The sequence below is a fragment of the Leiobunum rupestre genome, chromosome 6, assembly GCF_980474605.1.
Source record: "Leiobunum rupestre chromosome 6, qqLeiRupe1.1.hap1, whole genome shotgun sequence".
Lineage (NCBI taxonomy): Eukaryota > Metazoa > Arthropoda > Arachnida > Opiliones > Sclerosomatidae > Leiobunum > Leiobunum rupestre.
The window spans coordinates 41,925,312-41,996,000 of record NC_143389.1 but is presented as its reverse complement, the minus strand read 5'-3'; the positions used below and the strand labels follow the sequence as shown (position 1 = coordinate 41,996,000).

Sequence of the window (70,689 nt, the reverse complement as noted above, 5' to 3'; positions counted from 1 at the left end):
AAGCACTAATAACAGTAAAAATACTACAAAACATTAATAGTGTTACATTGTTAATCAGTTTAAACTAGTCTAGAGATTTAGTTTTACTTTTAGATTCGAAAAAATGAGGCAAAAATTCCGCTTTATTTAAATTTGCAAACTAATCATAGAATGAACACTTTTTTTTTCGGAAAAATACTGAAAATTTTCCAGGAAAAAGGCCTCTGTCATTTTGCGGAAATTTTTCCGCCTTACAACACTAAAATTTTTCAATCGGCTTATGAAAAGGGGATCTTAAAATTTCATCGCAGACACGTGCCTACATACACTACCTACTACAGGCTTGTTAGGATGATAATTCCAATTAGGATTGAACTTATCCCGATACGACCTTGGTTACCACGCTCTCAACCTAAATACGCGCGTGTTAAGGATGTAAACAACTACTTGATTCGGTACTTGCATAATAATAAAAAATTAAAGTTAAGATAATGAAAATATCGTGAGAAAATATCGAATTTAAAGAGTGTATTTCATTAAAACATTTAAAATAAAATAAAATTTTGGTACATTAGAAGATATGCTGGGAATTATCGTTATATTATTATGATTGGGAATTAAGTTCAATGTTAAAAAGGATAAGTAGGTCGATTGGTATCGGACATTTCAAATAGGTCTAGGTTCTCCAAGGTTACAGCCCTCGCAGCGGGGATCATGACCCGCTAAATGAAACAACCAATTTGAAAGAAAAAAATTAGTTTTTTATTGCCAAATTGTCTTACGGGTCTTCCGTAACACCCGCGAAAAAATAAAAAAACCGTTCGATTTCTTTGTAATACGCGCTGTCCGTGGCTAATCTGACTACTAGATCTCTTCTTTCCGAGGAATTAATGAGGCTAGACTAATTACTTTCTAATGGGGGTGTAGTATATCGACGAAGTTTTTTTTAAGGATGAAACAGGCCCAAAGCAGCCTCTGGGGCCGGCCCAGGGCTGCTTCTCCCCCAAAATGGTATAGTTAACTCCGGTAATAACGACTCTCGTAGGGCCCGGAAGTTAGACGGTTTCACCCCGCGTATAGAGTCAGTGTAATTAACATTTTCATCGGTATAACAGAGCCACTAAATACGAACCACTTATGCTAATTTGAAACGTGTTTTTTGGAATAAAATATTGAAAAAAGGTTGAAGGTCATTAATAATAGGATGGGCGTGTATTGTACGGGGGTGTTGAAAAAAAAATGACATTGTCAGTGTGGGAAAAAAGACGATACCGCTTGAGTAAATATGGAAAGTTATTTTGATTGAAAATTACAGAAGCGGAACTGTCACCCCTCGAAATCTGGAACGAAAGAAAAACCGCGGAATAAATTTGAAATGAGAATGAAATTTGACATAATACCATCTAAGAATTCCTAAAAGTATTTCTTATCTTTGTCCTAGCCCTATATATCTCTTGTCCCTAATAAAAAAAGAACGATTGATTTACAATGAATGCCGATATCGGCGGCAAAGGTCCTTCGGTGTAGATTGACCGCGGCGACATCTTGCGGGCAACTCTTGGTACGTTTTATCTCGATTCAATGAAGTCGCTACGACTTCGAAGTGGGTCATCTAAGATCCGATCGTTAAAAATCTGTTTATTTTAAATCCTAATGAAGAGGCCATTTCTTAAAACGCCGACATTGACACTGCGCTTAATTTATATTCTCGCGTAACGTCTATAGTTTCTAACTAAACATGGCGTTGAGCTGTATTCAATGTAGAACGAAGACCCAAATACATTTTATCGCTATAAATTAGCTCGGACATTACGCGCGTTATGTCAAAATGTTTTACCAGATCGGGAAACCTTGCTCGGTAGGTACCTCAACGCCATCTAGTATGAAGACTGGGAAACTTTATCTATCTAACATCGTGGAATTTGAAAATGTAACTTAAAACGATTAATATAATATTTATTTAACAAAACAGCTCGAATGGTAATTATTTTTATGACCCTATTAGCCACGCACGAATGTACATTCAAATACAATAGAATTTGTTTTCAACTTTTTCTTATAGATAGTAATATCTTGGCGTCACTCGAAACATTGTGTATGCAAAATTCAGAAAATTGCACGATTATTCAAATCGTTTAAAGATGATTTTTTCCATAACTTTTTTACCGTCTTAAGTTTTTATTACAGTTTTTTTCATCTTGACTAGCGGCAGACCGTTTCCCTGAAAAAGATAATGAGATGAGTTGGAATTTTTTTGGGCCACGCCGGATGCGCTGCCAAAATAAAATATTCTCCGATTTAAGATTCTATTGTTTCGAGGGTGACACAGTGAACATTGTCAGCCCCTACCCCGGGGTCTTCTCGTAGCCCCACAGTTGAATTAGTAGAATTCCAGTAAAGGAGGGGTTGTTTTTTTGCCACTCGAGAACATATTTTTTTTTTTCCTTTTGGCGCGTTGTACACGAGAGAATAAACGCCCATAATCTTAATTCCCCTTCCCTTCCACCTTTGTCTCTCCTACTCTAAAATTATGTAACATCAAATAATGAAAACGCAGATTCGCTCTTTCTTCTTTAGATAATTGGTCGTCGTGACAATGTTCAATTTTTGACCGTTAACGAATTCCGGACGCGTAGGCATTTCTTTTTTGTTTTCGAACTGTCTAGCTTTTTTAAAAGGGACCCATAACCTCGGGTAGTTCTATTAACCCCCCAAAAGGTTCCAATCATAGAAAAGAAATAGAGGGAAGATTACCGCGTTAAGACACCCCTGTTTTTGACCGGGAAAATTCCTCCCCCCCCCCCCCCGCACATGAATGAAAGCGGAGATGGGCAGAATTTGCAACGCCATCTATCCTTCCTTTATTTACATCAAATGATAGTTGATTTTCAAAAAGGAATAATGTATTTCATTTCACCGCGCGTCGATGGCGCCACGTAATCTGCCCATCTCGTGGCTTACTACATTGGCGAAAAGAGGGGCCGGCACTCGCGGTCAACTTCGCCAGATACAATAGTGCCTCTATTTCTTTTCTATCTCTATGGTTCCAATATTGGACACTACCAGACTTGTAAATAGCGGCAGTCCACGCGTCAAAAACCCCTGAAAAAGATCACCGGACTCCTAAAAAAATGTCTTTGAAGGGGGTAAAGAGTCCACGGGACTCCCTCAAATTATATCGTTAGCTGTGTAAAAAGAGGAAAAATTTCGAGATTTAAATAAAAAGTAGAATTATTTTTATGTTTGAGACATCTGTATAGTGTATACTGACCGCCACTATTTCAGCTCTCCGAATATTAGTCGGACTCCCCACGGAGCTAGAGCTCCCCTGACCCCTAACTACTTATCTGTGAGGCCTATAGAAATTGACAATGACCAATGAAAAATTTGGAAAACTTGGGCCTACCAGGGAAAAACCTCTTCTAACTTAAACAGGTGTGGCCCGTGTGGGGATTGGGAAATCATTTTCATACATCGTTAGTCTTGCTCTGTATTCTATTAAGCACAGTGCCATTGAAGACCAAAATTTTGTTTTATTAAAATTAATAAAGGTAGAAATAAAATTAAGTCCGATGGGTTTGAAATGAAGACTTTAATAGTTAAATTAATTGTGAAAATATTTACGAGCATTTTAATTTACCGGATCACGAATATATATAAAAATATGTATACTTTGATGTTGAGAATATATAATGAAATAATGCTGCCGTTCGATTTCTGACTGTCTCGTTTATAATTACAATAAAAAATTTATAGGCTTAGCCTGGTTAGGTGACATTTATTTACGAATATAAAATGGAGATATTAAGAGAGATTAAAGAACATATAAATTTAAACGAGGGGGGGTCGAAAAAAGGAGGAAGAGTCCTGGACTCGTCGAAAAAATGGATCGGCGGAGGGGTCCGAGTCCAGTGGACTCTCGTCAAAATATACACTATTTACAAGTCTGGGCGGCGCCCTGCCTTTGAAAAAGTACCGGGGCGACGCCCTGACCCGACTACACCACTAGATCTTCCGTAAATAACCATTTGTAGGTTATATTCCCTTTAAACAAAGCTACGAAGATAAGTTTAAAAATTTTACAAGTAGGATTTAGTGGAATTTACTTCGCAATTATTAGAAGAGTTTCGTTATTAAAATTTTAAAGAATCGTGCACAAGACCAGTTCGTTGTCTTTATTTTTAAATATATTAAAGTCTATTTTGTAATTTGTCGAAGTTTTATTAAATGACCCCAACGGTATGAAACGTAGAATTTTTAAATTAGGTAAAAACCGTGAAAAATATTTATTTATTCGTGTTCCATCCGCAGCCGAATGTTTGTGTAGTTGAACTTTCTTTTATAGTTTTATATATAAATCGTCGCTTAAAATAGTGTTAGCCGTTGTTTATTGTAATAAATCAGCGAGTATTTATTCGCTTCCCGCCAAAATACACTCTTTGGCGCCATCTAGTATAAATAAAAGTATTAAAATCGAACCGCTATGGGCTTCGCTCTAAATGTTTGTTTCCCTTTTTCTGTTGTATATTTTCAATAAAATGATGAAGTGTGATACTCTAATTTATGCCTTGGTTTATTAATTTTGACTGTTGCCTACGTTGTTTTTAAGGCAAGTGCACTGGAAATGTCTTCAATTCATTTTGGGCATTTTTGTTCGCAAATTTTGGTCGCTAGGCTCTCTCTCGTATCTGAACCCCGTTACCTAAGCAACTTTCAAGAATTCAACTAGTAAAAAATATGGCAAACTGTTGCATTATAACAAATTTGGGACGTAGACTACATATTTTTTAGCTTCTCTGAAGAAGATTTATTCCCAGAATTTAAGAAAAGGAAAGGCGATGACACAATTTTATTAATTTAAATGTTTTAAATATAAGTTGTTGTTTTTTCTCATTGGAAAAGATTCAGCCTAATTTTTCGAAAACCCTTTTTAAGGTTCAGATCAGAGCGCCATCTTTAGTTAATCAGAAGCAAGGAAACCAGCTGTCCTGTCGTTGAAATGTATCTTCAATTTGTTGGTAAGCGTGCGCGGGCCTTTATAATAAAGTAGGCAACGCTTGGAGCCACCGTTGGACCAAAGAATGATAATTACATAAAACACAAAGAAAGCTTTAATGGAGAAATAACATGGTACTTCTCCTTTCAAGTCGAACACGGCTAGTGATGTATTTGGTCTTTTAAAATAGGTTTTGTAAGTTTCAGCGGATGTCTCAGCGAATTCCTAGGAAAAATATTTATTTTTTATAGTCAATTGAATACGGCAAAAAACCCAGTAAATTATAAGCCGAAAAAGAAAACTTCAAATTTGTATTGTTAAAATGTAAAGTAAAAGTTACCTGCTAAACAGCCGCTTTCTGATTTATCGCCTGATTAACAGACGATCCAGCTGTTAACTTAAAATGCCAACTATTCTAAAATTCTAACATAGAGACTTTAGAGAGCTCTTCGTCGGACGCATAGAAGATATGGTATTTTTGGCAATTGCTGCCATCTAGGAGCAACAAACACAAGGAGAACGCGGCTAGCTTTTAAAACGCTAACGCAGTGTTGTGTACAAATTTCATCGTACGAACCTTCCCGCCGAACGTTTTACGGGCAGGGGGGGGGGGGAAGACAATTCCCAAATTTTTCCCTTCCGACGGCAGCAGGCGCTAAAGCGTCTAACCAATGAAAACTGTACGCAAGAAAATCCACGACTTTTGAGGGGTTGCGTTCTCCTTGTGTAGGTGCTGTGTTTGTTGCTCCTAGCTGCCATCTAGTTAAAAATTGTCGTACTTTTTTTATTTTGTCAAAAAAAAATTTACATAGATTTTAATTTAAACTCAATGGGTTTTTTAGCGTACAAAAAGTACCCCATAGCTAAGCAGTGCTTGTTTTTAGGGGGTAATTTACATAGATATTTATTTTGAAATATGTTTTTATACGTGTATTTATTATATATCACGTACATTTCGGTTGATATTTGAGCCTTCACAATTTAACTGAATTCGCAACCGAAAACTATCGCTACGCCCCCTTTGGTTTGCCATTGAAACCTATATAGGTAGTGGCTAAAGCAGACGCTATTAATGTTTCCTCATCGTTATTCCTAAATTTGACTTTATAAATAATGATACTGGCATTTTAATGTAATTTTTGCATCGTTTCCTTATATTTTGATAAGTTTGTTGAAGAAAAAACGTTTTTATGACTTTTTAATTTGTCCGTAGCAGACGCTAGATCATAGGCGCTACCTCGGAGAAGCTAGCGCCATTTCGGTCACGTACAGCACTGACGTAAAATTACTGAAGACATAACAAGTTTTTTACTCCTATTTTATGTATTTTATCAGGAAACTATAGAGGTATACACTTGGAATGTCTAAGGTTCCATTGGGACGGTGATACGAAAGCGCATCGAGAAAAGGGCGGGGCTTAACTACGTCAAGTGTAAGACGTAACATGACATTTCAAATTCATTGGCTCGAGGTTTGACGCGAAAAGAATGCGTCGTCATGGTAACAAATAGGCGATCATCCCGCGCAAAAAAAGGTTTATAAAACAATGGATTTAAAAACCTCAATTTGTCATCGTACTTAATATTTTGAAGTAATTGACGGCTTTTAAAATTCATTTTGTGCGTGAAAATACCTCTACATGTTATGGTCAAAAAAGCACACAAAGAAGGCTTTGTGCCCAAGACATGTACCTGAAGTGTAGTGATACCTAATTTCAGATATTTGTATGGTTATAAAAGAGATAATCAGGTAAGCTAATAAAATAATAACCATGACTAGGCTTAATGACGAGGTTTCGTCGAATTAGGGTAGCGAGGCGCCAGAGTTTTTCTCGTGAGTTTTCCCGCTTTAAGACACGCCCGTTTCTACGAGCTTCAACACGGCCGTAAAAATCTTCCTTAGACATTCCAAGTGTATACCTATATAGTTTCCTGATTTTACGTATTTTATTTTCATTTTAAACTATTAAAAATTGTTTGAAACAACAATATTGTTTAAAGTATTTTTGCAATATACAACCCTATCGATATTGTCAAGTGGTGTTAGCTTGTTAGTCAAAGTCTGAAAACAACGGCAACATTGTCCGAGCTGGGATCCTAATTGAATACAACCGGGCATCCCCAGTATTTATTCCATGACACGGTAATGGGGCTCGTTATAGTAGGCGTCAAGTAAACCCCGAACTTCGAAGGAGAATAGCAACGCAGAAACGCGTTATGGGAAAAAACGCTTCTCGTTTTGGTATGGACAGCCAGTCGCTGTGATAAGAACGGTTTGATGTTTGCTTGTTTTTCATTCGGAACGCCACCTATTAACCGAGCGGGTAAAAGAGACTGGAGCGTACTATAACCTCCTCGGTTTAGGGTGAGTTCGGACCTAGCTCACCGGCTAGTTCGGATAAAGCGAGGCGACGGTGAATGTAACGTCGTTATATCTCCGCGTAAATACCTTTAACCGAACCGTCACCTAAGGTTCGTCGGAGGAATAGCAGTAGATGGGGAATGGCGAGAGTACTTGGCTCGCGTCGATGCGCATCGCTGACCTCTTGGAGGAAGTAAACACGTCGCCGAGACGTCCACCTTCGACCTCTGGAAACTTTTTAAGCGGGAGAAAACGCGGTAGCGTATAGCGGTGGTGGTGCCGCTGGTGGTGGTGCCGCTGGTGGTGGTGGGAGTATGGAGAAAAGGGAGAGGATTCCTCTAATCACTTTTGCGAAGAGAGTGGAAAAGCGCTGCCGTGCGAGAAGCGGCCGGAGATACGCTCGCCTTGAGTCGGAGGGGCAGTCGTGATGTTGTAATTTCTTTTATACCACTCCCCGCGTCCTCGCTCCACCCTGACGTTACGGACCTCTTTATTTCGTTAGCTAGAGTGGTCCGTCGATTCGACAAAGACACCTCCGACACCATCTTTCTGACCGCGCGCTAAACATTTCGCCGAGCTTCGGACCAAGTTACTAATTCGAGACACCCGTTTCGCGGTCTTCGTCTTATCTTCGGAGACGCACCCGGGTGCGGCCGATATGATGGTCACGAGCAACTTATTCCGTCTATTATCGCGTGACTCGAATGGTCGCCCTTTTATTTTCCCGCGAGTGGATGCTTACTTACATCTTTTATTTGAAGGAACCACCCACTAACTACTCATTTTGAGTAAGAAGGAAGCGGGTTTCGTACCACCGACGTCGTTAGTTTTTATTACCAATACTCGAACGATCTCGTTAAGGTTAAGTACACCCACCGAAAAAAAAACGAGTTTGGCCTTATTGCGTGAAAGGTTATACCCTTCATTTTTATTCTTGCGTGGTAGTTCATTCCACATTTTATTTACGTCAGCCGAAATAATCGAGTCGCAGATTCTGAATAGCAGATTTAAATTTAATTTTAATACATTTAATCATAAGTAACATCATAATCATAATTACCAAAACATATCTTCTAAAATATTTGTATATTAATCAAAAGGAGAGTAAATTTTTACAACGTTGTTACTTTAGTTTTGAAAAATTTGGTTTTCGCGCGTTGCACTGCACCAAAAGTTTAAATATTGCAATTTATAAAATAACGAAATAAAGCCAATTTCGATATATTTACGAATTTCAGGAGTGGGAGGTAAAAATTAAGATTTTTTAGTATCAAGGCGCCCCCCCCCCCCCCCCCCCCAAAACATTTGAGCGCTCCCGAGTAGTTTTGGCGGTTGGTTACGGGCCTGATGAGTGATGACACTTCCTATTGTTTCAATATAGTATATTATCGTCCTTGGCATTAGTGTATTATTATTTGGGTATATTTTTGACACTAGGGGGCTCTGTACTGAATGAAACCAGGATTTCGCAAAAACTGTGAAAATCTAGGCTATTTGTTATACTTATAGTTATTATGTTACTTATGATTTAATTGCTAACAACATTCCGCGATTGCCCCGGGCGCGGCTCAAGATGTCAAATTTGCACGCAGGCCCGTATCCAGTCATTCGAGGATGTCATAAAAACATTTCATTGATAACAATTTGTATATATAAAATCTCTGAAATCCTTTTCCCAAGCGATTGATATCTACCATACTTCGCAGTCCATTCAACCGAAAGGTTTGTTGTGAAAAGGTTTTTGCGCGCCAGTGTTAAGACTAAACATATGGGTCGCTCGTAGAGGTACAATATATATAGAAAGTCGCGCGGATATATCTATATTTGCTATAAAGTTCGATGGCAAAATTCGGAAGAATCCATTGTGCGGTGGCGCCCTCTCACCAGTTCTCACGGGTACTAAAAACGGGAGGAGGAACGGAACCATCGGAAGCCAGGAACGCGTTTTAACCTCCGCGGCTAAAGAGGCTTGGGAATTAGATTACATCCTCGCTAACCCGACAGTTCGGCCAAAGTTGATCTCAATGTCAAATACCGAGCCATCGTCGCCGCCTTCCACCTAACTATCGGATAACTTCGACGCTTACTCCGGTCGCGAGCGAATCTGAGAAAAAAAATATACATAAAGGGGGTGAAAAAAATAAATCTCACGATATTTGAGTCCACGTTGCCCCTCGCGCCCCCCGCGACGTGTGCAACACTGCCCACTTGGTCAGAGATCGCGCATCCGGCTGCTGGCTGCGCGAGGAACGCGGGAAATAACGCGTTCCGAATGTCTACAAGTTGAAAAAGTTGTCAACGTTTCCGCGATAGGTCTCTTTCTCTCTTTAGCTTTTGGCGTTTTATAAATGGGCTGGAAATACGCGCTTTGTCGATCGAATGGAAACCGCCGACCAGCACCCACGGGTCACAGCCAAATTTAGAATATGACTCTTCGATTTGTACGGAACCGGATTTCGGTTAATGAATAATCTGTCGAAGTTATTGGAAAAGCGATTTTTCTTTCCCCACGCTTCATTTTATAATTATGGGAAAGTTTCGTAATGAGTTTCCTTTTTATTTTTGCGTCTTGTGAATTGCCGAGCATTTTGGTTCGCCACTCCTTCTTTGGGACCAATTAAGAAACCACTTCATTGATGAGCTCTCTGTTTCGTTTAATTATAGGTATTATACATGGTGTTAATTAGTTCGGTATTGAGAAAATACGTTACCTTTTTGGCATATCGGATTAGGAAGGCTAGTCTGTAAAAATCAAAAATGACAAAAAAATCTCGATCCGTTAAAAATGGTTACGCGCAGGAGGTGGAGAAGGGGCGGATATCGAAATATCAAACTATCGATTGTGTAAGTTCAATTTTAAGTCCGGTATTTTAGTCAAATCATAGACTAAATGCTTAAGCGGACTTAAAATTTCTGTTTATTTTTGGTTCCCAAGACTTAAATTGGCACCATCGACAGTATGTCGAAGCATTTCATTAAAATCATTTACGTCGGCATTACAGACCGCCAAGATTTTGAATTTGACCAATGAAAATTTATTGCCAAGAATGAATGACCGTTTTGTCGTTTCCAAAAGTCCGAAAATCCTCCGCAGAAACACTATTCGCGACTAAAAACTATCGCTACGCCCCCTTTGGTTCGCCATTGAAACCTAGATAGGTAGCGGCTAAAGCAGACACTATTATATCGTTTTCCATTTGACTGCTCTCAAGCGCTCTAGATCGCTCGGATCAACATTTTATGTTCCATTAGCGTGCTCGGATCTGCTCCGATCAAGTTTCGCGTGCTCCATTTCGCGCTCTAGGGTGCTCCGAGATCGCCCAAAACCGATCTGCCGATTTCGACAGATCAACGGATCGAGATCGAGATCGGAGCAAATTTTCGAATATCCCTTTTAGTTTTTTTGGCAAAATGCAGACCAAGACGCGAAAATTCAAATTACTAGCAGACGAAAAACAACAAAGCGCGGGAATATGTTCATGGAATATTCCATTTGCGGTTTTACTCCAGTCGATTGGGACGAGATCTATTTCGTCAGAGACAGATTCAGAGCGAATCTTGAGCAATCAAATGCAAAACGCTCTAAGTTTTCCCTCGTCGTTATTCCTAAATTTGACTTTATAAATAATGATACTTTCATTTTAATATAATTTTTACATCGTTTGCTTATATTTTGATTAGTTTATTTAAGAAAAACCGTTCTTATGACCTTTTAATTTGTCTGTAGCAGACGCTAGATCATAGGCGCTACCTCGGGATTTTCATGTGTTGTTGCGTTTTTGAAAATCAATGGTTTCAGTGTAATGGAACAGCAGTCACATTCCTCAACCTGGCAGCCTTTACTGACTGTGGTATCCGTATTGTTTTTTTTTAATGTAAATTAACCTTTTACATAGATCCAGGTATAGCATGAATACCAGAAGAAATTCGGGGTCATGGTCAGTTAATTGTATCTTGGGGGTTACATCCATTGAGTTGGGAATAAATAGAGGTACAACTAAATCTGGCTGGCGCGGGACCAATTTCGTTCAATAAGGAGACTTATATTCAACTTTATCGTTCTACCCTGGCGGCATCTGTCTCTAGTGGTGGAAACTATATTGCAATTGAATTTTTTCGCGAATCTGATGCGAAATTGAAATGTATGATTTCTCGTAACAAACAAACCTTTGAAGTTGTTTAAAAATAATTTTATTCTGTCAACACGATCCTTTTTAACCCAAGTTACGGTGAGTTAGCTAATAATTACTTATTTTTAGCCATGTAACTTTACTAAATATAGATGGCGCTACCACCGAATTATAAAGATGAATTTCGTACAGTCTTAACAGAACAGGTCCCGCGTAAACATGGCAACCGAAATCGTAATTGTAATTCTAGCAGTATTATTCCCAATTCAATGGTTACATCAAAGATAATATAACTACGTACCCTAGATTCGAAATCACGGCGTTTCTCGATAGCGCGTTTTCTCGTGAGGCTTTTACCAAAGATAATTTAAACTCGTACCCTAGATTCGAAATCACTCTCTCGCGCGTTTCCGATAGCGTTTACCCACTTCCCGCCGGAAATCAGAAAAAATTCGCTCCATGGTTTGCGCCTTACCGCTACCACGGCCAACTTCGATCACGCGTTATATAGAGCGGCAGCGCGTGATCGAAGTTGGCCGTGCCACAACCGATGGAGCCCGATTTTTCTGAGGTCACGTGCCGGAAAAGGGTAAACGCTTCGTAACAAAACCGTCCATGGGAAAGCTCTCAGTATTCGAATCTAGGGTACGAGTTTAAATTATCTTTGCTTTTACTGAGTTCGCGCCGGAAGTCGGAAAAATCGGGCTCCATAGCAGGGTGAGAAATAAGGAATTTCAATAGATAACCCAAGATTATATAACTCACCTTTAGTTTTCTTGCGTTTAGAAACATTTTTAGAGCTACAGGCATGATCCATTATTGTTTTAAAACAATAATGTTGGTTACATTGACCAGTTAATTTTTCAAGGTAAAGTAGAGGTTCGAATCGGCTGAAAGCAAAATTCACGTAACTTTTTGTCGAGCATTTTGAGAAACATTGATTTAAAAATTTGAAATAGTAAGGAATTCTTAAGGTACGCGCATTTACGATAAAAGACTGCTGTTTTCGCCTTAGGTATCAGAAATCATAGTTGTATTTAAAGCAAAAACCAAGTAATTTAAGTTACGCAATGTAAATAATGGGAACGGTCAATAGCTACCGACGAGATCAATCGATTGTCTGATCGCACTCTCACTACGTACCTCATTTTCATTGGCAAATTTACACTTCTAAAACCAAAACTATTTTCCGGAATGTAGTACTATTGTAAAACGTCAGTGAAAGAAAAGGATTTTCCATGATCAAGTCACACTAGGTCACACTGACCAGGTTTTTAAACATTATTTCCAAGACTGCCCTAGTGGAAAAGTATTCAAAACGTAATCAGCCTCTCATTCGCTATAAGCTCTACAACCATAGAAATCTCGTAAACCTGTTCTTAACCAATACGATATGGCAAGGATGTTAATTAATTATAATAATTTATTAATAAAAATCGGGTTTACGACACTTTTACGTGATGATAGATTTGCGCTTACAAAATACAAATTAGTATATTGTTGTTTTCCAACTTGTTTGTTACAAAAAAATCTCAGTACGTTTTCCACGCCATCTATCTTTTATTTCAGCGAATTTTCTGAAATATATAATTTTGAATTTTTTTGAAATTTTACAGTCATTGTATTATTTTTTAATTGGTTTTAGTTTTTTAGATATTTTAGAGACATAATATTATGCTAAAAGAGGTTGCACTTGTAACCCGCCACGATAAATATAAATAATAGCAACAAGTTGGTTAGGTCACAATATTATGGTTTACTTTGTAATTGATAATTATCGAACCATTAAATGACAATAAATATTTTAATTTTAGTGGTTTGGACTGCTAATATTATTTTTTTTAGGTAGTAATGTTTTCAATTAATTTACGAACAAGAGTACAGACCTTCGAATGACGATATTAACACTTCCTAAAACTAGTCGGCTGCACAGGTTTTTCTTAATTTTTAATATCCGCGGTAACCGTTTTTTAACCGTGGCGACACTGTCGCTTCTAATTTCCCGGAGTTGCTGAGATTTGCGCTTATGAAAAAGTGATAAAAAGTTGTGAAATGTGCAATCGTTTTTGTAATTTTAAAAGTTCTTTAAGGCCTTTTTGAAGGACGAAAAATGAAAACAAAACAGTACATTGATGGATAAAGGTATATCTGGTGAGTGATTGGCCATTCGTTGCAATATAACGTATTTGGCCTTTCGCTGTTTTCCGAAGACTAATTTAGGGCTTTAGGCCTAATTATTTACCTACCAAGTACCCAAAGCCATTCGATCAGTTCGACGTGCAAGAGATAAGACAAAACTTTATGCCCTTATCCTACTCTCGAAACGTAAAAATCAAGAAAACCGTCCTGTGGGGCGAGGCGCGACTTGAAATCTCAATATTTTAGCACATTAAGATTTTACATGAAATTAGTTCTAAATATTTTTGTATCAATAGGTAACATAAAATATTTTTCGTGATATAAACTGATCGTTAACATTTGAGTTGAACTGATTGAAATGCCCATAAACTTAGCCTTGACACAGGAAGTTATGGAATTAAATTTTCTGTTAAATACTTCATACTTAACACCACTAAGCCTCACAATTATAGCTTAACTTATTTCTTACAAGATTTTGAAAGAACCGTATAACATCACCCCTTTAGATGCTGATTTCGATTCTTATTGGCTGGATGAATCCAGAAATAAAAACAGAAACCGTATCCGCGTTGGTAGACAATATCAAGCAACTGTTCCACCTTTATTAAAACCAGGTGAATATTGTAAATTGTGTTACGTCTATAGAAGCTCCGTTCGAACTTGGTTAACTCATTTTCGAAAATAGGAGAAACGGATGGCCGTCGCTGCGAAGACTTAGAAACTTTAAAATGGAAACCTGAATACGAATTATCAGAACAACAACTTGATCATTACCTTTCAGTAGCAAAGTAACTAGCGATATTATATAATTTTCCAAACCCTTTTGTATCAATATGGCTTATTTTTTTAAATCGTCTTAGAGCCGTCAGTCTTTTTGCAAGAGCTATAAATGTGTATCAAGATAATGAAGCTCCTCAAGAAAAATGTCTTCAATCTGCCCAAGAAAAGTGTCTTCAAACAGCATTAAGAGGCCTTGTAAGCCATTTAAAAACTTGTAGTCCAGCATTCTTGGCTACATATTTTGACCAAACTATTATTTTACATAAGTCGGAGTTTGTTACATCTCATCATCCATGCCACCACGATGCGGGTTGTCAAAAAGTGCCAAATAAAAACTCAGTTAACCAGTCTTCTACCTCGGGTGGCTCTTCCTCATTTGTAACTTCAAATTGGTTGGAAACAGCCACTGGTTCTTGGGATACAAAACAGGAAGGTGACAAATCAGGTTCTGGAGGAGCCGCATCTTGTTCTTCTCTTTTGGGAAGCTTAGGACGTTGCGAGTGGACTCCGCAAGAGGCGGATTTATTCGCTAAAGCTTTAGAAGTTTGCGGAAAAAACTTTGGAGCCATCAAGAAAGAATTTGTAAGATTGTAGTTTATCAAGTCTTGAACTTTTAAACGTTATTGTTAAAGGATTTTTCTTTACAGCTTCCTTGGAAACCAGTTAAAAGCATTATTGAATTTTATTATTGCGGAAAAGGGGATATTAAACCATCTCCCGATATCAAGTGCCCTTTGCTTTTGCAAAGTGGTGAAGAATCAACAGCAACATGTACTACTAAGACAGAATGCAAATCTGTAGGCTCAAGCAGCCCTTCCGAGTCTGTCGCAAATTCTTCCGGTGACATGGTTGCGCCTTCAAATCTTGAAAATTTTTCAGTGTCAGTCGCTGAGAAGAAAGAAGTTGACTCTGATAAAGAAGAGAGAGTAAGTAGGAACTCGTGAACAAAAACTCGTCCAATGAGATAGACGTTTAGTTTTGATCTCTTTAAGAAGCACTTTTGACGTACAGAGATGCTCTTTTACGGATCTCATTTCAAATCTAGCTTTCACTTTTGTAGCTGGAAGTCCAAAATCATAAAGATAGTTGTTTAGGGGAAAGCGAAAAGAACGAGGAACCTAATCCAGAGATTGAAGAAAAAGAAAGGGAAATGGTTCCACCACCTCTTTCTTCTTGCGGGCAGTCTCCCAATTTAGCTTCCAAAGAATCTTCCGCTGTTGCCCAACTATCAGCAACTGACTCTTCAGGTTCAACTGTGGGCAGCCTTAAATTTTACTTAGGTAAATTTGAATAAACTTAATTTTTAGGGGAATTTTCTTATAAAATAGAAGAAGATAATTAACGATCAGTATATGTGTAGGAGGTCAGTTGGTTTTGAAGTTGAATGCGCAACAGGACGCTACAAGTCCTCCTCAGGAAAAGAAATGTCATTGGGTTCAGTCTCGAGACACTCCTAAATTGACTCTTCCACCAAGAAAAGCCCAAAAACATAGAAAAAAGTTAAGTCAGTGTGGTAAATCAGACTCGACCGAAAGCCACAGGTGGTCTCCAAATGGCCCTCAAGATCCTTGCGGATCAACCAGTCCAAGTGATAGAGATGGAACTGATTCGGAACGTTCTCATACGCCAGATGTTTGGACTCCGGAAGTTTTTGTCGCGAGTAAAAAAGCCAAAGTGAAACGCTCGCCTTTAACTTTATCAGGCTCTTCCGTATTGCCTAGGCTTAGTCCTAAACCTCCATGGACCCCTCCAATAGAGTATTTAAGATACGAAAAAAGCCCCTCAAGTTTGAACGATGACGCTTCCAGCTCCGAATTAAATCGAGGTAGCCCAAAAACTAACCGTATCGAATCATTATCGAACCGAGTGAAAAACGAACTATTCCCCGCTTCCCAGTCGAATATGCATCGGTCTAGCCCTTTATTGAGCCAGAGAATGAGCCCTGGACTTTGGGACAGCAATTACGCAAACAAAGCTTTGATGAGCAGCCTCCTCCCATCATCATCGGGTTTTATAAAAACACCCCCACCAACTCCGCCTTCTTTCCTTCCTCCATCCCCATGTTCGGATAAATCGAGTAAAAGTTTTCCAGGAGTGAAACAACAACCGATTCAGTTTGTCGGGGATCGAAACCCTTGGAGTTCTCCAAACTCTGTATTAGGTCTTCCAGTAATTTGTCAAACAAATTTTAGATCCCAAGATGGTATGAAATGTTATTTTATTTCTTTTTTTAAATTTCATAACTGTTCAAATACATCCTTTTTTTAAATTCAGAAACACCGTTAGATTTGTCAAAGAAAGTCCCTTCCAAGGGATGTAGCAATATTTCTCAGGGAAATACTAGCCCGAGGCCTGGCTCTGCCCTAGCTAGTTCGTACACTTCTACTTCTTCCAATTCCGATGCGCAAGCTACTAGCAGAGGTAATTCACCCCTTCTATTGGTTTTAAAAACAAATTAAACAATACCTCTCATTTGTTTATCACTGAACAGAGTGCAACGAAGATTTATCTATCAAAAATTGTTCCACAAGTAAAAAAAACAAGGGGAAATCCGTCCAATCCAATGAAAACCCAAGTTCGGGGAAAAATTGTCAAAGTTCAAAAAGGTAATATAATTGCAATTTAAGGTAATTTTGGTAGTGAACAAAATGTTCTGATTGAATTGGTTTGCGTTCGTAGTAAACAAATTTTTGTTAGGTGAGATATGAATGATAGGTGATTCGTGATTCCATTTTATTACGTCGCAAAATAAGCAAATATATATATAGGTTTATGGAATGAGATAAATTTAATAGGTATTGTAATTTTTTCTCTGTCACTTTTTATCCGGTTGGTACTGTACTTGTACAAAATGATAGGTTATTATTAGGTAATAATTAAGTAATTAGTTGATTACTATCTTCTTCCTGCATTGTTTTTATTGTTCTACTGTTAATTTTATTTCTCGATTACCAATTCACCTTTTCATTTTGATTGTCTTCCAATTCATGCTGAAAAATCAGTTAAAATCGCTCCCAGTGATTTTTATAATTTTTTATTGCTGGTTATCTCTGCGGGTGTTTGAATGCATTTTGAGGTTTTACAATGTATAAAGTTGATGGGTAAAAGTGAACCTAATCTCCCCATAAGGCCCCATTTTAATTGATTGGAATTCTACAAAGCATTAAAAATCTAGACTTTTTTGAAATGTTTTCTTTTAATAAGAGATATAAACGTAATTTTAACAAGTAAAATAAACTTTTAAAATATTTAATTTGCCTGGTAATACTGCAATTTGACTAAAGAAACATTTGGTAGAACCTCATAAATATCTGCAAAATAATGAAAAGATTTAGTGTTTATTTCATATTTTAGTACTTTTATAGCTATTAAGAGTTTCAAATGTGTTCCAAAATGTCCCTAAGAGGTAATTTGCTTCTTGGTTTTTAAAATGCATACCAAACCCGGTTCTGTTTTAGAAAGTGGCTAAAATGTAGCTTTCAACCTTTTAAGTGGCCTTAACACATGCTATTATTATTTCGGTGTCCTTTATTAGATGAATATAATATTGAATTTATTTAAATTTTATTGAGATAGGCTATGTAATAGTAGCATCAAGGTGTTGAGATTTAAGTTACCTCAGATATTTACTGGACATTTTACAGTAATAGATGGCCCATTTTGACCGTACATTTTTGATTTAGTCAACTGAAAATGGGCTTCGTCTTTTGGAAAGAGGTTATTAAATGTTTTAGTTTAGTTTAGATGTTAATAGGACCCTAATTTTCAATTTAAAAAAAAATCCCCTTCCCGCAAATAAATTTTGTGATCTTCGTTATTGTAGATTAATTACCAACGTACTATAGCCAAAAGTATATGGCTAGGAGTAAACATATTAGTTTAATTTAAAATGTATTTTTATGTTAATTATAAAAGGTACGTGGATAGGTGTACCACCTGAATAAATGAATGCCTTACTATGTATTAATGCAATTTAAGTCCATAAATAGACCTCTGTGGTTTATATACATATAAATAAATATATATATATAAGGAATGGACTGACTTTGTTAAATGAAAAAAAAATCAAAGAATATTATATGCACACTACCATAATTGTATATATTATATCATTAGCAAAATGTATTGTTTTGTTAAGAAAAATTTGTAGCTTTGTGCTTTGTAAGGATGGCCAATTAAAATCATATCTATTCTCAATAAAAGGCTCTTCTTGAAATAAAGTTAAGCAAGTCAAAGTACATATAAAAACGAGCGATATATCATGAAATATTAATTTTTGTAGATATAGTGCCCAAAGGTTACCTCAAAAATGGTAGGGGAATGTTAGAAATTAACTGGAATCTTAGTTAAACTATACACTATCAAAGTAGTTGGCGTCAGGAGGTGAAAGAGAGAACAACCATTTTCGTAAAAAGACTAGCTTAACTTACGTTTAATCGTGATTTATGTACAAATAGATAATTAAGATGGATTACATACACATTGATGATGCCATATTTAAAAAATAATTACTATTAGAAATACTCATGGAGTAAATTATATTTGTTATATATTTAATGCTGAAAATTAACCCAATATACCCAAATTTATCTTTTTAAATTTTTGTTAACAATATCAACACAAAACAACACGCTGTAAATATAAATATCTTAAAATGGATACTGTACAAAATATTTTTGGAAGATTTAAGTTCTATATTTTGTAGATTTTTTGTTTGTCAAAAACAATTTTCATGGTCTAATAATTACCACGTGAGGAAGGAATTCAGTTAAAAAAAGGCACACGTTAATATCATTGAAGGCCATTTTTTATATAAAATTACCATTTTATCACATTTAATTAACACGAAAGATTTGAGCAATTAATTAAACCTTGACTAAATTAAAATGTGACCGGTATATAGAGTTCTTAAGAATAAGGCGATTTCCATTTAGAATTTACAAAGTCTTTCAAGGTTATCCCAAATGGTAAAGGTTCATTTAAAAGTAATAGTAAAAATAGCAGCCTTTCAAACTTTTCTCGCTGGAAAGTTAATTAAGTCTTATAAAAAATATGGCTTTTTCTTTAGTAAATGCCCATGTAAATGAAAAAATACTGTCAATGGAAAAACAAAAATTTAAGAATAATTGCACGCAAAAAAAATTCATTGCAAAAATTACACCGGGGGTATTTGTCATTCAAGGATGGACACGTTAATCATACGGTTTGGCAGACTGAAATTACGGTTATGGTTTGTCAAACCCTGTGTTTATATCCATATGAGATCGGAAGGCAGTAATTTATCCCTCCCAATTTGATGATGGGGATGTTTTGTAGGCACTTCTATGAGTATAAAAAAATAACATTTTTAATGAAACATTTTCATTTTTTAACAGGCAAATGTTATATTGTTTGTGATAGTTATTTTAAAATCTAATTCTTTAATGGATCACATTGCTGTTTCTAATGGTGGTTCTTTCGCACTTTCATTAGTGGAGTACGATTCGTTGGAAGATGCCCTAGAGGATGGTGTGTAATCATTTCGGCTTTCAACCTCTCGGGCTTGTTGCTCACTCAACGCTCTTTTCATGTCTAAAGTAGAACTAGTACTAGCGCTCCAGTCTCTTGAACCCCTGTCCTCAGAGGCCCTAGAAATTCCCCGCTCTACATACCCATTGTTTTCATATGTTAGGTCGAATGTGGGTCGAACGATGGCTTCCACATTCGCGTTCTCTAGTTGAGGATCTTGCGCAAACTGATCTGTGAAAGTTCCACCGTAACCTATGTGGCTATTACGGGTTTCGAGAATGTCATAACTTTGTGTTGAATCGTCCATGGAACAACTTAAACGTGACTGAGGTGTTTTGCTGATCGAGTCCATGCTTCCATTCATTTTAAAATCAGTTATCTTCGTCGGCTGCTCTTTAATAGCCCTTTCCATGCGCCGTTTGTATCCCAGCTCACCAAAACTAGCCATAGAATTTGACCTAATGGAAGCTCTTATGGAATTACGTCTTTCCAACTTCTCTTGGTATTTTGCTCTGGATTTACAAAACCAAAAGGCGAAGCAAAGCAAAATTATGAAAACCGCAATAGAGACGACAGTTAAGGAGGCAACCGCAATCGGTTGTTTGTACCAGTATTCGTTCGATACAAATATGTCTGGATCTGAAAACATTATTCAAACAAAAACGTTTAGTTACAATTTATACTTAACTTGCCAAATGAATTATTTCTACCTTTTTCACATAGGAACGGCAAATTTTGGTAACATTTCTCGCCTATGATCCTTCCATCATGCAGGACGGGGCACAAGGATGGTGAAATATCAATAGATTGAACCCAAACTCGGAGATAGAAGCGATCATAATTGTCTTGTTGACTACCCAAGAAGTACATTAAATCTTCAAGTTTGTGGGTTTTGGTGTAAGGCAAAGAGGCATTGTCAGCTTCGCAGAAGCGTCTCGCCTCATCGTGCGTCATTTGACCACCGATGTATAGGAAGCAAGTGTCTCCAATTTGTTGCCACCCAGCTGTACACTTCCCTAATGGTGAGTAAAGAATTATGTTAATATTGAATACCACAATCCTCTTATAATTTTTAAGACATACCACTTAGTAGAGTGGTGTTGCTCAAAAAGTATGGGGAAAACTCGACTTCCAATAACTCTTCATAGTCTCTTCTGTCTCGTATGCGACCAGAAACGGCGCTGGTCTCATTGTAACCCCACCAATTATATGTTGCGTTGATGACGGCTTGTTTAATTTCGTACCTATTGAAGATAAAACATTTTATAAACATTATCAGCATTTTTCATTTTAAAATATGCAAATATGAATTACGTTGTTCGGTTGGCTGTAGCGATTTCGAAATCGTTATCTTGATTGACAAAGTAATTGCTGAAATATATCTGTCCAACATTTCCAGCGTAGATTGTGCTCCTTTCCATATATTTTGTGGCCTTGTTAGCGAAGAATGAGTTTTTGGTACAGGTTTGGTGGGAAAAGGCAACTTTGTCGAACCCATAAACATCCATAATGTGTTTTCCTGTATTGTTGACCACTAAATTTTGTTTGAAATCCGAGACTACTTGACTGAGTACGATCGTATCTTTATACATGGCATAGTTTCTAGTGAAATAGTTCTGTATTATATTTATTCTTTGATATTGACCAACGCGATAGAGACCATCTATGAAAAACGCTTCCAAGTTTTCATTTTCGCAAAACAGATTGTTTTTAACATTTCCATTAAGCGAAGCTACCGAGGACTGAGAGTCTACGTAAATTCTTACTCCTCCTTGGTTCTTTAGCACCAGGTTGTTGAGAAAATAAAAATGTTGTTGGTTTTGTACGTCGATTAAGACCGCTGACTCAGTCGTGGTAAAGTTTCCAAATAAAGCTTTTCCATTGAAGTCTAATCTGCAATGGGATATGGTGAAAGCTGGTGTATTCTCTCCAGCGCTTCTATAACCTATTGCGCCCAGTTCGTTCTCCCGAATTATAGAATTTGTTACGTTGTGGCGTAGATCACGACCTACGTAAAACAATGTATTATGAAATTACCTAAATAACTTAGAAGTTTTTGAAAGTACTTACTGTTTGCAAAAGCAACTGGTAAGGTGACCACTTCCGCTATGAAGCCCAACTTATTACTGCCACCGCTTATGTGTAGTTGGACGCTTAGCGTGTTCCACGTGGACTTGAGGAATGAGGCTTCGACTCTTTGATTTTCTTCGAAGTTATTCGTAATGGTAATTTCCCCTAACATGGGAACGGAATAGTTGAAGATATTTCCATCGAAGATTCGCAAAGAATCGGGTTTCGACTGAATGCCCGTTGAATTGAATAAGTTGAAATGCAAAAGGCGGAAGCCGATTTCTTTGGCTTCATTGGCGCTGTTGAATATCTTGACGCAATCCGCCGTCCCGTAATCGTATTTGAAATAAAGTAGCACTCTTTCCTCGATGGTGATTTCCTTTTTGGTATCGCAAATATCCACCATTCCAAAGACGTTATAGGGGAAGTCGATGTTTCTGAGTGGGAAAGAAGTACCTATGTCTCCAGAAGCGTCTCCGCTCAAAACCAAAACATTGACTCCCCATCCGAGGTTGTTTTGAATTTCCATTTTGTCAAAGTAGATATTGGAGGGTGGTGCCATGACTTCTAAGCCATGAGAAGCGCTCGAGCTGACTTTGACGTGATTCATTAGCACCTCTCTTTGAACCGTTTGGATCGCGGGACTCTTTTCTCCGTGTAGTATTCCGGCGCTTTCTATGAAAACGTGTTGGAGAACGGATACAGGTGGGATGAAGTAATTATGGGTGGTTAGATGATAATCTTCCTTGCGTAACTCGAAGTTCTCGACGGAAAAGCGTATGCCTCCCCAGTAATGCTCTTGCGATGGACGGTTTTCCTTGCCGCAATACAAATAGACGAAATCTCCGGGATAGGAACAGGCGTAGTACTTGTCGGAATAACCGTTTAAGCGGAATTCGCAATCGGCCACCGTTTTCTCTCTGCCGTCGCAAGCCAGAGGGTGGGGCCATGAACGGATTCGGCTGAGTTGGTTAGTTCCCAAGTCCCATCTTGGACCTCTCTTGATTTGGACGTTGACGCGGTTGAATCCCAATTCGGAACAAATAACTTCAGCGTTTCGTTCGCTGAATCTGGGATCGCAAACTGGTACCCACTGCAAAGTGGTACTGTTGTAGAGCTCCAAGAAACCGTCGCTTCGCCTAGTTTCGCAAGCTTCGTCGACGCATAATCTGGCGTTGGCCATGTCGACGTGTCTTTCGAATCTGAACCTTTCTCGAGATCGGTAAGGACGCATCATTATAGGTTTATCCGCGAGACCTCTCGCTACGAGTTCTCCCAAAACTAAGATGCCGATGCTAGGATGGAACTCTATCTGGACGTCTTCTTCCACCGTTAGAGTGACTCCGGGCATTACGGTCAAGTCGGATTCTATTATGTAGGGTTCCTTTCTTTTATGCAAAGTGAGCGACTTGATTAGTCTACCTCCCAGGGGTCTGTTCAGGTCAACTTCGTTACGAAGCTCCAGTTGATCGGGAATGCCGCCGGCGTCTACCGATGGCGAACTCGAATACGGGACGAAATGGGCTATGGCGTAATTGTTCCAGTCGTCAAAATCGAAGATTCGTTTCTGAATGATGGTCACGTTGGTGGTTCCCCACCAATTATTCTCGACGTTAACTCTGTTGTTGATGGTACCAGTCAGCATTCCCGCGAGAAGTTCGAATTGCATGTTGGGGTTCTCCAGTACGTTCCTGGTAACGTTGATAGCTTGAACGCCTCGAAGACTTAAACCGTAACTAGATGGTTGGTGAGGTTCGAGAATGGTTCTAATGGCGTTATCCATGTTGTCCCTCAACCTGTTTTTACGAAATTCCGCGGGTACTAGACCGAATCTTTCGGCGTGGCTTTGTAGGTGGAACTGCACGACGAATTCTCCCGTATTGTGCTCCAAAACGTTATTTTCTATCAACATCTCCTTCTCCATTCCCCACAGTTCGAGAACGCCTAATTTGCAATGGTTCCTTCGAAATAGATTTCGCGAAATGTTTACTCTAGCGAAATGTCCTCCGATGATGGTTTCGAATTCTTCGTTTTGTTGAAAAGAGGATTCTTCCAAGACAAACGAATGCGTGTAGTTTTCGTTGTATTGCCAGACGTAAGGCAATCTGATATTGATTCCCCCGCGAAGGTTTTGCTCCATGATAGTGTAATTGATGGCCCAATGGAACAGATTGTTGGAATTCCTGATATCTCTGTTGTATTGCACTATACCGCCTTTTCCGCCGTTTATTCGGACGTGGCTCAAAGTGTAGTTGATCTCGGCCAGACTGGCGGTGTCAGGGTCCCAAAATGGAGTGGCGACGTAAACCGCTTCTTCCATCGTGTCTTTAAAGACGGTGTCCCTAATAGTAATACTTTCGTTGGCGTAACGGTGAAAGTATTGCCTCTCGTGCCCTAGATCTCTATTGTAATGGTTGCTAGAGAATCCTCTGCCGCATTTATTAATAGTGCAATCTACAACTCTTATTTCGGGGAAATAGTTGACTTCGTTGTCTTTCCCGTAAACGCCTCGAATCGCCCTGACGTAAAGAACCAGACTGCCGTCAGCCTTATAACCGGGGGTGTACTTCGCGCTCACCCCAAATCCCAGACGACTGAGAGGGAAAGAAGACAGGTTTCGCCGGAGGTTCCATTCCGGATATTCGTCGAGATATCCGGTCGACTCTAAGCGCCCGTAAATGGTTAGGTCCTCGGTGGAGGACGTGGAAAATGGATTAAGAACCATTATTCTCAGGTTATGTCCGGGATCGGTTTTAATTTGAAATTCGAATTCTCTGTTGTCAATAGGTTTGAAAACGACAAATCTATACTCGTCTCTCGGGATGATGACTTTCTGATTGGCTCTTTCCGTTTCTACCACCAATTTTCGGTCGTTCATGTTAATCCAACTGAGAAGATCGCGTTGCTCCTCTCTTGTAAAAGCGGGGTCGTAATGAATCGCGCTACCCAAGTTATCTAGAAAGTTACTCTTGACGATATTGAGGCCCTGAGATCGAGTAACGACGCCGTGAAGTTTATTGCTGGTGAATTCTCCAAGAATAATCTCCCGGTTTCCGTTCTCGGAATAAAGGTCGTTCCACATGACGCCGAGACCCGAATCGGAACTATCGACGATCGTTACCCGTTGAATGTCGTGACGGTTGAAATCCAATTGCAGAGCGGGGCGGAAATGATGCGTGGCGTAGTCAACGATTCCGGCTTTTTCGATCCGACTGTGCTTGATATAGCTCTTTCGAGCCAGCATTCCCAGACGGATTCCGGCCCATGTCGGCGGGAAACAACGAATGCCAACTTCAAAGGGACAAGAGTTTTCAAAATCCGCCAAAGTTTCGGCTCGGCAGGCGGTCAAATCCGTATCTATATCTTCGCACTGGACGTTACTGAGGCCGATATTGTCCGGTATTTCGCTGGCTGGGAATTGAGATCTTTCCAACAACCAGTCCCTGGTATTTAAGACTAACCCGAGCTGTTGGCAAGCGACCGCGGCGTCCCTAATATCCCATCCGTAGAGGCAAACGCTCTTCCAACCATCTATCGTCCTGACTTCCAGTCTACCTTCGGTGCCGTTCGATAGTCGAATGGGTACGTTAGCGACGCCTGGACCTCCTCCGTATTTTACGGTGTATTTTATCGGAGATGTTGGGTTTCCTTCGCTCCTCAGAATTCCTTGAACCATCACGCCCAACGACTGACCGAAATGCAGCGTACTTCCGGGTTTGACCACCAGTTCCGAATCGGAGTGTACGTAGATGTCTCTGGTAACCTGATATTCCTTGGGCTCCAAGGTAACCACGCCGTTGACTTCGCCTCCGATACTGTTGCCGTTATGAAAAGGGAAGACTTTATCACTATTTTGGATATTCGAAATTTCCAGGGACGTTTCCAAATCGGTGGAACTAGTTATGTACTGGGTAAACTCGACTAGAGCCAAATTGAATCGGTCTTTCCGGTCGAATATTTTATCGTAAACTTCCCTGGCGGCGTTTTGCGATCGGACTGCCCAATAATTCATGGTGGCGTTGATGGCTTTGTTGTGGTGCTCCAAATGGGCTCCTAACTCGAATTTCGACTTGGGATTTACTAAATAGTTTCGGTAGACGACAGTATTGGTCGATTCGACGGCCACCACAGCGGCCACTCTGGACCTAGGTTCCAAACCGGGAAAAGACTCTACGACTTCGTTATCGAAAAGACGGTTTTTCGTAAAGACAATACTTTGATCTTCGGACCCTTCGACCAAGCCCAATCGGACCACGAAGCCTCCCTTATTGTTGAAAAATTCGTTATTCGCGATCAGGACATCCGCTTTGGTGTACATGAAATTTTCCAAGTCGCGATTGGAAGCCACCAGTACGCCCCTCTTGTGATCTTTGAAGACGTTATGCTCGACTTTAGCCTTGACGTTCAGTACGTACGGCAGATTGACGGCTAAATTGTTACTTGCCCGAAATTCGTTGTTAGTTATCGAGAGCGTAGTGACGTTGGCAGTGTTATATTCCAGACAATTGGCGACTTGTACCGCCGCTTTGCCATTCCCGAAGAAATTATTCATACTGACGTTCCAGTACAAGTCTGATCTACAGGAGTTCCACACTGATATGCCTTGAAGACCGTTATCGGCCACCGTGGAATAGGTCAGATGGGCCGTGAAATTGAAGGCCAAACTTTCGCTCGTTTCGTTGTACCAAATAGCCAATCCTCTTCCGGTGTTATTGACCACGACCGAGCGATCGAAATGAGTGTATCCACCGGACTGAGTCGAATTGAAGCCATCTCCGACATTATTTTCGACGCGACTGTTGTTAAGGATGAAATCTCCGGTGCCTCTGATCAAGTTAACTCCAGCTACGTAGTCGTTTCCGGCTACCACGGTACGATTCAGTACCGTACCAGAACGTTGCCATTCGACGGCGATACCCCTTCCGTTATTATTGGTCACGTTACTGTCAGTTACGTTAAGATCGTAAGCTTTTCCTGCGAAATAAATCGAATTGATCAGTCGTCTTTTTTTGCCGAGGTTTCCGAAAGGACTTACCGATATCGGCCACAACTTGAACGGTGAAGTAAGCGGTCCGGTTGTACGGTTTCTGGTAGATGACTGTCAACGCCTCTTTGGAGCTACTGACACTCTGCGGTCGACTTCCGTTGACGATGGCGAAGCGGGCCAAGAGAGGGGCGTACGTCCCGTCCCCGTCGTGTACCGTCAAATATCCCGGCGAATTCCAACTGTCCGCTTCGCTGACCATGACGGGGAAGTGCGCCGTCAGTGTCATTCCCCACCCCACTTTGAAAGTCTGCGAGGAAGGCACCGGGAAAAAAATGAATCTTGTTACGATTTCGGACAATAATAATTCACCCCCCACGTTTACGCGTCAATTATGCGTGTGAAAGTTTACAATTTTTATTATTCGGAGATGAAAAATGAATTTGGGTAAAAGTGGATGTACCTGAAGGAGGGGGCTATGAAAGGACGCGTTTATACCTTTGAACACAATTGAGTATCGGCGGTCGTTCTTCGTTGATTGTGGGTGAGGGTGAAGGGGTATTGTTGGTTGGTGCCAAAGTTGGGGGAGGTACAGAAACTGTCGGAGCTGACTGGTTTGTTGGCTTCCCCGAAAACGTAGCGAATGCCATCGGCCCCGTTCTCCGACACTGACACGTTTCGAATGGTCACTTGGCCGAAACTACTGTTGACGAATATTCCGTACCCTGTTCGTTAATAAATAGATACGAAAAGAGGGTTAGACACAACAGTTTCCAATTATCATAAAACCTGATAAATAATACGCGATGCCATAAATTTTTTTTAGAGTAGATGGGACAATTCACAATCAGGGGTGAGATATGTGTACAGGCTACGCCAACGGGGGGATACTTGGGGATAGTGACGGGACACCCGTGGCGGAAGCATGACTACCACACGTTGGTGGTCATCCTCAGGCTACGCCAACGGGGGATACTTGGGGATAGTGACGGGACACCCGTGGCGGAAGCATGACTACCACCCATCGGTGGTCATCCTCACAAGGCCGTCCACATTTTCTACTTCGCAGACTACGCCACTAGTCCCGGCGTTGCCATTAATTAATCACCCAAATTTACATTTATGCCATCTGGTTTAACTGGCGCTAGTTACGTTGGCGGACGATTTTTTAAAGAGTGATAATATACGCGAATAGGTTCACGTTTAAAAATTTAAATTATTAGCATCTACCGTTTTTTGTGATATCAAGAACGCATAGAGGTACCTCTATGCGTTCTAGGTATATCTAGGTCCCTGTCGCCTATTTTTCCCGATAGAGGGAAATAAAGAACGTCCCTATATTAATTAGTTCAAGCTAGAATACATTGTATTACGCTCCCTCTAATTTACTAGGGCCAAAACGCCGTTAAGTTTTAAAATATACGGTAGGCCGACTTTGATTTTTTTTGTAAAATACCGCCTTTAGGCCTAACGAGTAACGAGTATCTTAAAAGTCGACGCTCACCATCGAGGATATTTTACTCATGTTGAAATTAGCTTTAAATTTTCTTATCCGTCAAATTTGCGATTACAAATAATGTAATCGTATGTTAATTTGTTTAATTGGCGTTTTAGCGAATGTCACAAAAATTAACCGTTTGTTTAATCCCATTAATTTTAATGGCCCACTTCGAATCTTCCTTTGAAGAATCGTGTCCCTCTTATTTGATACAGACGCGCAATATTTCCTATCGGAAATGATAGTGCCAAATCTGTTCAAGTGGAAAAACGTAAATAGTTCCAGTGACACCTTTAAATCCTTTATTTTGTCAATGTTATCCTCAATGTCGTTTGGAATGGGTACACGTACCTCGGTTTCTCAGAACGTGTCCTCCTTCGATTTCGTAGACGCTCTCGACTAGGCTGAAGTTGGCGGCGCTGCTGGCCGAGTCTTCGATTCGCAGGTGTCGCCACGCGGGAGGCACACCCACGGACGACAAGGCTGCCGACACGTTCCCGTAAACGTCCACCCCGGCGTGGCTCATCTTCACGTGGATCAGTTTCGACCTGGACTCCTTGTATCGGATACGGTTGCTAAAGGTCGGGTTTTTCTCCTCGAAAGCCGCATTCTCGAACTTTAACCCTCTCCAGTAGCTAAGTAATTCGGAGTTGTCTTCGAGCGTCGGGTGACACCGGATGCCAATGTCCAAATGATAGTCTGATAACGATAGGTATATCATTATTTTTTAGAGCGATAAAAAAGTATTTAACACGAGTCAACATTTTCGTAAAACATTGTTGGCTCTAGGAGCAACAAACACAGCACCCCACTCAAGGAGAACGTAACCTGTCAAAAGTCGTGCAGTTTCTTGCGTACAGTTTTCATTGGTTAGACGCTTTAGCGCCTACTGCCGTCGGAAGGGGAAAATCCGGAAATTGTATTCCCCCCCGCCCGTAAAACGCTCAGCTTAAAGGTTCGTCCAATGAAATTTGTACGCAACACTGCGTTAGCGTGTTTAAAGGCTAGCTGCGTTCTCCTTGTGTTTGTTGCTCCATCTGAATGTTAGAAATATCTTAATGTTGTGTTTGGCTTTTGTTTTACGTTTGTTCTTTGTGACCGAGGCTGAAATATTTAAATGACTTTTAAATATCTAAAGAGCTACAGAATCATTTTGAGGGCTGGAAACATAATGTGGTGGAAGGTAAACCTGAGTCACGTGACGGAAAGGGAGGAGCTACCATATTTTGTGCACCTTTAAATGAAATAAATTTTGATTGAGCAAAATTGAATAGAAATATTAATATTGCAAAGGTTTATTTATGTATATTATCATATTTAGTAGGTAATAGATTAATAGGTAATTCATTATCCCTTTAAGAATTACCAGTGTGACCACAGGAAAGCCATGAAAATGTTATAGGAAAAAATTTGAGGTTGAATTGTAGAATGGTATAGGAGAGATTTCTTGGAAAATATAAAAGCATTTCTATTAATATTACAGAAAAATATAGATATTATATATTCATGAAGTGAAATCACATGGTATTAAAAGGAAATTTGGTTTAATACATGGCCGAGCGAGCGAGGATTTCTAACCGGGTCGAAATCATTTGGCTGCAATTTGCTTGACTAGATAACTGAAATAATTTTGGTCGAAATGCATCACTTTGTTGTTTTTGATTGTCGCCTGCATTAAACTCGGAAAGAACGAAAAATAGGGAAAACCCCATTTTGACAACACAAGTTTTTAGTTTTATATCTATAATAATAATCTAATAATTAAAATTTATTAAATAGAATGTTAGAAAAACAATAAAAATTCAGTCTAATGTAAAAACGAGTATTCTTATTTTGAATATGGTTCAAAAGTCACTTATCTCGACTTATTTGACTCTTGCTCTCAGGAATATTGGCTAATGTGAATAGGCCTTTAGTTACGTCATTTATAAAATTTAATAATAATTCAAAATATTTTTCGAAATCGGGCATAATGTTATTAACATGATTTTCAATAGAAAAAACAAATGCATTGCCTTTAGTGGTATAATAATTGCAGAATACGGTAGTAAAACTACTACAGATCTCGCTCTACTTATCACTTACCAACCTTTGAGGATTTTTTATAATGTAACATTCGTAAGTTTAAGTTTAAATAAGACAAATTTCTTACCACAAACTCCGCTTCCAATCTGTTTCTTGTGCCACAAGGGACAAGACACGAGGTTGGTTTCGTTTCCTAGGCACTGCGGTTGTTCCAACATGAGCTGCCTCGTATCGTTGGTGCGTTCGAACCAATGGTACAGGGTACCGCTCTTGTACCCCAATTGGCGACAAGTCACGTTGACATCCGATTGAGTCCAACTGCAATCCACATTTCGTCGATTAATACTATGACCATTTTCGTATGAAAGCGTTTAATTATCAACTCACTTTTTGGAATTGGTGCAGACGGCGTGCCATTTATTGTTGTAACGTAATTGTAATCGACCTTCCAAGGTCGTGTCGCCATCCACCAATCGTAGGTCCGGAAATCGGGAGGAAGGTGAATTGTAATTGGCGGATCTGACATCATTCTCCGGATGTTTGATGAAATTGATTACACGATCTGGTTGGCCCTAAGAAATCAATGACGCATTTTAAATTGACAGCCTTTATCATTGTTAAATTTCAAAATTGTGATAACCGAACAAAACACCACAAGGTTCGAAACAATATATAATACCATAAGTTCATAATATTTTTCTATACGTTTGTCACTTTGGGTTAAAATCTTTCAAAAATTTATGTCAGATTTTTTTGGGGTCATTTTAAAATTCCCCCTTTTTTAGGAATAATTTTCAAATTCCCTGACTTTTCCAGGTCGTGTACGAACCCTGCCTTAAGGCAGTCTGTCTTGTGAATAGCTCTCAGTAAAACTTTTGCATGTGAAGAATAGGAAGTGTCATACTTATGGGTAATATTATACACTTATGATAATAGTACATTAACAACAGCGCCAGTATATCGAGATTAATACTTATCTCGTAAGAGACATTTTACTTCTGATAATACACAGATTTTTATAAGGGTTCGTATGGAAGTCAGGGTCTCAAAAATGAAGGGAAAAGGTCACACTAAACAGAACTTTCGAAATTAATTTGGTTGATTAAATAATTATTGTGTTATTTTAAAAAGTTTATATTATTTTAAAATACAATTTAACAGTTTACACTATCAGAATACTATTATTACAAATAATAAAGTTTGTGAAATCTTATTTATTTCTTGGGTAAAATTGCCAGGAATATTACCAACGAAACTTATGAACATTATCAAAAATTGGTCAGGAATATTTTGGAAAAATCAGAAATTTTAGAGCGTAAAATTTCGACGAGCCCTGATATAAACGGATCTGATACCCATTGTTGTTTGATTAAAACGGGGCCTAGAACAGACATCCTGTCTCCCGGTTGAATTTCCGGTTCAACAGAGTCCAATTAATTGCTCGAAATACAATGGATAACCCCTCTTATTTGAGACATATATGTAACTAGTTGATATCTATTAAGTTTTGTTGAAATATTTTTTTAGAGAAAGTTGAGCCGCATCCTCGGAGATACCCCGCGGCACCAACGAAATCTTCTTTGAAATTCGCGGCATCACCCATCGACATAATAGATTTCGTATTGTTCTGTTTAGTACATAGAAAGAACAGAAAATCGCCCAAACATTTCCGCAACGAACTCTCGACCCTCTTGCGTACTGTTTTCTTTTAAATTAGAAAATACTTAGGGCCGTAACGCTATTTATATTATAGAGTAGTACGCTTACGTAATTTTCCCTCTACCGAACAAAAATCGCGTTATCTCTGGCGGAACGAGCGCTATAAAAAACGAAATTTCGCGTCGAAATGGCAAAGAATACAGTATGGAACGTTAACAGTGTCCCCCCTGGCAAAGGTTAGAGTCCTTGAAAAATCTACAAGCGGTTTTGATTCATTTTTTTCTTTCTTTGCATTTATCGTTTCGTTTTCGGTCGGTTTAATATCGTGTCTTTAAGCCTAACATGGCCGCTTCCTAGTATACCTATCGCGAACAACGCGTCTTTAGCCGCGAGTGAAAGCCAACGGCGACGAACGCGTACCCCTAATAGTCACTACACTATCAGGTAACTCTTAGTCCGCGTGAGAATGCGAAGAGAATTTTTTCAATCGTTTTCAAATGAGGCTTCGGTCCAGCGCGCTTTCTTCGTATGGACGCTTTTTGCGGGGCACGCAAAAAAACGGCGCTGAGAAAAAACGCCTTAGGGACAATCACCTTATTCCGGAATAACAATAAAGAAGTCATTCCCGCGCGTGGAGTGACGTCACTTTGGTATTACGATAGAGCCCTTCGCTACGTTAACTCTGTGACGTAACTCGGAGCTATTTAGACGCGTTACCTGACTCGAGGTTAAAGGCGGTAACAAGCCGGTTGTTATCGCGGTTTGTTTATCGTTTAGTTCGTCCACTACCGTCGATTATTTACGCCTGACCTCGTATTAAATGTATATTTATTAATAAACAATTTAAACGCGCGCGATAAAACAAAGGGTAATTTATAAAAAGGGATGATGTATTTAAAAAGCGTAAAACGTAACCTTCGTCAGAGTGAAGACAAAATTCGGTGACCCATTTTATTCCGTTTATTTTCAAGAGTATTTGATTCATATTTGAAAGGAAAAGGGGAAGGAAGTTCCGTGGGGAACTTGAAGCTACTAGAATGAAAGCGTCATACTAGTTTCCGAGGAAATTTTCTTAATTATCACCACAAGTGTTTTTTTAAGGAAAAAAACGTTAAAAATATCATCTTTCGAGTTGTTAAGAAAAAAAAAGGTTGTTTAGGGAAGTAGATGTTTATATTTACAGAAAAAAAAAACCAAATAAGATTTTTGACACGTTTTCGAAACGGGCACAGCCGATACAAAGGGACCCCTCTATTCGGGAAGAAATATCTTTGCGAAACAAGGAGCAACCCTTTCTACTACACCGTAGAAACCAGTTAAATGGGAATTTTTCGAAGACGCCTATCATTTTTAAACTGAAATTTAGACAAGCTAATCTGTGGATTATGAAAAATAATAATGGAGGACCTAGTAGTTGAAATAAGTTAAAATCGTGAAATTAGTGTATAATCATGGTTAGAAATATTAATTAGTTCAAAATATCTGGTTGTAAATAGTAAATGGTAAAACATTTCAGGTTATTAATAATAATTAGTTCAAAATATCTGGTTGGAAATATTAATTAGTTCAAAATATCTGGTTGGAAATATTAATTAGTTCAAAATATCTGGTTGGAAATAGTAAATGGTAAAAATTTCCAGTTATTAATAATAACATATGTAACATAATTACTCATAAGTATGCCTCTGTATAATATTTCCATTGAAAAAAATTCATGCATAAAATCCTTGCGCTATTGAAAAGGTTACCATGGAAATGAAATCATGTGATCGCGAGGCACGAGCTAAACTTAACATTGGCAAAGCCAGAAACGCGCGAGGAATTCTCACTAACTTCCGTTTCCCATCAGTAAAGTTGATGATGCATATTTCGTCACGGAGTTGTAAGTGACGTAATTTACGTCATATCCCGTGAACAAGGTTTCATTAACGAAAATGCTTTTATGGCATACTTATGAGTGATTATGTTACATATGATAACAATTGGTTCAAAATCTCTTGTTATGGGTATTAATTAGTTCCAAATCTGGGGTTAGTCTCTCGAAGATGGTAATTGAAGTTAATTGGAGATGGTAATTAATTAGTTAAAAATCTCAGGATGAAGTTAATTGGAGATGACAAATAATTAGTTCAAAATCTCGATACGAAGTTAATTGAATATGGTAATTAATAAGTTCAAAACTCTCGGGATGTAGACGGTAATTAATAAGTTCAAAACTGTCGGGATGTAGATGGCGAGGGGCTAACCACTCTTAGAAAGTCTGTACACCGGATTACGCTTAGATTAGCACTGCCAAAGGCAGGGACTTCAAAGATTACGCGTAGTCCCATTAGTACAGTCAAAGGTACGGCTCTGTACACCGATTACGCGGAGTGATCAGCCCCTCGGTAGATGGTAATTAATAAGTTCAAAACTGTCGGGATGTAGATGGTAATTAACAAGTTCAAAACTGTCGGGATGTAGATGGTAATTAACAAGTTCAAAACTGTCGGGATGTAGATGGTAATTAACAAGTTCAAAACTGTCGGGATGTAGGTGGTAATTAAAAAGTTCAAAACTCTCGGGATGTAGATGGTAATTAACAAGTTCAAAACTGTCGGGATGTAGATGGTAATTAACAAGTTCAAAACTGTCGGGATGTAGATGGTAATTAACAAGTTCAAAACTCTAGGGATGTAGATGGTAATTAATTAGTTCAAAACTGTCGGGATGTAGATGATAATTAATAAGTTAAGAACTGTCGGGATGTAAATGGTAATTAACAAGTTCAAAACCCTCGGGATGTAGATGGTAATTAATTAGTTCAAAACTCTCGGGTTGGAAATTGTAAATAGTTCAATTTTGGATTATGTGGAAATTGGATCAACATACAGGTATTTAAGTTCAAAGTAATTTTGAAATAGGTTGCCTAAGAATAAGAATAATGGTATAAAAAATTGACAAGACGCAGGTATAAAAATATTTCTCATTTTAGTCTGAAGTCAAGCGGAACCTTCACTGATAAGACTCAGAGGGCGCAGAGAAGCGAACTTTAATCCCCGAGATAAACCTACTCGTTAAACAAAGAGAAGCGACGCTTATCAGACATTATACCGGTGCCAAAATTATCAAATTACTCTCCGGATAAAATTATTTTCTTTCTTCAAAATTACCGGTAGTAGTGATTAAGTATTTATTATATTTCGTACGAGAGGTATTAGTATTACTCATTACGCGTCATCCATTAATAGTGTCGCAATATCACATTTTCCGGTTACTCGCTAAGCGGGAAGCCGTACTAGTTCGTTTACTTTCAATGGCGCAGACCATACCCTACTCCCCGGCTTCGACTATCAATATCAGTTGACTTTAGGCCCATTCTTATATTTTGAGTAATCCGATCGGAATTTTGGATTAAGGTTAACCAGGATTCTACGAAGCCGTACAAGCGAAACCCATAATAGTCTCTCTTTATACTTTTGATTTATTTTAACTAACCTAAATTGTCCCTCACCTCTGACCCTAAATTCGTGAATGTTTGATTAAGGCAAATTAACCAAGTTTAGTTTTTGTTTTGATAGAGGCCCGGCTTTCTTTTTAAATTAATTTTAATTGGTTTTATCGGTTTAAATTGGGTTGAAGTGGCTTTATTTTGATACGATTATTTTCGGCTCTCATTTGCGCTCTAGTGCGCTTGTAACTTGAGATTAACTAGGCCTAGTAACAATAGAAAAGATGATGGTTTTACAGGTACCATTTCTACGTAGAATAATGTCTTTTCCCCTTCGTTTTGTTGTTGATGTATTCATTGAATTTCTTTTTTTTTTGTTACTAAAAGAGTAGAATCTTTGAACCAAGCGGAAGAGAAACGTGCTTGGACTTTATAGCCATTGTTTCGTTGTAGACAAAAATAAAGAGCTTTGTAATTGGAAGAGCGGCGTTTTACTTTTACCACCGGGAAGTTTAGACTGTCTATGACGTTATATAATCGGCTATTTCCCAATTATTTGACTATACGCTTATTGTTACTCAAAATTGAATTTGTTTCGAATCTGTGTATATTGATTGTTCCTTTGGAAAGGTTTGGGAAAATAATTTTTTGATTGAACACATTATAAAAATGGTATAAATTCACTAAAACAATAACCGAATTTTCTTTAAGCCTCCTTACGATAAATATTAATTTTAAATATAAATGAAATATTTTTTACATAAACCATTTTTAAGCGATTTCTCTCTCGTTTAAATTACCATTATGTAATGCGAATTTTAAAGTTCAGAATATATTTTCGGGTACGTACCTGGGCTATCAAAGCGCCGTGGACAGTTATCCCTGTTCCCGGTCGAAAGTGTAAAGTGACCCCCGCTTGTACGGTTATTGTCCTGTCCCGCGGGACAATAAGATCCTGGGTCACCTCCAGGGGCGAATCGCCAATTGTGTACACCGCATTTTCTCTGACAATTCCTCCCACTTGTAACCCCGCTTGAGTCCTACACGGACAGTTCGTGACCACCAATAACGAAATAGTCAGGCACAATTTCAGTAAATTGGTCGATAAGGCAACGAATTTTAATCTTTGATGATTTGTCCAAGTGGCGTACTCGGGCGTTGCCATAGGTTATCGTTTAATACCAGAGAAAAAAGACGCCTACATGGGACACCACTTTACATAGTGTTTTTTACTTTTACTACGTTTCGTGACGCGACGTTACCTTTAATTGGGTCTTTTGAAAACGCGTAGTTTTCCTCCGATTATAAACTCATTCGATTGGAGTTTTTCTTTTCTTTGAAAATTGAGTGTTAAAGGCGAAAACGCTAAGCCTATTTTTGATCGTTACACTTTTATTTCTCGCGTCTCGCCTTGATTTCACTAAGCCCGCACTGGCCCTAAAACCGCGTCTGGGAGGCTAGCTGCTAGGCTGTAATATCCGTGGAGAAACACAAGTCTGGGGAGGGGAATATTTCGAATATTTTATGTATCCCCCCTCTCTCTTAGCGATTCCCGCCATCATTAAATCACGTGACTCGCTTACCTGAGGCTATCAACCAACGAAACGCGAGAGCAGACTCCCTCTTCTAGCCTTCGCGACAGGTATGGCTGTATATCCCTTTCTGGCCTCGCATTTCCCTCTAAATGCTCTATTCTCAGCGTTCTTTTTATGCATTCTTGTCTATGACTAGAAAAAGTTGGTTCTTTAGTTCTTTAGTTCAGTTTGAAATGAAGCAATGGACAACGTTTATTATAATAATATTTTAAAAAATTGTGCATTTTGTAAGCTTATGAGAAATATTGAGTAATATACATTTTATGAACTAAAAATGTATAAATATTATATTATATATTTTTATATTGAAATGTTCTAATCTTTTTGCATAGGTGTTCAGGGTAAAGTTAACCACCAAGGGGCATTGTAACTTTTAGCCATGTTCGTGGGACTGGTCAATATGTCACCGGATAGATAAACCGATAATTGGTCAAATCGCACGAGGTAACCAAGTTTGAGACTGTAATCAGAAAGATTATCTTTAGTATTTCCTCTTAGAATGAGAGTAGAGTAAGTGGAGTAGTTTCAATTCAATGTTTGCCATAATCTTAATCCATTTAAAAGTTACTTATGATTAAAAAAAGAATTGATTTTAGATTTTTAAACAAAACCGTTAACTTAAAATGCATAAGATTACGATGTAGTCTAACTAGTAACTTTAAAAAAATAGGTGATAAAATTTCAGGTCAGAAACACTCATTCAAAAAGTGAGCTGAAAGTCGATTACAATTTGGCTATGGAAAAGTAGGGACATCTAGCGGAGTATATCGACTCTATCGGTTTTTCACGTTTTATTGTTTGACGTCGAGATGTTTCTTCGAAGTTCGACGGTGTCATTGAAATGTATCCCGTCTAAATTATGTCTTAATTAAATTAAATTTAAAATTTTTGCCCCTGTATAGTTCAGTATCATCAGTGTGTATAATAAACAGTAAGTTTAATGTAACAATAATTTATTCTGATCAGTTTATTTAGATCGTACAAATGTTAATTTCTAAGCCTTGGTAACCTATGTTAGTTTCGCCACAGACTGCAAGGTTACTTCCATGGAAAAAACCAGCGAGGAAAATCTTGAATATAAAAATATTCCATTTCCTCGCCTAAATGTAGTTCAAGTTCAGCTAGCCAATGAGTTTAACTTAGCTTTAGTATGTGGCCTAATTTGATTGACGTAAAATCTAGTTTAGAACTTAATGTGCCCCCTGCAAGTGCAAGAGGGGGAAGATAATACATTCTGATAATGCTTTCAAACATACGTTTGAAGATCAAACTCCATTTTAAAACTAATAATATACATACTTGGCGATTTCTACATGAATCCAATTACTTTAAAATGTATTATAATTTAAGTACTTTCTAGGCTTTTTATGTAAAACAAAATTGCCATTAATTTCTAAGAATACTTTTTATTCCAAGGCAATACCAAGAGTGTATTCAGTTTATACGAATATGTTATTGATATTATTTGATCTATATTTTCATTAATTAATATGCCTATTTAATTTATAGGGAAACTAATTAAAATTTTATTTTCAGGATTTTAAAATAATGATTATAAACTTTAGCAGCTAATTAACAATTTAAACATGAATGCCTCAAGGACCTATTTGTGTCAGGTTAGTCATAGTTTTTTAAACGTTTTAATTACAATACCTATAAAAACTATAACAACTCTCGTTAAAACTATCGTAATCAATTAATCCTTCTTTCTAATATCTTATGCTTGTTAATTTAAATTACCTGCAGTTTTTACTGTTAAAAGAATATTACACATCACATAAGTAAACAACTTTTGTCAGTAACAATGGCATAGCCAGAATTTTTGTATTTGTGGTTAGAAGTGCACAGAAATTACAAAAAAATAATCAAAATTTAATTATCACACAAAAGTTTCTTAATTTTATTTTGGGGGAGAGGGAGGCACAGTTTTCCTATGGCTACTGCACTGGTCAATACTCTTGAGCAAGACGCCAAGGCCCCGGATCTTTTGCTGGTTTTCTATAGAATATTGTTGTTTCTATAAAAAACTATTTGTTTTTTACGTAATTTTTTCTAACAAAAAACGTTATAAAACGATATTTTGGTAAGTTAAAATAAATGTATTTCAATTTCCGCGGGTGGATCTACCCCTCTTGAAACTTGCGCGAAATTTGTGCCTGAATGGGGAGGGGGAAAGGAACTTCGGACAAATCGTGGCGGCGATCGATCGGGACATTTAGTGGGGGAGAGACTAAGCTTAGTTTCGACAATTATAAAAACGCGCTTTGACACGCAACGAAATACGTCGAACTTTAGTTTCAAACGCTTGAAGCACGTCCGACATTTGAAGGGGAAGATTCTTTGTCCAAAGCTATAAAAACGAAAATGTCTTCCGCGACAATCAGTGTGCTAACTGTGCTTCCCAGCAAAGCGTTTGGATGGAAGGTTTGTTTCCATCCTTTTTGAGTCCGATTTATCACTACACCTACGCTAACCTTCAATGCTTTGATAGGCCTAGACCTAATTTTTAGTCTTTTCTTTTAACTACATTTAGCTTTCCTATTTAAGTAGGGATTTTCGACAATACCTATTTAGACCAATATGAATAGCATTATTTTTAATTTAAGTTTATTCTTAATTTTAGGAGTGCGGATGCGTATGTGAAAGCTGTGTTAATAATAACAGGTAAATTGTGTTTTAATCTAGGCTTATTGGTTTTTAATACTGTACAGTGTAGTCATGGGAGGGGGGGGGTGGGGGATTGGTGGCCTACTGTTACTAAATGGGTTCCAGTAGCTGTAAAGTCAAATGTAGAAAGATTCCCACCTTTCATTGAACTATAATTTAGAACTCCCATAGAGAACAGATTTTAAAAGAAATGAAAGCCCTTCATTTTTTGGGGAAATTTTCTCCATCCCTTGGCAGATTTAAATTAAATAATTTATTTCAATTTTAATCATTATTACCTGAAAGATGGAAATGACTTATGTGCATTCAATGTTACTAGTAAATGTACACAGGAATAAAATAAAAAACCAAGTAGTTTTATTTGGTAACGAGTCATTTTAATTCCAACAATGGCATAGTATACGAACAACATTAGATTTTTATTATTTAAATCGCTAAAATATGTAGTAAAATTCTCTATAGTAATCTTTCTTCTTTTCCTTTGACAATGAAGTATTCATTTACATCATGAAATTGAGGTTTTGAAAAGACAGCTACGCGACAGAGATTATCACATTGTACAAATGGAAACCACAGTGATGAATGAGGCTCGAAGTTACCCCGATCAACAAATGCTCAATTTAGAGGATGAACTAAGATTTTGGCAAGATAAATATAACAGGTTGTATATCTAATTTAACAAGAGGTTATCTTATTACTAACGTAGGTTTATTTCGATTTTCAAAGGCTATATGAAAGTCATAAAAAACTGCAAAAAGTTAATCAGGGGCTAGAAGATAAATTACTTAAAATTGTGTGTAATGTTTTTATATTTAAAAGAGGGAACTATTTTGATAATAATAAAATTGCTATATTTAGGTTGATAAATATGAAACTGAAAAATCAAATTTAACAAGAGAGTTAACTGATGTGACATCGAAATTTGTATCTTCCCAATTAACAATATCTGAACTCGAAGAGGAAAATGTAATTTTTACTTTGGTTTTATTTCTCTACCGTTTGAAAAGCTTAAAAGTAATTTGAAATATTGTTTTAGGAACAATATCGTAATGATTGCAATGTAGCGGTTCATTTACTTCAGTGCAAACCCTCAAATTTTGTTTCTCATAAGTTCAATACGGTAATATTTTGAATTTAGACGTTAATACTAATTGTTTAAGCACTAATGATTTTATATAATTTTTCTCTCTAATAAACAGCTTCCATCTGATCTCCAAGAAAAGGTTCGACTTCACCTAAGTCAAAGGGCCTTAAGACAGTCTAGTCGCAAATCTGACCAGTCGTTACTGACCAATAATACAAATCAAAATACGAACTCTATGGCAAATTCTTCCGAACCCAAAGTTATTAGAGTACCGATAGCGACATTCCCTCCAACGGCAATGGTTTATTCCGTCAATAAAACCCCGCCTATCAATGGAAAAAAAACACCTAATCAAAATGGTTCTTCGGGTCCTAATTCCCCCGACTTAGTTTCCGCAGCTATTATGGCCAAAGTTTTAGAAGAAAGAGCAAAAGAAAGGAGTATAGCCAATAAAAATTGTTCGTGTCAAAAAAAACTTCATAAAACTTTAGACTTGTTAGCCCATAAATCGACGCAAGTAGGCATGCCCTGCGTGCACACTAGGAATCGTAGTGAATCTTCTTCCAGTGCAGAATCTTCCAATTTTAGGGTAAGACAAGGATCTGTCACCAGCACAGAAACAATTATTTAGCCTTCTTGCAAAATCTGCAATTTTTTTAGCCCATCCAATTTCAAAATTTTTCAGGGTAAGGTTTTGTTAGATTAGCTAACGCACCGTTCAAATTATCTTAGACTATTGTTAAAGCTTATTGTTTCTGAGCAAAGTTCCGAAATTACGAGAGCGAAATAAATTGCAGATTCTTCTATGCATTTTTATAAAGTTTACAGCGAAAGTGTAATATACTAGGTATTGTAAAGTAGTAAGAAATGAATTTTAATTTAGATAGAATATCGGAACAGTTGTAGGCTTAAGTCGAAGCTGGTTTCAAAATGTAAATGTTGTAAAATTATATAAAGACGACCTTGGAATAGTTCGGTGCTAGCGAAAATGTTTAATGTATAAAATGTCAAAAACAAATTATAAAAAAAAATTAAATGCACTCTTGAGATTTTATGGAATAAGTTTTATATTCCCTCCCTCCTCAATGTGATAAATGAATTTCTAACTAGAAATAAGTAATACTAATATATTGTTTTTAAATAATGTATAAAAAAGTACAGCCCAAAGCTGAAAAGTAGATTAGGGAGAATATATATATATATATGGATAAAAAGTGCCTATTGTGCTCTCCTGTGTTTGTGGTTCAGCCTAGAGAACCTGGGGTTCCGAAATACCAAAGACATAATATACTGGTATCTTAATTACATTAGATTCATCAAGTATTTAAAAGGTGCAAAAGATATGAATTATGTTTTAAATATTAAAATGGCTTATACCAAAATAATATCAAATGACTTTTCAAATAAGCCTGGGCTGGCTTAACAATTAAAACGTTTGTTTCTTATTACTCTTTCAAAAAACTTAAGTTATTACTAGTTTGAATCACTTTCACCGTATCCTAAAAGAATTTAATTTCGTCCTGAAGTTTCAAAATTTCATGTACATTAAGAGAGTTTCATATGAAAGTATTTTGTACAAAGAAATATTAAGTAATTCAGATATTTGTGTACTTCACGAATTAAATATTAATAATTGATTAGTTTTCTTCATTTACGTAACAAAACCCTTTTATTTTAAAAAGTATTTACAAAATTCAATATTTAAAAAAATTTCAAAGAACCATTCCAACTTCCAGCAATTATTTTATTATTGGAATTCCAAACTAAACTTGTTATTGGCGAATTTAAATTAGTATTAAGCACAGACAAAACATTAGCAGTGTTGGCATTGTACAGGTAGACATTTCCATCGCAGTCTCCACTAGCTATAGTTGTGAAACTAGGATTGAATGCCATGTCGATAGGGTAACCCACAACCTAGTTTCAAAACAATTAGGGAATTATTTTAAAATAACTTTTTTTTGTATTAATGCTTACTTTATGCGCATCGTAGCGTTTATATTTATTCATTTTGTAAGGATTTTTAGCTGAAAAAACAGCAATATAACTGCCATTTGTTTGAGCTAGAAACTGATTTCTAGTTGGGTCTATCTTTAATCGTACACAAGTATATCTTTCCTGATGAAGGATAAAAATTAGATTTATTGATATAGAGATTTAAAAAAAAAGATATTAACGTGATAGATTTCGTTGGAAAGAAGGGCTCCACTTGAATAATCCCATATAGATAAGTTCCTTTCGCAAGAATCTCGGTTTACATTGTCTCCACAACAAACCAAATTTCTTGAATTTGGCAAAAAATTGAAATCTAGCACCTGTTAATTAAGAGGTCTTAATAATTAAAGTTATTTCAATCTTTGATTAATTTACCTGTCCACAATTAATATTGAATGTTTTGACAGGTTTTACACTGTTCATTTTAATATCCCAAACATTAATCAGGTCTTTTGTACCAGTTAATAATATATTATTATCTCCAATTGATTTACCAGTGCAACAACTTGTTACAAAATTTTCATTTTCACAAAAAAATAACTCCTTCTCTAGACATAAATAGAAAATGCTTTGTGTTGCCATCAGTTATTCATAAAGACCAATGTTATTTATTACCAGTTTCCAAATCATAGAGCCTTCCAAATTTGTCGTAACCAACAGAGAATACTTGATCTCCAAACCACAGACCTCTCTTACAACCCCCAATGTGGATTACTTTGTTAAAAATTTCATTCTTCAATCCCCAGTCCCAGATAGACAATGATCCATTTAATGATGTGCAAAGAACAAGTTGTTTAACAGTAGGTGATAAAGAATTATCATATAAATCCAAAGAAGAAATACATTTGAACTTATTTGATTCTTTAAAATGGGAATCATTTGATGTATTAGATCTGCTTAACAAATGGTTGCATTGTTTTTTAGTTGAATTTTTGTATTTATGATTGTCATAGTCTTTTCTTTTAGGAATCTCATTAGGTTTTTGATTTGAAAGTGAAAGATTTTCTGGTCCTATGAATGTGGTACCAATATTGTGCGTTTCTTCGTCCAATATTGCTCCAGCTTTTAGATAATTAAGTTCTATCTCTGTTTTTAATTCCAATTCATCATCACTTAAGCCTAACAATCCAAAATTCTTATCTTTATTTTCAAGAGATTCATCTTCGGATGAACTGCTGTAATTTATGTCCACCATCATTTACTATTAATTAATCGATTCTTCATTTTCGTGTATTATTTTTTAAAAGCATTTGACAATCTAAGGCTTAATTTAATAAAAGCGGAAGAATATGCTGCAGAACACAATTTCAACCTTAGGGTCAGAGGTTAATGGTTATTGTTACAGGTTTAATGAAAACATGGACGAACGACGAAGTCCATAATCCCGTTAACAAATACGATCTAATTTTGAAAAGGTTAGAAAATTATTATTTTAGTTATATTATTATTTAATAAAGTGGGTTGAATTAATTTAAGAAATGATAATCCAAAGTGATAATATAAATATAAGTTCATTATTAAGTATTTTGAAGTAGTTTTGTAGTCAAGTCTTAGGGTATCGCTTATGAGAAAAGTATTCATGCTACCAACTTTTATTAATAATATGTTACATATTTTTATTAATCCAAGCTACCAATGCTATTAACTTAACTTGAAACGTACATTTTAAATTGTTTAATTGTTAGACATAATAATATATGCAGTAACTTTTGAGCCATAATAAGGTGCTTAGACATCTGAGGTTTGGAAGGAAAATCGTGTCCAATTGAAGGTACATGTTTCATTTTAATGGAATAGATGGATACTTCTCTTGTAAGAGACATTATAAACTTTTGATTTAAGTAATTAGTCTAGTTTTTGTAGTAATAACTTTTGGTATTCTTAGTCAGACATACTCATGGATGAACAAGCTCAGAAGCAAGGGGTAGAAGATAATGGAAATGTAAAAAAACAAACACCAGAGACAGAAAATTACCCATACTTTTTAGTTGATATTGGTGCCAATTTGACTCACAAGAAATTCTCCAGAGATTTTGACGCAGTTTTGAATCGTTGTAAAGATGCCGGTAAATTATTTTAAAGCTTTTTCGCATTATGTTCTGGTTTTCAATGCTCATGGGTTACTGGATATCTGAATATAATAGGCGTATATTTCATAGGTATTCAGAAAATTATTGTAACTGGAGCTTCTATTCATACAAGTAAAGAAGCTTTGCGTCTAACTAGACTCTATCCAGGAATGCTGTACTGCACTGCAGGTAAATACTATTATTCGTATAGTTTTAAAGAAACAATATTGTGAAAGTAATAACATTTTAGGAGTACACCCACATGATGCCAAAAGTTGGATAGAGGAAGAATCTTATAATTCTTTGAAGGAAATTGCCTTGAATCCTGAATGCGTTGCCATTGGAGAGTGTGGTCTTGACTTTAATAGAAATTTTTCGCCTTCTGATATTCAAATTAAAGCATTGGACCTACAAGTAAGCCGAGTTACTGCTTAAATGGTTCATAACAATATTAAACAAACAATATTAAATTCCAGGTGCAATTAGCGTGCTCTCTAAAGAAACCTTTATTTGTACACGAACGTGATGCTCACGAAGCCCTTATTAATACTCTTAAACGATACCATCCGAACCTTCCTCCAGTGGTTATTCACAGTTTCACTGGAAATGTAGAGGAAGCATTAAATTACTTATCTTTGGGCTGTTATATTGGAATTACAGGTAGAAATTTTACAGATATATTTATGTAAAATTTTTTTTTGGTAACTTATTTGTGTTCAAGGTTATATATGGAAAGATAAATCTGCTGAAGGAATTCGAAAGATATTGGAGGAAAAAATCCTTCCATTGGATCGTCTACTAATTGAAAGTGACTCTCCTTTTATGTATCCGAATACGAGAGCTTCAAAAATATCTGGTGATATCAAAAGTGCCTTAACAGAAACTTCTTTAAATTTTTTGCATCGTTACTGCACTTTTCAACGTAATGAGCCATGTTCTCTTCCAGTTACTGTAGAAATGATAGCGGCTTATCTGAAAATGAAACCAGAAGATTTAGCTTTAAAAACTACTTTTACTGCCTTGAAAGTTTTTGGATTAAATCAATGATGATCAGTATTTTACTTAAAGGAAAGGTTCAGTTGCCATTTAACTGTTACTTATAGCATCGACAAAGCTCTCAAGATAGTAAATCGACAACAAAAAAATTTTCATTAATTATGCATTTTAAGTTTTTAGTTTTTTATTTAACACTGGACGCATCCATTTTCTTCTAAAGCAGTCTTCTCTATATTCCAGCTAGACGCAGATCTCTGATTGCCTCTGACTAAAATCGGGAAGATATCTATAATGTAGTAGAATTCTCCCTTTCTCGGTTATATAATAAGGAATTGCAGGTTAACTAGCCCTCACATGACAGTATTTTTTGAATTTTTAGAGGTTTTTAAATTTAAATAATAATAATCAGCTAGGCTAATACCCAAGGCACCACCTTAGGCTAGGCGCACACTGGCTCTGTTTCGTATCCATCCTGCTTTCCACAAGGCATTGTCTCCGTTACAAAGCAAAGGCTTGTGAAAGGTAGGATGGAGGCGTTACGAAGAGCATTGACAGCCTGGCTTTAGGCCCAAGTCGTCTAGCGACTTATAATGCCTTAAAACAGGTGGCCTGGTTGCAAACTCAACGCAGAAGGAGTAGTTCTGAGTTTTCACCCAGGGGCCAGTGCCACAAGCTGGGATCGAACCCCACCCCACAGTGAATATCGATGATATCACGCATTGTTTTGTCAATCTTAGCCAATAATATTATCATTTCCGAACCAGCACACGCCAATTTATACAATGAACCATTGAAGTTTTTCAAATCAATTTCTTTTAAGATCTATTCTAAAAATGCTGTCATGTGAGGGATACCGAACTTTCCATTGGTTATTGAGAACCGTAGGTGGTTTCTTTTCTCTTGTTCCGTGATTTCAGAGTAGGGTAAGAAAAGTAATGCTATGACGTCATTTTACTCCTATTCTGTGATTCGAAGTTTTTTACAAAATGGCTGAATGTGACCTTTTTAGCAGACAACAAAATCCGATTTATGCTCTTTACACCTCCTTTTCAGAAGGAGTAAAAAGAGTAGACCTAATACTCTGGAACAAGCGAATAGTTTATGGGGCGGAGTAATTCTCATCCCCAGAACAGGCGCATAAAACGTTTTAGGTTAAAAAGAGTACACTGTTAGTCCGAGAACAGGCAAAAAGAAACCACTTAACTTATAATATTTGAATCCATAAAATGATTTAAGCAAAAAAATAAAACAACCTGAACCTTTCCTTTAACTATCAGTTATTATGCTAAATGAAATTTTTAAATATTTTGATACTAGTAGAATTTCATAAGAAATGTAATAGTGCCAGAAATACTATTTTTAAATTTATTGAAAAACTGAAATAGATTAAACTTTTAACATTTGCTATACAAGTTGTAGCTATTGATCAAATTAAATTCAGAAGACAATTTGGTGCTAATGAAACTTATATCAATTTTAATATAATAAAATAATTCAAATGATAAAATATGTAGGAAATTTATTTAAAATTTGGATATTTAAATTTCTATTGAATGACAAGCAAATTAAATGTTTTGTTAAGGTATTGGCCGCCTGTAATTTTTACCAAACCATACTGAACATTATTTTGTAAGTGTTTCTAATTCAAAATTCCCAATTTATCTACTACGTTTTATTATAATAAGTAGCTAGTAAATATAAGCAGATACTATCATATCATTTCTAGGCTTCATTTTTAATTAAAAGTTATTGTTTTATTTGTCAGTAATTTAATTTGTAAGGCGAACTTTTGTTTTTTTATACACAACCAACTTGGTAGTACAGCAACTCCTACTTAAAGTGATATATGTCACAACAGACCACAAAATTGTTGGCTAAAGGGCCACTGAACCCTTTAAGTTTTGAGGGTGCTGCTACAGAATCACGTGATTTTCTAAGTGGGAAGGAATACCTGACTCACGAGATAGAAGGGGAGGAGCTACTGGAAATTTGACCCAAATGTTTAAAGATCCCCCGGATCTTTAAGTGATAACTGCTGTAATTTTATCGGATTTACCAGAAATCTTTTTGTGTTGATTGGCCACACCTGGCAGATGAGACCAATTGTTTTGAGTTTAAATCCAAAAACTTTCGAGTTTAAGCATATGATGTGTGTCTCTTACGTCTGGAGGTAAATCGGAAAATTGCCCACTGTCATGCGCTATTGACAGCTCTTATTACTTATAATCAATTTTCATTTTCATAATATTTATACCGACCAGGGGCGTAGGAACCGAGGGTGGGGGGGGACAATGCCCCTCCCTACAATTTTGCTGGAAAGGGCAAATATTGTTATTGCCCCCACAAACTTTTCGGTCAGTTGAAATCTTTAAAAGGCTCAAATTCTCATTTTACAAGCATATAAAGCTTATAGAACCTCAACTGGGTTTCAATTTCAGTCTTCTCCCGCCAATTTACATAGTAGTAAAAAGTACACACGTGATCGGAGAAGCTCACCAAAAAGCAGTAAAATGGGCAAAGTTAGATCACTCGGCTAGACACTGTAGCTCGGAATTCTGAAATTGTAAAGGATTTGTAGAAGGGGTCCTAATATGGCCGTTTGTGATAATAATCAGGCAAATATAGTAAAACCAACCGATAATAATTGTAGTAGTGATAGCGCCGTAGTAGCTTCGGTTCCAACCGGAGACAAAAATTTAATTAAGACTGTGGTTTTTCAAACGGCGAAAGCTATAGCCTCGAATCCAACCCAATCAAAAAATAGAATCCAAATTAGAATGATATTAGATGGGGTAGGGGGAGTCAGGGGACGTTCGTCACCGAGGAATTTGTCCAAAATTGAAAATTGCCCGTATAGCTATAGTAGCTTTGGCCATGGCCGCCATTGTGGTCATATTTTTCTCCTCATGATTAAAACTATTGAAAAAAAAACTGTGACGTAGCACTGACAAGTCCCTAATTTCACGTGGGCCCACTCCATTAAAAATTCAAAACCATTCCCCAGAGCCTCTCTAAATGAGGTTCAATCATTCCACCATCCGCTGCTATACACGTTCGTGCGCGATACAGCATATTTTGAAACGAACTGGAGTCACGAATCGAAACGCTGCAATAATTCTATGGCGCAACTTCGCGCAAGTCTTCTTTGCTAATGACTGGCGTCTTATAAACTTCCTCCTTCACCAAACCCCACTGGAAAACGTCTGGCGGGGTCAAATTCGGGGACCGTTCCTTCCAACCCAACGCCCAGGGAACTCAGTGTTAAGGAATTGTACCACACCTCTTTGCTGGTGAGGAAGCGCTCCGTCATGCTTGAAGCAAAGGTGTGGGATGTCCATAGATATAGGAAACGTATATAAAGGTCTAGATAAAATATTTCAAAGGGAGTGAATACGGAGGTGACAGCTAGCAGAAACGCGTAATTTCTGCAGGCTATCCTTATACGGCGCTATGTATCGGTAAGAAAGCTGTGCTTTCGTAGCGAGAGCCATTGTCTCCTACTTAAAAATTATACTAAAAGTCACCAACAGATGGTGTCTAAAGACTACGGCCTGCGGAAAGGTCAAGCACTTAGTACTAAAATGCTAAGAGAGCTCGCGCTCTTGGTCACGTGCCTTCCTCGGTGTCTGCTAAGTGTCTATTCCGTATTTTATGTTAGGCTTAGACGCCCCGAAATTTATCTAGACCTTTATATACATTTCTTATATCTATGGGGATGTCGATCAAAGGTACCTATTCCAACGCTTCATTCTGCAGGAAGGCCAATTAGTTTTGCCTATTAAGCCGATTCGGTGGAAAAAATTGTTCAATAACGCGATCTTCTAGTGGACCAGCCCAGACGTTGAAAAGAAATTGGACCTGATTGTGCCAATGTGAATTTTCATCGCTCCACATGTGGCTGTTCTGTCTGTTAAACGGGCCATCTCTCGAAAATGAGCACTCATCGGACACGATGAGCAAACGGAGGAAACTTTCATTTGCATCGACTATGGTTCTGAACCAGTTGCAAAATTCCAATCTAAGTCACCTATCACCAAGTGCTTGGTGGGGCGTGGTACGGTATGTATGAAAGTTATGGCTGTGTCTCACATATTAATGTTATGATGTCCCCGTCCGCGGAATCTGGGATTCACATTGCCATCATCTTCAAAGTAACGAACCGCACGCATCTGGTCGACTAACAGGATAGAACATTTGAGATATCTGACTTACTAGACGTGCTTTTTGATGACCATCACCGTAGTAGAACTCTACTATCTTGCACCACTGTTCACGGCTATAACGAGCCATACTTAATTACTGAAGTACGTTGAGATAATTATTTTAATATCGGTGACTCCGCACTTTAAATACTTAAAAGAAAACCTAAATTTAAACGAAGTGCAAATGCAAAACAAGCTTTGGGAAATTCAGTTGGAATAAATGATACATTTTTGTAGACTTCTTACAACCTTCTTTTTTAAATTTTGTAACACTTTCGGAAATGGTTTTTGTTTCACAAAATTATTACCAATAAAAAAAATTAGTTTAAAAAACGTTCATTTTTAGCAATCATACAAACATGATTTTTAAATTAGTTGCGAAAAGGCCTTGGTAGGGCTTCTAACGCTGATCTGGTGTCTGATGCTTTCACAGATGAACTGGATTATTTTTAATCCGATACCTTTAGCGGATAACAGATTTTTTACTCTAACGGCAGTAAGCGGATACGCTTTTGCGCTTGTCTGACAATCCTATATGACTTTCACGGGTTGATCTGTTTTTTCAATTGTATCTTTAACCCGCGATAACGGCGGATATACATTTTTAGTATATCTTTATATTGACTTCTTGGAACTAAGCCATTTTTTTGTTGCTATACAAAAATTTAAAAGAATAAAAAACATTCAACTAGATGTCGGAAAGTAGACATCATATAGACAGATATCTACGCGCTTATCAGAGAAAATAACTGCTTTCTAAATCTGTGGCCTCGTCGGTTACCGAAACGAGATAACAAAACTAGATTGCCGCAGGTCAGATTAAAAAAGGAACAGGTAGCCAGTGAATTCAGGTTTTTTATCGGCGATATATCTTATATGATAAATAGTAATCAGATTGCCTTATTCAGATCATCGTTAGAAGCCCTAGGCCTTGGCCACCTACTACCAACTTGTTATTTTGCATGACCTAATATCTCAGTGACAAATTGACCCATTCCGACCAAACTAATTTCATTTAAGCTTTTCGAGTATGATCTACAACTTGTTCATGGAAAGTTTTCGTCTACCACCTAGCGTTAAAAAAATAAAAATTCCAAAAACATTTTGCTGAAATTTACAAACAACGTATATCCAATGGCGCCACGGGTAGACCAAGTATGTCCTGTCGTACCTGGAAATTTTAAAGGGGTCCCAAATTCAACAAAGGGGGCCAAATGATTTATAATTAGCGAAACCTTTCTACTGAAATTTTGAATATGAATGACCCTGTTTGGCTATATCTAGGGAATAACAACATGTCACGGACATTAGAGTGCACAACTGCACAATGTCTCCCCCCGCCGATTTATTAAGTTCATACATCTTGCATATAAAAGTTAAATTTCAATCACCTTGTACATTAACTTAATGTGTGCACTATAACAACCTAAAGTATTTTATCGTCAAAAATTAGCGTTTTATCATCTTGTATATTAAGAACAAATATCCCAATCACCCTGTTCTTCAACATAATTTGCGCACTAAGCCTTAACAGCCGAAGTGAGGGTTTGACAAAATTAAAATAGGGATATTGAGGCTATGTAATTTTCTATCAATTGGTGTATAATTCATTATTTGGTGACAGTAAGAGCTAAATTAAAAAAAAAACCATGGTGAAAAACAAAAATGGGCACTACTTAGGTCTGTTGGTTAGGTTGTGTGCGCTTGTGAAACTAGATCGGGATTCGCTTCTACCGTCGATCAAATCCTACTAGATATTTTCACGCACAAGCGAAAGTTTCAAGCAGGACGTCTGCCCATGTGACTACATTCAGCCAATGGGAAACTGGTTGTAAATTGTAATTTGTTGCGCATCATGAGGTCGGTTTATTATTTACCAGTATAACAGTAACCCACAATGGAAACCAGTGCGACAAATAAAAGAAAATGAGAAATAAGAAAAAAAAATCGAAGGGATTTATAAAGCCGGGTTCACACGATTCTATTTTGGATTCGTTTCCGCGCACCACTCGTAGCCTGGTCACGTATAAATTCCATTCACACCATGCGTCTGCTAAAGCCAATAACAAGGAGATGCCTACAATTTTTAAAGAAACAAGAAGTAGCCTAAAATTTCCTCAGTGGCGTAGCGTGTATTTCGTCCACCCAGGGCAAACCCTAAATTTGCCGCCCCCCTATTTTCGCAACTTAGCTAAAAATCGGTTAATATTCAGTGATCCTCTGTTGCTCTGTTGATTGCAAAATGATTTAAGTCGTTTAAAAATTAAAATTTTATTCTGCGTGTTTTTTTAACGTAAACTCTTTAATGCAATGGTCCATATTAATTTGTACCTCTTGTTCGATTGCTAAGATACCCAGATACCTTAAATAATTTTTATCACTTTTCCGATCCACGATCTCGGCCGGCCGCGTTCGTTTCAATTTTCTAGGCCGCTGGCCGCCCCCTACATCTAAGCCGCCCGGGGCCATGACCCCTTTTGCCCCTCCCACGCTACGCCACTTAATTTCCTTATCGAAAGAAAATTTCTCGTGTATTTTTGTTAAAATAATCCGGATGGTGGTCTTTCCATAGAAATTCCTTTTCCGCGTAAAAATCAATTACTTGTTCCTCTTGTTCAGTGCTGAAAGCTCGTTTCGAGTTTGCCGATGATTTTTGCTTGGGTCTCGACATTTTAACCACAGGGATATAAAACCAATCAACCTATGTATACTGTGTGCTAAGCGAAGAATAAACGCAGTTTCTGACCTGCCCTGGGCAGGGGCGTATTAATCATTAGGCACAGTAGGCACGTGCCTAGGGCGCCACTTTTCTAGGTGCGCCAATATTCTGATATCGTTTTTCCATTTTCTCAAACGTTTTGTTCAAAATTAGACAGACTAACGTAGTAAAACGAAGAAACTGTAAAACAGGTCACATTTAATCATTCTTCGGCGAATTTATTAAAAATATCACTGAAATATCATCACATTGGACGGACAGTAATCTTGTTGTACAATTATCCAAACGCTAAAAAATACGATAATGGTCCGATCAGGTCCGATCCAAGGTTAAGATTCTCCGTTGAATGGAAATCAAACTAGTAGATACTTACAAGTTAGTAAGTTATATTTTTTAAATGGTTTTTAATTTTCAAAACAAAACCTGAAATCAACAGCTAGTTTGGATTTGGGGCGATAAAATTTTATGTGCCTAGGGGCGCCGTCAGTGTTAATCCGTCCCTGGCCCTGGGGACTCTTCTGAACTAGCGCGCGATAAACCCACCGAAACACATGGCAAAAACCCCGTTCCACGCATTGAAATAGATTGTGGCCGCGCGGAAGAAATATTAATTAAATAGTTCCTCCCACTTACACCCACTTATTGCGACAAAATGGTATCGTGTGAACTAGGCTTTAGAGAGAAGCCAGTGGCGCCACCAGCAATAGGCACGAGTAGGCACGTGCCTACGTGGAAAACCAGAGGGGGCCCGCAATTTATTAAAAAAGGGGGCCCTATTTTTTCATATTGGTAAATTTTCCGTAGCCGAATTAATAGAGAAATTGCTGAAAAATTTCAAACTTGTGACTATCAACTAATGCACATATTTTATGGGTTTATATTTACTCCATTTAAAAAGGATAATACCCATTGTATAATACCAGGGGGTAAGCGCGTAAGCAAAAACGCAACGGGTGCCTTACGCGGCTGTCACTTCTCCACCCGCTGAGGGGGAGTTACGCGCGTGGCTAGTGATAGTTTCGAATGGGTAGGTAATAAGCCCGAAAATAGTTTTTTTTTCTGCTTCGTGGGTGCGTGCTTGCAAGTTGCAACAGCCTACTTCCAGGGGGTAGTAGGTCAAACTTTGAAGCCCTCTAGCGCTCTTTAAACTCGTCGCGGAGAAACGCGACAAAAACCTGCAAACTTCTCAGCTCATCCCCTACAACCACCAGAAATTTCTGTACTGACTATTGAATCACCCTGTATATAAGTTGATAAAGTAACTTTGTTAGTTATAGTAGTAGTTTAGTTTCAGTCTTTCAGATGGTTGTTCATACCAGCGAAAACACATGTTTTAAATTCGAAAATAACTAGCTAATGTTTAATGTTTATAATAGTTATTTTTATCACCTGATATAATAATGCATGAATATTTTCAGTCAAAGTAAGCGTTATTTACATTTTTGAAAGTATTTAAATTTTCAATGGGTCTTGGCTGTATCACTCGGCGATTTCCAAAGACTAAGAGGAATTCGCCGAGAGTTATTAGTCTTTAGTCACATAATAATTAAGTTGTCAATGGCGAAACAGACCATTATTAAAAAAATGCATTAGGTAAATAGGTAGTGTCATACTTATGTTTATTATGTTACTTATGGTTAAAGTAAATATATTAAAAATTGGTTGGCATTAGCAAGAGGGGGCCCCAAATTGCAGTGCCTACGTGGGAAAAAATCCTGGCGGCGCCACTGAGAGAAGCCAATTATTTGGAATCGTCATATGAAAGAGCATAGCGACCTTATTTGGTTACATTTTTATGCAAACACGGTAAAATGTAGAAGTCACTATAAGCTTCGTGCGTAGTTTAATCTTTGGTCAGAAGTATCGCCGCCTACCGACTGAGTTTTAAATCGAATGTGTGAAAGCTGTCTGCTCATTCAATATTATCTCCATATTCAAGCTGAATGTTTCAGTTAAAGAACAGTCTTTTTCAAAGGTTATCTGCTATTTCTTCACACATTTAGTTGACAGGTATTAAAGTAGATGGCGCTATCTTTTCTAAGCTCGAAGCCTCGGATACGTTCAGCAGCGCTCATCGGACTCGCCGATTAGTAATCGCTGACATCGGTTTCCTACTGTACGCTTTTTGGCGTTTCCGGTTTTGACGTCACGATGGTCATCGGTTGCTCAATGAAGTCATCGGCTTCAAGAGCCGGTTTTTTCGATGACTGACGTAAAACTACTATAAATACAACGCCATTTTAAAAAAACACCGATGACTGAATAAAAGCGTTCAGCAACTTACGACGTCATTATGACGAAAAAGCTCATCCGTGGATAATATGAATCCACCGGGTTTTTTCCGTTGACTGTTACTGAACGTACCCCTCATATCCACGGCTATGAAAACGGAAAGCGAGTGGGTGGCGGCTTCAGCGCGAAAATTAAAAAAAAAACAAGACTTCACGTAAAATAATAATATCTCAATCTTTTATTCTTTTCGTTTACACGCTGCAAGCTACCATGAAAACGCGGCTACCGATCGCCAAAATTGATATAAGGGCAGCGAGGTTGGGAAATTTCCTATCGATTGATGAATCATTTACCCTTCTAACTACATTGCGTGAGGAGTTTAGTAGAATACGGTGAAATCACAAATATTGCCACTGCCAAAGATCCGAAATCAATATTGGACTATCGAGGGTCTGTAATTCTTTATCTATTGACGTATCATTTACCATTTTAATCTCAACGGTTGAAGAATGATGTCTAAAACGTCGGGGGCGGTTTTAAAATAGTACACACAAATCAAAATTGCCAATGTTTGAAAGTTGAAATTCCCATTGCTGGGTAGTAAATTTCCCACAAATTCCCACATCCCTATTTAGGCCCGCCCCCAACCAAAACTCAACGGAAAACATGCCATAATTTTCAAAAATTTTAAAATTAACTTTTTAAAATTAAATTTTATTGAAATTAAAATATTTAAACATTTTGGTTGTTAGGCCTATGCATTGATTGATTGTAGTATTAGGAGGCACCTCCTTTATATTATTTATAAAAACCAAGATTCACGAAACTACACTGCTCTAGATAATTTCGGGCTTTCTATTGATAGTCAAATTAAAAAACATAGGATAAATACCCGCAGACATGAAAATTCTAACAAAATCAACATTTTTGAAACAAATTACCTTTTCCCACTGAGCCAAAATGGACCCCAAAAATTCCCACAATATGGGAAATTTCCCACGATATGGCAACACTGCTTCACGCAAAGAGTATGGAGGAAATAGAGACGTCCGCAACGAAACGTTCACCACCGAGGGGGTTGACAATGGGGGAAAATCTCTGTAAACCGAGCTTCAAAATAGCTACCGCAGCGCCCTTGTCCTGCTTTTCGTTTTGAAACTTTTGGTAGATTTAACTTTGCCATATTTATGATCTAAATTCATTTTCAAATTGAAAAGGTACTCTAAGAAAAGACCAAGCGCTATCAAAGAATTCTCTTTGGCGCTATTGTTGCAATTAAATTTGTGCCTTTTCGATTACGAAGAATCCCGAAATGGCGCTGCGGTAGCTATTTTGAAGCTCGGTTTACAGATGTTTTCCCCCATTGTCAACCCCCTCGGTGGTGAACGTTTCGTTGCGGACCCCTCCCGGTTGTTTTATCTCTATTTCCTCCATACTCTTTGCTTGACGTACATGACCAAAACGTCCTGTCACCGCCACTGCTAATATCTATTTTATTTCCAGCGATAATCTGCAACAAAAAATAAAATAATAATAATAATAATTATAATAAATTTTAAATGTTAGATGTATAAGGTAGAAAAATTAATATAAATATGGATAACTTTGTGGGACAAAAAGTAATAAAAAATATTGTGTTAATAATAATAATAATAATAATAATAATAATAGTAATAATAATAATAATAATAATAATAATAATAATAATAATAATCAGCTAGGCTAATACCCGAGGCACCACCATTGGAGTAGCAGTGGACTGTGATTTGAAAGACTGAATGACGTCATTTTGTTGTTCACAGAAATATACTATTAAAATGAAGTTAACATATTAATCAACAATAAAATAATATATGTCCCTTTAAGGCCGCACCTATAACGAGCTATAAACTGTTTTTTCAGTTCGAAGAACTGTTTTTGTTATATATTTATAGAAAGGTCTATTAATTGGTACGAAACTCGAATGTCACAAGGTGGGGTGGCGGAGTGGTTAGCACTTTCGCCTCGCAGCAAGAGGAGCCGGGTTCAATCCCAGCTAGTGAAAATCCGGAACCACTCCTTCTACGTTAAGTTTGTAAGTACTCTCCCCACTGGTTAAAGGGGTTTTCCCCCGAGGTCTTAGGTTTCCCCTTCCCAAGAAACCTTGTAGAGGTTAACGGTAATAGTAAGTGTAGGGAGCTGACGGTTGGCTCGCGTGGCGTGAAGGGCTTGCCACCACCCTCCTACGCAGTGTAACCCGGCCACCTGTGACTTGATCACGCACAAGCAACATTGCTTATGTGGTCGAAGGTGGTGCCTTGGGTATTAGCTCTATTTAAAAAAACAAGTCGGCCCAGGCCGTAATATTAGTTCCACATCAGTGTATTCGAGTAGGCAAACCAATACACCCTTAGTAGACACAGGTAGGCAATACAAAAACTGTTGAGGCTACGTGATTTCTTATCGTTTGATATATAAATTGCCATCTAAACAACAGGGGGAGGCATAGGGGTAACATAAAATCCAGACTGGCAGTGTGCTTCAAAACCAGTTTTTTGTGACCCCTATGCCTTCCCCTGTTGTGAGTGAGGGATCCCTTTAAAGAGTGGATGCCGCCCACCATCAGGATACCCGGGTAGGCAAACCAATACAAAAGCTGTTGAGGCCATGTGATTTCCTATCGTTCGATATATAAAATACCATCCTAAGTTGAAGGATTAAAACTTGGGCGCCACCCACCATCAGGATACCCGGGTAGGCAAACCAATACAAAAGCTGTTGAGGCCATGTGATTACCTATCGTTCGATATATAAAATACCATCCTATGTTAAAGACTGGCCACCGCCCACCCTCATGAAATCAACTTTTTTCCCGGTAACTCTCCCTTTACGGGGGTTGATCGGAGGGGGTGGAAATTAACGGCACTGCGTGCGCGTCAAAGAGTTCTATCGAATGAGACCAACTGTTTTTTTCGGTCACTCTCCCTTTAATAAGAAAGTGCCACATTTATTACTTCTGACCATACACGGTTTCGATAAGAAAGTGCCACACTTATTTATTACTTCTGACCATACACGGTTTCGATAAGAAAGTGTCACACTTATTTATTACTTCTGACCATACACGGTTTCCATAAGAAAGTGCCACACTTATTACTTCTGACCATACACGGTTTCTTTCAATAAGAAAGAGCCACACTTATTTATTACTTCTGACCATACACGGTTTCGATAAGAAAGTGCCACACTTATTTATTACTTCTGACCATACACGGTTTCTTTCGATAAGAAAATGCCACACTTATTTATTACTTCTGACCATACACGGTTTCGATAAGAAAGTGCCACACTTATTTATTACTTCTGACCATACACGGTTTCCATAAGAAAGTGCCACACTTATTTATTACTTCTGACCATACACGATTTCCATAAGAAAGTGCCACACCTATTTATTACTTCTGACCATACACGGTTTCGATAAGAAAATGCCACACTTATTTATTACTTCTGACCATACACGGTTTCGATAAGAAAGTGCCACACTTATTTATTACTTCTGACCATACACGGTTTCGATAAGAAAGTGCCACACTTATTTATTACTTCTGACCATACACGGTTTCGATAAGAAAGTGACACACTTATTTATTACTTCTGACCATACACGGTTTCGATAAGAAAGTGCCACACTCACTTATTTATTACTTCTGACCATACACGGTTTCGATAAGAAAGTGCCACACTTATTACTTCTGACCAAACACGGTTTCGATAAGAAAGTGCCACACACACTTATTTATTACTTCTGACCATACACGGTTTCGATAAGAAAGTGCCACACTCACTTATTTATTACTTCTGACCATACACGGTTTCGATAAGAAAGTGCCACACTTATTACTTCTGACCAAACACGGTTTCGATAAGAAAGTGCCACACTCACTTATTTATTACTTCTGACCATACACGGTTTCGATAAGAAAGTGCCACACTTATTACTTCTGACCAAACACGGTTTCGATAAGAAAGTGCCACACACACTTATTTATTACTTCTGACCATACACGGTTTCGATAAGAAAGTGCCACACTTATTTATTACTTCTGACCATACACGGTTTCCATAAGAAAGTGCCACACTTATTTATTACTTCTGACCATACACGGTTTCCATAAGAAAGTGCCACACTTATTACTTCTGACCATACACGGTTTCTTTCAATAAGAAAGAGCCACACTTATTTATTACTTCTGACCATACACGGTTTCGATAAGAAAGTGCCACACTTATTTATTACTTCTGACCATACACGGTTTCTTTCGATAAGAAAATGCCACACTTATTTATTACTTCTGACCATACACGGTTTCGATAAGAAAGTGCCACACTTATTTATTACTTCTGACCATACACGGTTTCCATAAGAAAGTGCCACACTTATTTATTACTTCTGACCATACACGATTTCCATAAGAAAGTGCCACACTTATTTATTACTTCTGACCATACACGGTTTCGATAAGAAAATGCCACACTTATTTATTACTTCTGACCATACACGGTTTCGATAAGAAAGTGCCACACTTATTTATTACTTCTGACCATACACGGTTTCGATAAGAAAGTGACACACTTATTTATTACTTCTGACCATACACGGTTTCGATAAGAAAGGGCCACACTTATTACTTCTGACCAAACACGGTTTCGATAAGAAAGTGCCACACTCGCTTATTTATTACTTCTGACCATACACGGTTTCGATAAGAAAGTGCCACACTTATTACTTCTGACCAAACACGGTTTCGATAAGAAAGTGCCACACACACTTATTTATTACTTCTGACCATACACGGTTTCGATAAGAAAGTGCCACACTAATTATTATTATATAATATTATATGCTCTCTGCTGCAATGTCTAACGGATCTATCTCTCCTGCCTTTACGGGCACTACTAGTTAACAATCTACTTGTACCGCTATAGAAAGTGCCACAACGCAAATCCCCAGTCCGACCCGCAGACCGCACCGTCAGCGGGGCCTCGCGATTCAGGGGCGAGGGAGAAAATTGTCGGGCGAAAAAGCCTATGTGTTACGAAAAGAGAACGGAATATGGTTGTCCGCAAATCCCCAGTCCGACCCGCAGACCGCACCGTCAGCGGGGGCTCGCGATTCAGGGGCGAGGGATAAAATTGTCGGGCGAAAAAGCCTATGTGTTACGAAAAGAGAACGGAATATGGTTGTCCGCAAATCCCCAGTCCGACCCGCAGACCGCACCGTCAGCGGGGGCTCGCGATTCAGGGGCGAGGGAGAAAATTGTCGGGCGAAAAAGCACGAAAAGAGAACGGAATATGGTTGTCCGCAAATCCCCAGCCCGACCCGCAGGGGGTCGAAATTAGGGCGGGGGGAGGCGAAGTTTGAGGTTAGCTTGACCCTAAAACGCCGTAAATATACGTAAAAAAACCCGGAAAAAGGAACGAGAATTGCGACAACTTAACTAGACAAATCCCCCCCCGCGTTGCAAGGAAACACTAAATTTTCCGAGTAATTTTTGTACAGAACGGTGTGGCGCAGTTGTTAGAGGCGTCGGGTGTAGGAAATTACGCGGCGAGCGGCTGTCTGTGTTGGAGCCCCGGCCAGGCCAGCAATATAAAATACTTTAATAAATTATTTTTCGCAGCTCCACCTACCGTGTCGTCGCTTTTCCACAACAAACACACAAACACACAAACAACAACACTTAACGACAATCCGTCCATAGCAATAGTCCCACTTCGATATATATATCTCGATGTGGAACTAAAAAGTGGCAATTGACGGATTTTGAAATGACGTTTTAGCGCGCGACACTACCGGTACATGTCTTGGGCACACAGACTTATTTGCGTGCTTTTTTGACCATAACATGTAGAGGTATTTTCACGCGCAAAATGAATTTTAAAAGGCGTCAATTGGCCAGAAATCTCACTTAAAATAATTTTTTTTAATGAAACCAAAAATGTAGTTCAAAAATGATCAGTACTAACTAAAAATATAATTTTCAACCAAGTCGCTCCTTATTTAAAAAAGTATGTAGTTTTAAAGTCGAAAATCGCGAATAACCACAAAAATGATTAACTTCTTGAACTCAAATTTAAAAAAATGTATATGGGGATATCGAGACCGGTAAATGTAGCGTCATTGAAATTTGTAACCCTAACTAGTAAAGAGTTATGTACGAAACGGCGGCATCGGTTACACTGTACGTGAAACCAATACACCCAAATCCTTTGGGTTGCGCGTAAAATACCTTAACCGGCGTGCGGTTCAACGCTCATATCAATGCTATATGGTCTATACCACTATACCCTAGTTGCCCATTATAATAACCATATATTTTTCCTTAACGGCAGCTAGGAGCAACAAACACAGCTTCCCACACAAGGAGAAGGCAACCCGACAAAAGTGGTGTACAGTTTTCATTGGTTAGACGCTAAAGCGCCTGCTGCCGTCGGAAAGGGAAAATTCGGAAATTATCTTCCCCCTTTCCGTAAAACGTTCAGCGTAAACGCTCATCCAATGAAATTTGTACACAACACTGCGTTAGCGTGTTTAAAGGCTAGCTGCGTTCTCCTTGTGTTTGCTGCTCCTAGCATATTTAACATAATTATTTTTCGCATTTTAATCAAATTTAATGGAAATAAATCATTTCAAAGAAAACGTTTAGAAACCAGAAGAAGTAAATGGATATACAGAAGCGTCCTGGGCCCTAGCGTTTTTGAAGTCATCATGCTTTTGCTGGCATTTTGGAATACGGCCGTAGCTCCTAAACCCGTAGAATTCCATAAGTAATTAGGCTATTAAATTTTGGTCATAAGTAGGTGGTTTCTTTTCGCTTGTTCCGGGATTTCGGTGTAGGGTAAGAAGAGTAAGGCTATGACGTCATTTTACTCCGATTCTGTGGTGGCGAATAGTTTGAGTCGGACTAAAACGTTATTCCAAAATGGCTGCCTGTGACCTTTTTAGCCTCGTTTTTAGCAGATAAATTCTGGCTAGCAGACGACAAAATCCGATTTACGCATTTACACCACCTGTTCAGAAGGAGTAATAAGAGTAGCCCTAATATTCCGGAACAAGCGAATAGTCTATGGGTCGGAGTAATTATCATCCCCGGACCCCGGAACCGGCGAATAAAACGTTTTTGGGTAAAAAGAGTAAACTTTTAGTCCGAGAACAGGTGAATATAAACCACCTAATATCGCCGCCTACCGACCAAGTTTTAAATTGAATACATAAAAGCTGTCTGCTCGATCAAAATTCTATCTCTGAACAGCAGCTAAAAGTTCAACCGAAAAACGTCGAAATGCAAAAGTCGTCCGCTATTTCTTCACATATTTAGTTGACGGATATTAAGGCAGATGGCGCTATATTTCCTAAGTTCGAAGTCTATTATTATAAGATTGTGAATAAATTTAATTACACTTACGGATAATGATTAGGTTGAGACGATTTATAGCATTACTCTCAATAGGCCGATAAAAATATTTCGCCTAAGTTGTTCTCTTTCCCTCACTACTAGAGGATTTTGGAAAAGGGGTAGGAAGGGGAAGTAAGTCTGTGACGTATGTTCAACAGCAGCGCCATCTATGTACATATATCAAAACTATAAAAAAACGTTAAAAACAAATTTCGTCTGCTTCAGTATTTTTGTGGGAAACATAAGCCTTAGCCAGAATCGTGGCCTTACGATTAACACGTCAATTATAAGTTAAAAATATAAAATGAATCGTCTAATTGGAATTGGAGGATCTGTTTGTTGTTTTATTTAAATGCTATTTAATTTACATTTATCAAAAACATTAACAAACCTTTTCTTTGAAGAATCCATCACTTCAAAGTGGCTTGGAAATAAGGTTTATTTCTAAACTGGTCTATTTGGCCAGTGACTCCCAACACTTGAATTATTTAAGTGGTCACGTAGACCAGTTGGTTAATAATACGGTAGATAATTTTGAATTAATAAACTGGACACTGGACCAGTGAACCCCTAGCTTTTGAATAAAAAAACTGGTCCCGGAAATTAATAAACTGGTCTTTGACCCAGTGACCACCGCTTCAAACTTGCCGATTCACGAATTGCGAATTCGTTAGACTGCAAAAAAAATCGTCGAAGTTGGCCGTAAATTCCGACCAATCAGAGAAATCCTCTTTTTCGCAGGTTTACGCGGGGAAGTACTGATGGGAAGTATCCTCGTAGGATAATACTTTTATCGGCCTATTGGCGACAGAAAAGTCAGGGAAATATCAGGAAAATTCCCATTTATCTGTAAAAATCAGGGAAATTTATGAGGGTTCAGAAAAAGTAAAAATTTACATCAATAAGGTTTTCTTATTAAATGATTGACTTTATTACTTCTGTCATATTTAATAATATGGAACCAATTTAGTTTAATTGTCAAATGAGTAACGATAGACCTCTTTATGAATAGATTGTTTAAGTTAACAAAAACAGAGTTACACCAGAGAAGTGTTTGCGAAATCCTAAGATCATAGGTTACCTTAAAACATTAGGTGGCCTTGCATCTGGAATATTCAGGGAAATATCCATAAGAAAACCAGGAAATATTAGGGAAATTGGGTTCCTAATAGTTGTGTGAACACTGCCTGTGTCTTATTGGCCCTCAATGGGTTAGAGTGTGCAATAACTGGTGGCTTTACCGGGGAGTCGGGGTCCGGCTCTTGTAACCCATAAGGGCGGTGGCCCACTGGGAGATGTTAGCTCTAATCAAATGGTCCTATCTCCACCTCCGACTTCGGTCAGGTTTGGGCTGAATACTGAGCTTCGGCTCAGGCTAACGGAGAGGGTCCGTGCAATCTGGCCGCCTCGGCGGATTGGGTAGCCTGCTGTCGGGCGGCGGGCCTCCGTATGAGGGCACGGCGGTTCTGTTTCCCGGCCTTTTGGAGTCACACCGGGATCTCCGGTGCCAGCTGTGCCGGGTTAATTGGACTGCTGTGTGCTCGTCGTTCCCATTTAGGAGCTCTCTCCAAAGGGTTTGATTCTTTACCTCAGTAGGTAGGGTGTCGGCTGGAGTTGCTACAGCATCCACTCTTAATCCCACTGCTGTGTGCGAAGTAGGAAATTGTCCACCCATTTCTGCACCTTCTGCTGGGTTGGGTGGCTTGCGTCAAAGGTGCGAACATCAATAGTAGGTTACTACTACCCATGCTGGATTTGTCACCTGTCCGGGCTAGGTGAACGCTGGCGTAGGGCACTATGATGATAGACCTCCGGTGGTATGGTCTCTGTTACTAGGTACACCGGGATGTAAATTCTGACACACTGCCTGTTTCTCATTGGTTGCCTGATGCGATTGAAACACTCGCGGGTGGAAATGGGCGTTATTCATATTTCCCTCAAGCGGCGGTTTTCAGAAGCTTTTTTTGTGGAACATGGTGAAGCAGACGCTATTTTAACAGGGTTGCCATGCATTTTTCGTTCTAAATTATTTATTTAACGTGGAAAATGTATGGCAACCATGTGACCCCATGTCAAAAAGTAACTGGAAATAAATTATGTATTGCACATAAATCGTGGGGAAACTAAACCGCGGATCGTCTGCATATAATGATAGTCATTCTCACTAACAGGAGACGACCCGAGGTGATAATCACCGATTTTGTTCAAACTCGGGTATAATGTACACCTCCGTGTAACTTGAAAAACCTGCATGGGAAAAGTTACGATGGGCTTTCGTTTTGCCATGGCAACCGAAAACGTTTTTGACATCATGATTTGGAATGACCAAACTGCATTTAAACTTGATTAAATTTAATTTTAAAAATCAATTTAAATGTATTTTTAACGTTTTTGAAATTTTCAAATTTTTTCATTTCTTTAAAGGTTTCACAGGGGGGACAATTAAAATCCTTCAGATTCCCGTGTTATTTTCAATGGGAAAAATTCCAAATCATGATGTCAAAAACGTTTTCGGTTGCCATGGCAAAACGAAAGCCCGTCGCAACTTTTCCCTTGCAGGTTTTTTAAGATACATGGAGGTGTACACTATACCCGAGTTTGAACAAAATCGGTGATTATCACCTCGGGTCGTCTCCTTGTAAGTGTAAATAAATACACTCTTGGTTCGTGGTCAGACCATTTGATTAAAGACCATATAAAATATATTTACTTACAAATTTTTTATGAAAAAATATAATGCACTGAAAGAGCTTTCAATTTACTTACAGAACACTCCGATGTGACAACGAGAACCGGATATATTTTACATTTATGGTATGTCGTGGCCGCCGTCTTGAAACGGTCGCCATTCTAAAAAGAGACGGATTTGAGAGTTCATAATCGAATTTCGACTATCCCATTGGACCATCTATCAACTTAAGAATTAACACTTGGTCAGTAGTTTAGTAAGGCCGTGCCTATTTTGCATTGCTTTTGCTTTTCCAACAAACCCTGCCACTTTTCGGAGTGCGCAGTCACCTTTTCTCAGTATCGAACCCAGTACGTTGTCCTTTTCTTTAGAATACTCTTATGGGTGCATTACAGTAGCTTACTTTTTTTTGGTAGAATGAAGATTGAAGAACTTCGAAACCCGAAATTAGGCCTCGAATATTTTCCCAATAAACTGGTACCTTGTACCAAGTGAGTTTAATTATTCCTACTAGCCGACTGTGAGGTGGAAAGGGCCGTGCAGGAGGAGGCAAGATGGGCAAAGTCTCCAGGGCCCGGCAGCATACTTTTTAGGGGCCCGGTGGCTATATTTAGCGAAAGGCAAATATTCAAGAATTATGATTTTGTTTTTAAACATAACAATTTCGAAAGTCCGTTTATAGTGGAAATTCTTCTCTTAAGAGAAGTAAACAATTATGTAGGAATGCAATCTCAATGAAGTATTTGGTTAGGTTGAGGAAACCGCCGTACAACGCTTAATAAAGACATGATGTACACTCCTTCTCACGGAGCCTCCCCCAACAATTACAATACACCTGCGTGTTCTACGGAAGTGCCGGCTAGTTAAAGGGGCGAACTAGTACCCTGAAGACCCTAAAATAGAAGGCCAGAATGCCATTATGTCATGGGGATTACGCAGGTGTGGGAGGCAAAATAATATTGGCTTTACGGTGGGAAATGTGTTAGTGTTTGATTAGCGACAGAAAAATCAATGAATGTAAGTTTATGAGGCGACAAACCGGAAAAAATAAATATTTACTAATATATAATATGGAACACTAATATAGATTATGATACACTAATATAGAATATCGAACACTAATATAGAATATGGAACACTAATATAGAATATGGAACACTAATATAGAATATGGAACACTAATATAGAATATGGAACACCAATATAGATTATGGAACCCTAATCTATATTATAAGGAGCGCTTGGTACAGGCCCGGACTGGGTATCTAAAGGCGCACCGGGCGGGAAAAGCTACGGATGACAATATCTTTGATCAGAACCTCTTTTATACCCCCCCCCCCCGGCGTTTACTATTAAATTATTATATAGACTTCTGCTGTTACAGGTCTAAATGATTGTCAGTCTTGGAATATTTTTTTAATTCTTATTAAACTGGTTTTAAATACAGGGTGCTTTGAATAGCTCTGACTGAGCTTTTTTTTTTCAGAAACAGCAAGATTTAGAGTTGCGAAATTTCCAGGGTATTATTTCTAGTGTGGGATCGCTTTAAATCCTAAATTTCAGAAACATCAGAAATAATTTCGGGTTTTTCGAAATAATATTTTTCACCGGTAGGTGCTAGAAAAAACGTTTCAATGAGAAAGTTGTAGAGTGCTGTCGAAAATGTTCAAAGAAATTGGTTTCATTGGAAAAGATCACTTTTACAAGAAGATATGAGCTGGTGAAAAACAAGTTGGCAAGCCAAAATATACCTCTCCTCGGAAGAATTGTCCCTAGTGGTATTAATTTCTCGAGATAACCCTTAAAGATATATCTCCGCAATTTAGAGTTCTTTGTTAAAAATGTTATCCCAGTTCTATCCCGCCCGGTATAAAATTTTAATTATAATTAAAATAATTGAGACGAAACGACCAATTTTAATTTATTCAGAATATCATAAGTTAAGTAGTTACAACAGTGAGTTAGACGTACTATAACAATGCACAATTGAATTAAACAATTTTTACAGTACAAGTTTGTCAGTTGAATATAATACAAAGCAAATTTTAATGAAAGAAATATCTACAGAGGGTATTATAACGACCGTTCGCTTTTTGGTTTATAATTTTAACGGAATCGGGCCGATTTTAATTAAACGATAGATTATCGAAATTTTGTTAAAATAATATTCCCTAAGGCCGCGCGATAAATTTACGAGAATAATATCCCGTTGCCGTTATATCGAAAAATTAGTTGATTCGGTATTGCCAGAACTGTAATGTTGTGGGCGAGTGATTAGAAAATAAAATGGCAACCAGAATTATGCAAAATTATAAATGTTTATTTTTATTCAGAACAGTCTATGGAACGTTCTAGAATTAACTTTCATCAATAACCCAACAATATATATTCCTTCTACGTAATTGTACAGAACTGGTACTTAAGTGTCTAAGACTAGATTTGTCTTAGTTCATCGTGATTGAAACATAAACCAAAACACACTTACACTTAAGTAAATATTATAAATTATACTGAGTAATTTTAACTAAATTCAAACTACCTAACTATAAACTCCGTCTTAATTAACAGCTGAGAGCTGTTCGCTACTAATTACTTCCAATCTACTTAATTAGCCTCACAGGTTGAGTTGATAATTTCAAGGGTATAATTAGGTTATTCCAATTCAAAAAAAATAACAATTAATTTTATCTTACAGCTGACTTGAGTTAGTCAGTGGTGTAGTCGGGCCAGGGCGGGGCAGGGCGTCGCCCCGGTGCTTTTTTCAAAGGCAGGGTCCCGCCCCGCCTTGGTTTATCCATTTTGCCAGGGCGCGCCCTGCTCTTTTTTCCACTTTCCAGGGCGCGCCTTGCTTCTATTTCGTAAATCATTTTTCTCGAATAAAGGGTGTGTGAATTTATGATAAATTTTGGCCGCAGAAAAATGCCATAACAATTTCAAATCGTTACCTAGGTACGGCCAACTTCGATCACGCTAAAAATCGAAGTTGGACCTACATTTATAGCAGCCGGTACAGCCAAATTCGGTTACGCGCGAAATCGAAGTTGGCCGTACCCAGATAGCGCCCCGGTTCCTTTTATTTTAGGACTACACCACTGGAGTTAGTTCACAATTACTTTAACACTTTCAGTCTTAAGCACGCACTGTTCATACACGTAAGTCCATTCACTCACGTTCCAAACGCGAAACACAATTTAATTCTTTTCTTGACCGAAGACCGAACATACATTAAAACCGCTAAGTTACCTCATAACTTTTGACCGACACCAGGACCCCGTCCTGTAGTATTTCGTCTGACAGCCAAGAACTAAGAAAGACTAAATCTTCTAAATTGACGGCAACGGCCTTAAATACCTTTATTTCGTGTTTTTTTGACCCCTCGAGATATTTTTTACCCGGTTTGATTGATAGTTCTCCACACGGTGGCGCTATATTATTACTTTTATATAGTTTCCGCGGGAGTTTTGAATAATTATACTTTTTCTAAGCGTTATTAAAAGGTAAAAAACCCGCCTTATCATAATGATTTCTCTACTTTTCATTTTCCTAAAGGAAGTCAATGGCTCAGCGGTAAACTATCTGCATTGTAACGATGCGACCCGAGTTCAATTCCTGAACACGATCAAATAAATTAAAATACTCAGATTTTGAATTAAATATAATATTAATATAATTTATAAATATTTAATTAAATATAAGATTAATATAATTTATTAATATTTAATTAAATATAAGATTAATATAATTTATAAATATTTAATTAAATATAAGATTAATATAATTTATAAATATTTAAAATGATGTAGAATAAATTATAGTACCTAACGTTATAACTTTATAAATGACATTCGCCCAAGCTGTTCTTTAGAGACAGACCCGGGTTCGATTCCCGGCCGGCGCCAATAAATCGCAAATTGATACTAAGACGAATACCGTGAACAATTGGTGGAAACCCTGCCATTGGACGTTGAGAGGTTGCATAACACTCAGCATTCGGTCCGTCCCAAAGTCATTAAGCAGAAGCTGGAGATAAAACTCCCGTACAAACACAACATACTCAATATCTACAACCTTCATAACAAAGACACACCACAATCTCTACATTCACAACCTAAAAAACGTAATACACCAAACTGTCACGACGGTGAGCGAAAAAACACCATCCAAACCAAACCGCAAATGAATCGTTAACGCTCACCGTCACACGGTGGTTTTGCCAATATGGCACGCCATCCTGGTCAAAATTAAGTTGAAATATAGGGTGAAGTTTTGGAAATATAAGGTGATGTTTTGGAAATATAAGGTGATGTTTTGGAAATATAGGGTGATCTTTTGGAAATATAGGGTGATCTTTTGGAAATATAGGGTGATCTTTTGGAAATATAGGGTGATCTTTTGGAAATATAGGGTGATCTTTTGGAAATATAGGGTGATCTTTTGGAAATATAGGGTGATCTTTTGGAAATATAGGGTGATCTTTTGGAAATATAGGGTGATCTTTTGGAAATATAGGGTGATCTTTTGGAAATATAGGGTGATCTTTTGGAAATATAGGGTGATCTTTTGGAAATATAGGGTGATCTTTTGGAAATATAGGGTGATCTTTTGGAAATATAGGGTGATCTTTTGGAAATATAGGGTGATCTTTTGGAAATATAGGGTGATCTTTTGGAAATATAGGGTGATCTTTTGGAAATATAGGGTGATCTTTTGGAAATATAGGGTGATCTTTTGGAAATATAGGGTGATCTTTTGGAAATATAAGGCGATCACCCTATATTTCCAAACCATCACCGTATATTTCCAAAAGATCACCCTATATTTCCAAACCATCACCTTATATTTCCAAAACATCACCCTATATTTCCAAACCATCACCCTATATTTCCAAACCATCACCCTATATTTCCAAACCATCACCCTATATTTCCAAACCATCACCCTATATGAAACCTCCGTTTGCCACGATACATGTTTGGGCACGATGAAGCATGTTTTGAAACGAGTTGTCTGATCATATCAGGAGTGAGAAGTTCGAAGGCTGCAATGATTCGGTAACGCAAATCTTCGATGTTCTGAACGGGCGTCACGTAAACTTGTGCTTTGATTAACCCCCACAAGAAAAAGTCCATCGGAGTTAGGTCCGGAGACCTCGCAGGCCAACGCTGAGGGAACTCATTGTTAAGATGCTCCACAACACATCTAGGTACGTGGGGTGGTGCGCCGTCATGTTGGTACCACATCTGTTCTGCAAAAGTGCCAATTAGCGTTGTCCATTAAGATGAGCTGGCAGGAAAAATGGGTCAATAACTCGATCCCCGAGCAAACCCGCCCAAACATTCAGTCGGGGTTGTTGTTGATGATGGTGAGGAAAACCCCAGTGAGGATTTTCGTCACACCACATGAGGGTGTTTTGATGGTTGAAAGGCCCATCTCTCCCAAAGGA

General features: G+C 37.9%; 5 protein-coding genes across 13 annotated transcripts; 3 read left to right on the top strand and 2 right to left on the bottom strand.

Moving 5' to 3' along the window:
* Window positions 1-13,420: 13,420 nt before the first annotated feature.
* Window positions 13,421-18,551, top strand: LOC149941011 (uncharacterized). Of its 4 annotated transcripts, none has more exons than XM_090178260.1 (11): window positions 13,421-13,608; window positions 14,112-14,219; window positions 14,291-14,393; window positions 14,466-14,580; window positions 14,650-14,967; window positions 15,033-15,311; window positions 15,446-15,665; window positions 15,746-16,588; window positions 16,660-16,806; window positions 16,877-16,991; window positions 18,301-18,551. In XM_090178260.1, exons 1-11 carry the CDS (start codon window positions 13,599-13,601, stop codon window positions 18,323-18,325), a joined length of 2,283 nt encoding a protein of 760 aa, XP_090034386.1. In that variant the 5' UTR covers window positions 13,421-13,598; the 3' UTR covers window positions 18,326-18,551. The 4 variants fall into 4 exon arrangements, with proteins under 4 accessions (XP_090034386.1, XP_090034385.1, XP_090034383.1 ...); XM_090178259.1 differs by having other exon boundaries at window positions 13,421-13,617; XM_090178257.1 differs by lacking the exon at window positions 13,421-13,608 and adding an exon at window positions 13,742-13,901.
* Window positions 18,552-18,877: 326 nt separating this feature from the next.
* Window positions 18,878-37,014, bottom strand: bark (C-type lectin domain-containing protein bark beetle). The gene is made up of 11 exons (XM_090180197.1): window positions 36,410-37,014; window positions 30,858-31,042; window positions 30,598-30,788; window positions 28,797-29,144; window positions 27,446-27,672; window positions 26,999-27,257; window positions 21,964-26,937; window positions 21,208-21,901; window positions 20,977-21,137; window positions 20,604-20,909; window positions 18,878-20,532 (listed from the first exon to the last, which is right to left on the bottom strand). The coding sequence occupies exons 1-11, from the start codon at window positions 36,722-36,724 to the stop codon at window positions 19,814-19,816; spliced, it is 8,379 nt and encodes a 2,792-aa protein (XP_090036323.1). The 5' UTR covers window positions 36,725-37,014; the 3' UTR covers window positions 18,878-19,813.
* Window positions 37,015-37,579: 565 nt separating this feature from the next.
* On the top strand, window positions 37,580-42,542 carry LOC149941009 (uncharacterized). Of its 3 annotated transcripts, none has more exons than XM_090177185.1 (8): window positions 37,580-37,598; window positions 38,691-38,770; window positions 39,778-39,818; window positions 40,315-40,482; window positions 40,548-40,614; window positions 40,680-40,787; window positions 40,858-40,941; window positions 41,021-42,542. In XM_090177185.1, the coding sequence occupies exons 2-8, from the start codon at window positions 38,741-38,743 to the stop codon at window positions 41,534-41,536; spliced, it is 1,014 nt and encodes a 337-aa protein (XP_090033311.1). In that variant the 5' UTR covers window positions 37,580-37,598; window positions 38,691-38,740; the 3' UTR covers window positions 41,537-42,542. The 3 variants fall into 3 exon arrangements, with proteins under 3 accessions (XP_090033311.1, XP_090033310.1, XP_090033309.1); XM_090177184.1 differs by lacking the exon at window positions 37,580-37,598 and adding an exon at window positions 37,909-38,085; XM_090177183.1 differs by lacking the exons at window positions 37,580-37,598; window positions 38,691-38,770 and adding an exon at window positions 39,327-39,578.
* A 19-nt stretch (window positions 42,543-42,561) lies between these two features.
* Window positions 42,562-44,229, bottom strand: LOC149941008 (WD repeat-containing protein 25-like). The gene is made up of 5 exons (XM_090177182.1): window positions 43,516-44,229; window positions 43,276-43,448; window positions 43,083-43,220; window positions 42,883-43,023; window positions 42,562-42,822 (listed from the first exon to the last, which is right to left on the bottom strand). Exons 1-5 carry the CDS (start codon window positions 44,096-44,098, stop codon window positions 42,607-42,609), a joined length of 1,251 nt encoding a protein of 416 aa, XP_090033308.1. The 5' UTR covers window positions 44,099-44,229; the 3' UTR covers window positions 42,562-42,606.
* LOC149941007 (uncharacterized) lies at window positions 44,184-47,520 on the top strand. 4 transcript variants are annotated; one of them, XM_090177190.1, is made up of 6 exons: window positions 44,184-44,315; window positions 44,790-44,966; window positions 45,060-45,158; window positions 45,220-45,383; window positions 45,446-45,629; window positions 45,691-47,520. In XM_090177190.1, exons 2-6 carry the CDS (start codon window positions 44,798-44,800, stop codon window positions 46,014-46,016), a joined length of 942 nt encoding a protein of 313 aa, XP_090033316.1. In that variant the 5' UTR covers window positions 44,184-44,315; window positions 44,790-44,797; the 3' UTR covers window positions 46,017-47,520. The 4 variants fall into 4 exon arrangements, with proteins under 4 accessions (XP_090033316.1, XP_090033314.1, XP_090033313.1 ...); XM_090177188.1 differs by having other exon boundaries at window positions 44,186-44,315; window positions 44,786-44,966; XM_090177187.1 differs by lacking the exon at window positions 44,184-44,315 and adding an exon at window positions 44,424-44,473 and having other exon boundaries at window positions 44,786-44,966.
* The last annotated feature ends 23,169 nt before the right edge of the window (window positions 47,521-70,689 follow it).

What these genes read in the sequence shown, in the direction of transcription:
- LOC149941009 (XM_090177183.1), top strand. Translation starts at nt 39,519, where the DNA reads ATGTCTTCCGCGACAATCAGTGTGCTAACTGTGCTTCCCAGCAAAGCG. An exon ending in AGCTGTGTTAATAATAACAG is followed by an intron (nt 39,819 to 40,314) that starts GTAAATTGTGTT and finishes TTGACAATGAAG; the next exon opens with TATTCATTTACATCATGAAA. An exon ending in TTTCTCATAAGTTCAATACG is followed by an intron (nt 40,942 to 41,020) that starts GTAATATTTTGA and finishes TCTAATAAACAG; the next exon opens with CTTCCATCTGATCTCCAAGA.
- LOC149941007 (XM_090177186.1), top strand. An exon ending in GAATCGTTGTAAAGATGCCG is followed by an intron (nt 44,967 to 45,059) that starts GTAAATTATTTT and finishes TATATTTCATAG; the next exon opens with GTATTCAGAAAATTATTGTA. An exon ending in CTGTTATATTGGAATTACAG is followed by an intron (nt 45,630 to 45,690) that starts GTAGAAATTTTA and finishes TTTGTGTTCAAG; the next exon opens with GTTATATATGGAAAGATAAA.
- LOC149941008 (XM_090177182.1), bottom strand. Translation starts at nt 44,098, where the DNA reads ATGATGGTGGACATAAATTACAGCAGTTCATCCGAAGATGAATCTCTT. An exon ending in GCTCTATGATTTGGAAACTG is followed by an intron (nt 43,449 to 43,515) that starts GTAATAAATAAC and finishes ATTTATGTCTAG; the next exon opens with AGAAGGAGTTATTTTTTTGT. An exon ending in TCAATATTAATTGTGGACAG is followed by an intron (nt 43,221 to 43,275) that starts GTAAATTAATCA and finishes CTTAATTAACAG; the next exon opens with GTGCTAGATTTCAATTTTTT.
- bark (XM_090180197.1), bottom strand. Translation starts at nt 36,724, where the DNA reads ATGGCAACGCCCGAGTACGCCACTTGGACAAATCATCAAAGATTAAAA. An exon ending in ACACGTTCTGAGAAACCGAG is followed by an intron (nt 27,673 to 28,796) that starts GTACGTGTACCC and finishes ATTAACGAACAG; the next exon opens with GGTACGGAATATTCGTCAAC. An exon ending in GCTACAGCCAACCGAACAAC is followed by an intron (nt 21,138 to 21,207) that starts GTAATTCATATT and finishes TATCTTCAATAG; the next exon opens with GTACGAAATTAAACAAGCCG.
- LOC149941011 (XM_090178257.1), top strand. Translation starts at nt 13,868, where the DNA reads ATGAAATTAGTTCTAAATATTTTTGTATCAATAG. An exon ending in TCCACCTTTATTAAAACCAG is followed by an intron (nt 14,220 to 14,290) that starts GTGAATATTGTA and finishes TTTCGAAAATAG; the next exon opens with GAGAAACGGATGGCCGTCGC. An exon ending in ACTCTGATAAAGAAGAGAGA is followed by an intron (nt 15,312 to 15,445) that starts GTAAGTAGGAAC and finishes TCACTTTTGTAG; the next exon opens with CTGGAAGTCCAAAATCATAA.